This window comes from Staurois parvus, unplaced genomic scaffold (assembly GCF_062004578.1).
Source record: "Staurois parvus isolate SC_StPar_1 unplaced genomic scaffold, SC_StPar_1.0 ptg001134l, whole genome shotgun sequence".
Taxonomy (NCBI): Eukaryota; Metazoa; Chordata; class Amphibia; order Anura; family Ranidae; genus Staurois; species Staurois parvus.
Window position 1 is genome coordinate 2,607,020 of NW_028318930.1, and position 53,266 is coordinate 2,660,285.

The 53,266-nt window shown below is 41.1% G+C and overlaps 1 protein-coding gene and 2 long non-coding RNA genes across 3 annotated transcripts; 1 reads left to right on the forward strand and 2 right to left on the reverse strand.

Moving 5' to 3' along the window:
• Positions 1 to 3,202: 3,202 nt before the first annotated feature.
• MPC2 (mitochondrial pyruvate carrier 2) lies at positions 3,203 to 36,488 on the reverse strand. The gene is made up of 5 exons (XM_089659187.1): positions 36,273 to 36,488; positions 15,516 to 15,556; positions 11,740 to 11,824; positions 10,051 to 10,162; positions 3,203 to 3,463 (listed from the first exon to the last, which is right to left on the reverse strand). Exons 1-5 carry the CDS (start codon positions 36,370 to 36,372, stop codon positions 3,406 to 3,408), a joined length of 396 nt encoding a protein of 131 aa, XP_089515313.1. The 5' UTR covers positions 36,373 to 36,488; the 3' UTR covers positions 3,203 to 3,405.
• Positions 15,740 to 19,266, forward strand: LOC149439314 (uncharacterized). The gene is made up of 2 exons (XR_016307835.1): positions 15,740 to 15,802; positions 17,538 to 19,266. It is a non-coding gene; the product is annotated as an uncharacterized LOC149439314 (long non-coding RNA).
• Positions 28,008 to 31,198, reverse strand: LOC149439315 (uncharacterized). The gene is made up of 2 exons (XR_016307839.1): positions 30,842 to 31,198; positions 28,008 to 28,416 (listed from the first exon to the last, which is right to left on the reverse strand). It is a non-coding gene; the product is annotated as an uncharacterized LOC149439315 (long non-coding RNA).
• Positions 36,489 to 53,266: the final 16,778 nt, after the last annotated feature.

Below are 53,266 nucleotides of genomic sequence, written 5' to 3' on the forward strand. Positions count from 1 at the left end.
GGGCCTCCGCCCACAAGGCCACATGATTCATTCACAGTCATCTGTGAAAGAGACTAAAAGTCCCAGCAGCTATCAGCTTGTAGTCCTCAATGGACAACCACGGTTCTGAAATGCACCATGGTAGTTCATTCATTCTTCCTGTCAGTATATCTGATTGCTCATACATCCTGTACAAGCAAGCAGATATACTGACAGATCTGCAGGAGACCTGCATGGCACCAGTGATCTGATTTTTTTTTTTTCTTTTTTTTTTTACAGGTTTACAGGCTATTGCAGACAAAAATGCAAATTTTTTTACCTGCAAAAAAATGTGCATTTATTATTTTGTTTTTCTAAAAAGGTGAACTTATTTAACATAAGCACACTAGTAACTAACCATTTTCATTCAAGGCATGTCCTAAATCTACCCTTATTAGGAAACCATTAAACAAGCAGGATCATTAAAGTGAAACTAGACCCACAGTTTTAAAGTGTTCAGTCATTTTTGTGCAGAGGATTATTGAACACTGTCCCACATCTTAGCAAATAAGATTGGTGAGAACCATAAGGTGTAACCTTCATTTAGTGGTGCACCGAAATGAAAATTCTGGTGCCAAAACCGATACTGAAAATTCAGAATGCATGTGACCGAACTGAAATGTGTGCGTATGTGAGGGTGGGGAGGCGCCAATTTTTTTTGTATTTTTTTTCTACTTTCATGTATTATTTTTATTTATTTTTTTAACTTATGATTTTATTGCTATCACATAGGGGACCAACAGTCCCCTATGTGATAGCATATGAGTGACAGGTCCTCTTTGTAGGGGGGCAGTGTGTGCAAGGAGGGGGTAGGAGAGGAGCAGTGTATACAGTGAGGGAGCAGTATATACAGAGAGGCTCCCTCACTGGCTGTCATATGTCGGTGTCGGTTCTTAAATTGCCGCCTTTTTTTTTTCCTTCACTATAGCTCACAGAACTAGCTGTCACTTTCCCCAAAGCTAAAGGAAACTTTGTGTCTTTTAGCTGGGGGGAAAGTGACAGCTAATTCTGTGAGCTATAGAGAAGCAAAAAAAAAAGCCAGTAATTACATTTAAAATTTGGGACTGACATTTAGACAGCCAGTCACTGTATACACTGCTCCTCTCCTGCCTCTCTCAGCCCCCCCATCCCCCCTTACATCTGCAGTACACACAGTCCCCCGTATCGGCTAAATCTTTCTGATCGGCAAAATGCCGATAGGGCTATTTTCAGCCGAAATTTCAGTGCATCCCCACCTTTGTTTTTTAAGGTTCTTTTAATTTAATGAAACATTTCAATAGTATTTATGCAGAGCTGCCACCAGAGTAGGAAACAAGGGAAAATACGTGCGGTAGAGAGCATCTTAGCTTTTCACATTTTATGTAACAAAGTAAGAAAAATAATGAATGCATTTTTATTGCTGCATCTCTGAGAGATTGTCCTTCACTTCCTATAAATGGGCTCTAAATATTTTATGTGCACAGCATGCAAGAGAACAAATGTGCTTTGCTTTGAAATTAGCTATGCTATCATACAAAAGAGTATTCTTGATCTTCTTTTGATTAAAGTGGTATTAATATTAAAGCCAAAAATGTCATACTGTGTGTAATTAATATATATAACATTTTTATTTATTTTCTTTTGTTTTTACCTGGTGATCTGGCCAGTAACACACCTTTTGATTCAGAGTGCCTACACTCTTGTTGAATAAGCACAGAGGACACAGCAGACAACAGCATTGTCAGTGTGGGGGGAGGGAAGTGTTAAAATGACTAGCAGATTTAGATGCACTAACAAACTGAAGACAAACCTCAACTCACATTGCAGTTGTGCAACAGCTATTTTTTTCCTTTTGGGATAAAGGCTTTACATGAGTAAAGAAATGCTGATCATTGTAACCACCCCTGTCAGTAGTAAATGGTTTGTCTGAACACTCTGCTGTATTTTCAGGAGAGTTTGTTTTGTTGAAAAGAGACTTACTGGCAGGATCACCAGGTGAAAATAAAGGAAAGAAAGCCTAAAAAAGAAAATTAAAATGCAGGAATCACTTCTAAGTACTGGTAAGCTGTAAAATAATAAAGATTTGCTTTTGGGTTTAATACGGCTTTAACCGCTTTCCCGCCACCCTATAGCAAAAATACTGCTGCAGGTGGCACAAAATAAAGTATATATATACGTGTGATTTTACATCTCCGGGTAGGGGGCACACGTGCCCTACCCAAGCCACCATTGGTGGCCTCAGCTATCGATTACTGGGTCCCAGTTGGCGATTCCCCGCAGCACTCTGTGATCGCGGAGTATCACCGACCGGGAAGAGACCTGTATGTAAACAATACAGATCTCTCCCTTGTTAGCTCCTGCACATTGCTTTGTATTGCTCTGCATAGCAGAGCAATACAAAGGAATGTGCTGACACAGTGAAAGACACACACACACACACATCATATAGTAAAACAGCACAGTTAACCCTTTGATCACCCCAGATGTTAACCCCTTCCTGCCCAGTGTCATTAGTACAGTGTCAGTGCTTTTTATTAGCACTGATCACTGTATTCGTGTCATTGGCATGTCAGTGGCAGTTAGTTCCCTCCCAGTGTCAGAACGCCCGCCGCAGTCCCGCTATAAATCGCTGATGGCTGCCATTACTAGTATTACAAAAAACAAAACAAAAAAGCTTAAAAAAAAAAATTCCATTGTATATACCACCATTTGTAGACATTATAACTTTCACGCACCAATTAATTTACATGTATTGTTTTTTGCAGACATGTAGAAGAATACATTTTGGCCTAAATTTGATTTAACATTTTTTTACTCTATATGTTTAGTAGCAAAAAGTAAAAAGTATTTTTTTTCCTCAAAATTGTTGGTATTTTTTTTGTTTAAGGCGCAAAAAATAAAAAATGCACAGGCGATCAAATACCACCAAAAGCTCCATTTTGAGGAGAAAGAAAAAAAAAAAAAGACAATTTCATTTAGGTGCAGTGTGGCATGACCGCACAATTGTCAGTTAAGGTAACGCAGTGCCATATAGCAAAAAATGTCCTGGTCAGGAAGGGGGGGTAAATACTCTGCAGGGCAAGTGGTTAAACTGTGTGTTTGCAGTTGAAGTCTTGTAAACAATTGTCTGCAGAGGCTTCTGAAATACCCAATTCAGTATCAATTCAAAGAACCTGATCTACAGAGCACAAAAAAGAAAAAAAACTTTTCAATGTTAAAAGTTAAGTTTATTAATTTAAGCAGGAACATTAATGTTTATAAAAATCAGTCCAACAAACCATTTAATGTTATTTTAACAGTACACATTGAACGCTTTGCTGCAAGTCAAACAGCAAAATGTTTGGCCATACCGATAACATCTCTACTTTTGTCTTTTTAGATATTAAAATGACTTTTAGGCAAAATTGTTCAAGGCTCTGCTTTCAGTTGTTCTTCAGTGGCAGCGGCTTTTAGTTCCTGATTGTACCTAAAACAAGAAATAAAAGAAAATGAGTAAATCCATACCCTTACCCTTGGAATACGCTTGCCGTACCCTTCTTGGAATCCTGCAGTATGTCCATGCCACTTCATTTTGTAAAATTATCATGCAGTATATTTTTTCCAAAAAGGACAGTAATTAGCTGGTGTGTAAACTGTGGTTAACAAATTAGGACCACACCTGATATCTTAAAGTGGCTGCAAAGGCTCTAAGTTTTTTACCTTCATGCATATTATCTGTGTGCAGCAGTGCCCTCGGCCCACTCAATACTTACCTGAGCCCCATCACGATCCAGCGATGTGCACAACAGCCTCAACTGTCCCAGGTCTCTACCTCCTAATTGGCTGAGACAACAAGCGGGAGGCTTTAGCTGCCGCTTCTGTCAGTCAGCCAATGAGGAGAAAGGAGGCGGGGCCAAGCCGAAGCTTCATGTGTGAATGAATACACAGAGCATCAGCTCAGGAACATGCCTTCTTGGGTGCACCTGACAGAAAAGTAGTCAGGAGCACCGACAGGGGACACGAGAAGAGAAGGATCTGGGTTGCTCTGCCCAAAACCACTACACAGAGCAGGTAAGTACAGATTTTTTTTTTTTTTTGTAAAAAGAACCTTCAGCATCGCTTTAAAATTTTCCTTCTGTTCTTATTCAGTTATAATACCCATCTTTGTATAGATTATAGAAGCAATGTGGAAAAGCAGTACCCTTCAAGGATGACTACCTGCTAGCAAAGAGAACCCAATCTTAAACTCACCACACAGGTTGCAAACGGATTGTAGAATCTTCTTAAGATCCATCAATAACTAAGTAGTGCAAGAACCTGTCCAGCTACTATAAGATAGAATTTGATTGTGCAATCCACTTTAGAGTTACCAAAATAAGAACCTACCTAATCTATCCAAAGATTGTATGGTCAGATTGTAATGTGTACTGTGACCCTAAAACCTGGTCTCAATAGAATAATAAAAACATGCATAAATATAAAACTTAATGGAATATACCACCAGGTATTTCAAAGAGACATGAGTAGCTGCAGAGTTACTTATGACATATGCGCAGAGTTGGGGCTGGATTTTTCCCTAGGAGGCTTAGGCCATGGCCAAGCCACTGGGGGAAGCACTCCCCCCTCCCCAGCACTCCTGCCTTTGTTACTTCTATGCTCATAAAGCCTATAAATAATTGGAAGACATACTTTAAAAAGGCATAATTAGTGCGGTGCTACTGCCAATAGCTCGGCATACACTGGTACACTTTTTTTTGGTGTGTTGTGTGAGTTTATTTTTTTTTTATTATGGATGTGAACGTGTAGCTATACAGTATATTATAGCTCATAACAAGCCATTAGTAAAAAAACAAAAAACAAAAAAAACACACGATCTTGCCAAAAGTATTGAGACGCCTGCCTTTACACACACATGAACTTTAATGGCATTCCAGTCTTAGTCTGTAGGGTTCAATATTGAGTTGGCCCACCCTTTGCAGCTATAACAGCTTCAAATCTTCTGGGAAGGCTGTCCACGGGAATGTTTGACCATTCTTCCACTTCGTGGCTGAGCTGCTCTTGTTCCCAGTTGCTTCCACTTTGTTATAATACCACAAACAGTCACCGTGGGATATTTAGTAGCAAGGAAATTTCACGGATGGACTTATTGCCCAGGTGGCAACCTATCACGGTACCACGCGAGAATTCACTGAGCCCCTATGAGTGACCCATTCTTTCACAAATGTTTGTAGAAGCAGTCTGCAAGTCTAAGTGCCTGATTTCATACACCTGTGGCCATGAAGGCGATTGGAACACCTGAATCCAATGATTTGGAGGGGTGTCTCAATAATAAAAATAGCTATATCAATTTATTGTAACTAAATATATATAATAAACCTTTGTTCCCACCAGCATGTTGCAGTAATGTGCAGGTCACTTATGGGTCCTGGTGTCATTGTTCCCAGCCCCCTACCATACGTCAGTGGCACCTATACACACACACAAATGTTAATTGCACTTGATGGCATGCTGGAGGGAGAGCAATAATTCTGGATGCAATATTCATCGTTAATTCTAAACTAATGACTTATAGGAGCCCATGAAAAATATAGAATACTGACGTTTGTTGTGGTTTCACAGGTACATAGATACCAAACATTTCAAATTGTAAAATTCTATTTACTCGGCGCAAAATTGTCTTTTATATTTTGCCAAAAAAAATTATTTATTGAGCCAGCATGCTCTAAAATTAATTTTAGTGTATTTTTTTTTTATGAAATTTTGTTTCCTAAACCACTGCACTAATATCATGCAAGATATAGTTTAAAATTACCACAATTTTATTCTCTAGGGTGTCTGCTTTCAGAAAATATATAATATTTTGGGAGTTTTATGTAATCTGCACGCCTAAAATGCATTTTTTATGTCATTATATAATCAAACACAGCTCTGGCAGTGAAAGGGTTAAAGTGCAAACATCTTTTATAAAGTGCTATAAACCACAGCTTATAAAAACAGAAATATCCACACTTTGAAGAACTATGTTTTCTGCACTGTCCTATGAAACACTAATAGCAACCAAAGTGCAGCAGTGCTTTTAAGGGTGGATCTTGAAGCACTGCTACTCTTCAGTTGCTGTTGGAGATATCCACAGGTAACAGTTCTGGTTGTATGTCAGTATGGTACAGATTCGGTCTGTGGACATACTCCTGCCTTTGTCAGTACAGTATTGATTGCATTTCTTCTGGCATGATTTTCTCAGGATGGTACGGACTGGGTTGCAGCTGACTTAGGGTCCTTTCACATAGGTGTTCCATATGCCCATTTTTCATCTGCCTGTTTACAGATGAAAAATGGACACCCATGTATTTCGATGGATTAGCGCAGTGGTCTTCAAACTGCGTCCCGGGGGCCAGATTTGCTTACTTTTATCTGGCCCTCAGGGCACCATTTCATTTACCGCCACCAATAATGGGCCATAGTTCCTCCCAATGACACCAGTGATAGGGCACAGTTCCTCCCATTGACACCAACAATGGGGCCCAATGGCATAAAAGATGGGGCACAAATCCTCCCAATGACACTAATGCTGGGGCACAATTCTTTCCAATGAAGCTAGTGATGGGGCCCAATTCCTCCCAATCACATCAACGATGGGGCCCAATTCCTCCCAATCACATCAACGATGGGGCCCAATTCCTCCCAAACACATCAACGATGGGGCCCAATTCCTCCCAAACACATCAACGATGGGGCCCAATTCCTCCCAAACACATCAACGATGGGGCCCAATTCCTCCAATCACATCAACGATGGGGCCCAATTCCTCCCAATCACATCGATGGGGCACAAATTCCTCCCAATGACACCAACGATGGGGCACAATTCCTCCCAATGACACCAACGATGGGGCACAGTTCCTCCCAATGACACCAACGATGGGGCACAGTTCCTCCCAATGACACCAACGATGGGGCACTGTTCCTCCCAATGACACCAACGATGGGGCACTGTTCCTCCCAATGACACCAACGATGGGGCACTGTTCCTCCCAATGACACCAACGATGGGGCACTGTTCCTCCCAATGACACCAACGATGGGGCACTGTTCCTCCCAATGACACCAACGATGGGGCACTGTTCCTACCAATGACACCAACGATGGGGCACTGTTCCTACCAATGACACCAACGATGGGGCACTGTTCCTACCAATGATACAAACAATGGGGTACAGTTCCTGCCAATGACACCAATGATAGGGCACTATTCCTACCAATGACATCAACAATGGGGCCAAAATTATTCCAACTGATGCTGGGACATTTTCTACTCCCTATGGTCACGGTGCGGCCCTTCTAAAGTCTTGACAGTAAACTGGCCCATTGTTTAAAAAGTTTGGAGACCCCTGGACTAGCGGATGTAAACGGATAATCATCTGTTTGTATCCGTTAAAGTCTGCATTGTTAACATCTGTTATTTTGAACGGAAGAAAACCCTATTTTTCATCAAAAACTGATGTAAATTGATATGATATGAAAAGAGAGGTAAAAAGTGAAGTCTTGATCAGTTTAGCTCCAATTTTGGGGGGAAAAAAAAGGGGGGGGGGGACTGAACTGATGAAGATAGAGAGAAAACGAAATTTTATTATACAAAGATAACCCAACAAATACAGAATGCAGTTTTTAAATGAGGATTTCATTAAAAGGGAAAAGAGTTGTCCAAACCTGCCTAATCCTACATGAAAAAGTAATTGCTCCCTAAACCCCCTGCAGCATAACCCAAATGTGTTTGAACTTGAACCTGTCATGGACATTCTCTTTCAGGACTTTCTGGTAGAGCGCAGAATTTATGGTTCCATCAGGCCAAAGAATATTTGCCCCAAAGTCTTAGGGATAGTCGAGATTTTTTTTGGCAAATGTGAGACAAACCTTTGTGTTCTTTTTATTCAACAGTGGGTTTCACCTTGGAACTCTCCCATGGATGCTATTTTTGCCCAGTCTCTCTTATTGTTGAATCATGAACACAGCCTAAAAGTGATTCTAAAGACTAACTTTTTTTTTTTTGTTTTTTTTTTTTTTAAATAACAAACATGTCTATACTTACTTGCTGTGTGCAGTGGTTTTGCACAGAGCAGCCTGGATCTTCCTCTTCTGGGATCCCCCACCAGTGCTCCTGGCCCCTCCCTCCTGTTGGGTGCCCCCATAGCAAGTAGCTTGCTATAGGGGCACCCACTGCTCCGTGTGTCTATTCTCACATGGAGACGCGGCTCAACCCCGCCCCCTCTCTCCTCACTGGTTGTGATTGACAGCAGGGGGAGCCAATGCTGTCTCAGCCAAAGAGGAGATAGCCAACACTCCAGTGCACATAGCTGGATCGAGATGAGGTTTAGGCGATTATTCGGGGGGCTGCTGCACACAGAGTTTTTTACCTTCATGCATAGAATGGCCTGCAGTTCTTTAGATGTTGCTCTAGGTTTTTGTGACCTCCTAGAGTCGCTGTTGTGCTCTTGGAGTCATTTTGGTAGGCAGGCTACTCCTGGAAAGGTTCACAACTGTTCCAATTTATGCCCATTTGTGGATAATGACTCTCACCGTAGTTCACTGGAGTCCCAAAGTCTTAGAAATGGCTTTGTAACCCTTTCAAGACTGATACATGTCAATTACTTTGTTTCCCATCAGTTGTTGAATTTATTTAGATTGCAGCATGTTGTGTTGCTTTTTTATGTCTTTTAGCATGCTTCACTTTTTCAGACAGCTTCTATTTAAGGGATTTCTTGATTTAACAGGTGTGGCAGTACTCTGGCCTGGGTGTGGCAAGTGAAACATAACTCAGCTTTCCAAAACTGTGGTCAATCACGGATCATTCATGATTTTTCTCATAGGGCTAGGAATGTTTGGACAGCTTTGTCCCTTAATAAATGAAATAATCACTTAAAACTGCATTTTGTATTTACTCTGGTTATCTATGTGTAATATTAAAACGTGTTTGATGATCTGAATCATTAAAGTGTGATAACCATGCAAAAAAATAATAAATCAGCAAAGGCCAATGAGAAGCAAGAGAGCAGAGGCAGCCTTGGCTCACGTGTACTTCACTGGATCGAGATCGGGCTCAGGAATGTATTTAGGGAGGACTGCGGGGGAAGATGCATGCAGAAGGTTTTTTACCTTGCTGTATAGAATGCAGTAAGGCAAGAAACCTTCTGCCCTTACAACCACTTTAAAGGGATTGTAAACCCTTAGTTTTTGTTTTCATAACAAACATATCATACTTGCCTGCTCTGTGCAATAGTTGTGCACAGAGCAGCCCCAATCCTCCTCTTCTCAGGTCCCCTGCCAGTGCTCCTGAATCCCCCTCCCTGCGGAGTGCCTCCAGAGCAAGCTGCTTGCTTTTGGGGTACTCATGCGTGCTCATTGACACACAGAGCACAGCTTGGCCCAACTTTCTCCTCACTGGCTGTGATTGACAGGAGCTGGAGCCAATGGCAGAGAATGCATTCGGGTTAAAAACCTTCAGCCTTTAGAATCATTTTGTCTAACAGAAGCTTACTGACAGCACATCTTATAAGCAATGTATTAGATAATATACATTATGCAAGGATAGCTCTGGTAAATGATTTGCTGGTTTTAGCTATATCTATGAAATTCAGATTAGGACCAGTGCACCAGAAAGGTAAATAATTTTAGGGTAACTGTTAAATTAAAAAATGTTTGTTAATGAGAGTGAATAGGATAACTGGCATTATTCACAACACAACAAATGCATGCTAATGAAGCACAAAGAGTACTATGAACACAGTGCAGTAACTAGCAACCAGATTTTAGATTAAGGAAGTCATGTTAGGCTGACCAAGCCACTTTTCAGCTGGTTCCTGATATATTGGATGAATTTTGCTTCATAGTTGGCCCTGTCAGCCACCTCTAACCTGATGCCTTTCAACTGAAGAAAATCAAAACAGCCAGGCAGAAAATGGTCAGCCGTATGCATTCAGATACAGCCATTGTTTGGGTATTCTGACAGCTGCCACTGGCCTGTCATTACATTATTATACTTTATGTATATAACAGATGAGCAAACACATTGAATACATACCTCCATATTCTAAACAGCTGGGAACCTCCCGCACAGCCAACAAAGAAGTTAACAGCGAACAGAGACCAGTTTTTCGGTATAATCACTAAAGAATATCGTGACCATATCAGTCCTGTCAAAACATTTTAAAAATATACAGAAAAATGTCAGTATGAAGAAACTAAATCTTTACACATCGGCATGAAACACATTCTCATAAGTGCAAATGATTCTTTAAGTTGATATGATTTATAACAGTTTTACAAAAGTAACTTGTTTTAGGAAGCAAGAAAATTAAACAACTTAATTGTCACAACTGCACCCCCCCCCTTCTCTACCACCTTACTTCCTGTTCTAGCCATCTTTTTCTGTCTTATTCTTTCCTATTAGATATATAGTGACCTTTGCTGTGTCATTTTACCATTGATTAAAGCAATTAATCACTTGCCTACCTCTAAACTAATACAAAGTAGGTAGGATAGACCTAGAATTCTGGAAAGCTTTAAAAAGGTGCTCTGTTTACTACTTGTACACATGCCCAATGCTAACTGAACTGTCAATAGACAGTGCAGATCCTAGGCAAAATGTACAGAACCATTAAGAATGGCTCTATGCCTTGTGATCATCGAAAGCCAAATCACAGCAATCACAATATAGAACACTACTATGCTTTACATTTAAAAAGAGTCCTCCTCTACCTCCCACAATGGAGGAAGAGAAGGATGGAGTATTTCCTAACTTAAGTAATCTTAAGGAGATAGGCAGCAACAGATTTAAAGCAGTATTAAACCACGACCTTTAAAAAAAAAAAAAAAAAACCCTGCAAGACAATATCATAATGTGCTAGTATGCATCACATACTAGCACATTATATGAAACTTACCTTATAACTAAGCCCTCCAGCGGCACTCTGTCACCATTGACAGGGCTTCCATTTTCACCCAGTCCTTCTTCCGGGTTCGAGGGCTCCGGCGGCTTAAATGGTCAAGCCGCGATGAGGTCACTCATGCACGGGAATCACTTTTTACGGCACACAGCCGTAAGGAATAGCGTGGGCATGCCGGTCCTTCAAAGCACATGCGCTGGTGCTCCTTTACAAGTAAATATCTCCTAAACGGTGCACGTTTAGGACATCATTTACAGCACCTACACGTAAGCCTCATTACAAATAAAAAAAGCTTGTAGGTACAGGTAAAAAAAAAACTGACTTTAATACCACTTTAAGGTGTTGGTGGTTTCTGTCCTGTCTCTGTATGCCTGTACATTAATCCCATTACATTCTCCTTCCTTTGTGCATGGCCTGTACATTAACGATGTACTGTATCCTATGTACCATTACCACTTAAAAGAGAGGGCTGTCTAAACAAAATAAAAAAAAAAACCCACACACTTCTTACCGGATACACGGTTTTCAAAAAATAAACTCTGCTCTGGTTCTATTGTAGGCTGACAAATTAATAATTACTGTACCTAACAAGCTAAAAATAAACAGCACAGCAGACGCACAATGCAGCCTGAGGGTAGCAGTGTTCATCTGCAGACTGAAGGCTTTTGCTTTTTACAGTAAAGCCTCCAGGCTGCATGTGATCACCATGGAAAGGAATGGGGTTTAAGAAAACCATGCACATGAATGTCTCATTTTAAAGTCACCAGGGAGAGGCATCCATTTGCTGGCAATAATATTATTATTAACAATAAAACGTCATTTACCTGTAGCCGTTAGTACACCAGACTGGGCAGGACTCAATTTTTCTGCAGGTCTTGTCATGTCCGCTAATCCAGCAATCACCAGCCCCTAAAAGTCAGATGGGATAAAAACATGCAATGTGAGTAGAACAATTACATTTAGTGAAAACTTCCAAATAGCACTTTTTAAGGTAAAACAAGAAAAGGGAAAAGCGCCTCCAAGTGTAGTATAATATGGATGTGACAGACCTAACCAGGACAGATGCTCTCTCGAGGGGACTAGGGGCTACCCTTCTACCCACTGATTATGACCCATGTAGAGAACAGATCATTCTGTAATGATGGACAACAACATGATGAGCACGACTTGGATTAATTTGGAGTAAAGACAATACAGCTTCCCTTCTAAAGTGGATGAAGGGTGTAATATTAAATTTATACAAGTTAATGGTCAGAGGAAATATGGGACCTTCCTGCAGACTGGGCTGGAGAACCTCCTCCGCTTGGGAAAGAAATATTTATCAACAATCTCCCTCAAGAAATCTATGAAGATAGATGAATTCCACTTCGGGTCTGTCACAGTGGAATATTCTATTAGAAATCCAAAATGATCACTCACATGTTAAAAAGAATACAGGCTCGTTTCATTGTGGACATCGGCTGTATGGAGCGCCAACCTGTTCTCAATCTTGAGAAATGAGTGCAAATGCCCGAACTTGGCATTGTGCATCCTTCCTTTTGATGACATCATCCTCTTGGCATTGCGATCCACACTGCGCTCCACGGAATCTGTCTCCACCATGACTTTGGAATGAGAGTGGCCGGCTACCTCCTCCTCATCCATGGTTGTTGTGAACAGCTAGGCACTCAATGCAACGGATGTCCATCATGTTATGAGCCTCTTAACATGCAAGTGACCATTTTGGATTTTTAATAAAATATTCCATGTTAAACTACACTTAGAGGGCCTTTTCTCTCTTCTTGTTGACCTTTTTATCTCACACAGAGTTGACTTCTGCTTTTGGATCAGCTTGCCTTAAGTGGACCTTAGTGGATTAGAGTTGAATCTTTTGAACCTACTTTTGGACACTTTAGAATTTTCTTATGGACCTTTTCTGAATTATTAGACATTGCCTGAGATTTGTGCTCACCCACATGCATCTACTGCGATACTCTTTACCAGATTTAGCACTTTTTAAAGCACTGTTTGAGTATCTAGTTACTGTCAAATCAACGACAATGAAACCTTTTAGAGGGGAAAAAAAAACAAAAAAAACTTGCACATACATGTGGCAGGCTACAGTGTCCCACCATTGTCAACACTGCTAGGTGTGGCAAAGGCTCTAGTACTTTAGAGTAGTGCTGAAACTTGCCTGCTCCTTTTCACCTCACACTCATTCCTGTGGGCCACTTAATACAGAATAGGGAAGGGTTAAACCCCTGTTTTTTTTCATGTGTTCCCTTTGGAGAAGTTTCAGCTTGAATTTCAAATAGTCATAATGTTTTCATTCAGTAATTTACACATCTGGCATGATTTGGAGGTGATCAAATTGGAGGTGCCTCCTGATTCCAATCTCAAGGGGATATTTAAATTGGCTAGGTTGTATTTCCTCAAAGGACCAATACACTAAGGGATAGAGAAGACCGAGCAGGCCAGGATAAACATTTCAGTTGACTGGCCAGGTGTTCCACTGAACTCCCTGCACAGAAACAGTTTGAAATGGCATGTGCCTCATTAACCAAATAGATAGACTTGTTTCAGGTCATCCCCCTCTGCTTGTGCAGTGATTACACTACATGAGCAAGCCTGCAAGGTTAACAACCCTCCTCCGTCCTGTGAGCTGAATGGATTGCAGGGATGGGCAGAGAGATCAAAACATGGAGCTCCAGCTCTCTGTTCTCTGTCACAGCCAAACAACAGAGAACTGATAGCTCCTAAAAGGCTTGCACCATTTTGTTAATTAGGAGCAGCATCTGCTCCATTTTTATACTTAGAAGAATGGTGCAAGCATTATGCTTGCACCACTCTTTGCGGTTAATTACACCCACACTTTCTAGAATACTTGAATTTGTTACCCTTTGTCAAAATATCATAACGCTTCAGGTTAATATGTCTTTTCGGTCATTGACCATGATAGATTAAACCATGTGATCAATAAAGGCAAGGCAATGTGGCATTCTAGATGTTTAAATACGATTGTCTTTATTATTTTGACATAAAAGATCAGATCTAAAAAAAAAAAAAAAAACACAACACACCCATAATTATTCTGGTAAAATATTTATATGTGCACATGTCATACTACAGGTATCTGGATGGGATGGTCAACAGCATAATCTACCTGCAAATGTACCTGACCTTCATTATTCAATCCCCAGCCCTGAGACCCTTCTGAGGTTAAAGATCATTCAAAGTAAAAATGATCCCCCTTTCAGCCCTTTTTTTACCTTCTAAAACATGTTTCACTGACTTAAATCCACCGTCTGAGTCTGTTAACGGTGAAGTTTCTGGGTGCGGGGAATAGTAATCCTGTAATATAAATGTGCCAAGCTGGCTGGTCCCCTTTTGCAGATGTTAACACTGAGAAGGGCAGTAGGCCAGGTAACATTTTGGACCTCGCCTCTGGAACGCAACAGAGAGCAGACTTGGTACTGGAGTGTCCCATGACCACATATTTAGGGATGTAAAGGCCATTTGATTCTTTTTCCCAATGCTAGTGATTAGTTAGAGGAGGATGGGGGGGGGAGGGGGGGCTTAGGAGAAGCCTAGAGTTTAGCTATATGCTGATAGAAACTTTGATGGTTTCCATTTGCATAATATGCACACCCCTGCTCTCACATTTGCAAGCCTTCCAATTCATTCAAGCCCTGGGCATTGCTGAGTGGGAGTATACATGTTCACCACCAGCGATAGTGAAATAGGGTGGTGTACTGGGTGGTGCTATAGAGGAAGATGCAAAAGGAAAGGAGTATTTATGACAATTTATGCTGACAGCAGTCTCATCCAGCTGCCTCTTTAGTGCACCACACATGAACAGTCATTAAATTGCATGCAATGGCAATTTTTTTTTTTAAACCTCATGCTCTGGTGACTTCGGCTTACAGTACATATTTTATTGGACAAAACTAACCAGAATTAAACAGACCCTTATCATAAATTCAACTAGCGAGGTATGGTTCTCCAGAATTTTATTTCTTCTTTCTGCTGGTCATCTTGTAAAATGCTGACACACTTGTTGCATGATCTCAGTTAAAGAATCAGCTGCTGATAAGCTGCCTCTGATTGAACGTTACCTTTCCCAAGTCCCTAAAGCCCCGTATACACGATGAGAATATCGGACGAACAATTGCCCGTTTTTTTTCCGCCTACTAGTCTCACATTGAAAGTGAAAAGGTTATTAAAAGATATGAAAATTCTCCTGAAAGAAAAGAATTTTGAAAGCGATGTCATGTATTGTATTTTCGGATGACTACTCTACTGATTAAATGAAAATCGTGCGATCTTGTATCGTACGAGAAAGATTTTTGCGCTTGTTCCTTTGAATATTGTCGCACAAAGTGTCGTGATCGGCTCTTGAAAGCTGTGTACTAACAATCCGATTATCGGACCTCGTATGAAAATTTTCGTACAATATTCTTGTAGTGTGTACGGAGCATTAGTCAGATCATGTAACCAATGTTCCAGCATTTAAATAATCTGTGTATTGACAACCTTCCTTTTGTCTTCATTACAGAAAAATGTTTTCTTGCTAGTTATTAGACAGAATAATAAAGTGGTAATATACAGTTCAGAGACTTACCCATTTCATTATAGGAGCCCAGAAAAACACAGTCTTGGGTCCTAGAAAAAAAAAAAAAGAAAAAAGGGGGGGGGGGGTCAGTATGAGTCTGCCAATCTATAGTAAATCAAATTTCTCATAAAGTGCAATTCCACTTTTGCTGTCAAATTTTAGAAACCCCCACTATGTTTTTGTGTTCCCATTCACACAGCATACCTACAAATTATATTATTTCTTTTCTTTCTAGGCTCTTTCTTAACAGGGCATAGAAGCAGAAAGCTATGTCGAAATTGTGAGCAAATAAAAAGGTATGCAGCATTTTTTTTTAATTAGGCTATGTGAATGGTAATATGTAACCAATTCAGAGTTGGTATTACCCCAATCTGGCTGCATAAGTGAAAATTACACTTTAACCACTTCCTGTCCGGACACTTTTACCCCCTTCCTGACCAGGGCGATTTTCAGCTTTCAGCGCTATCACACTTTGAATGACAATTGCTCGGTCATGCAATACTGTACCCATATGAATTTTTTACCATGTTTTTGAGACAGATAAAGCTTTATTTTGGTGGTATTTATTCACCGCTGGGATTTTTTTTTTTTTTGCTATGTAAACCATGGTGACACTGCACTAGTTGTGGGGGGTGATGATTTTTTTTTTTTTTTTTTTTACAGTGATTGCTTTTACACCCATATAGGATGTAAAAGCAATCATTTCTCTTTCTCTCTGTCTGCATTCTTGCAGCCATTGAGAAATACTGAGTGAGCTGTGATTGATCACAGCTTGTCACATGGTACAAGGCTGTTGTGAATAGCCTTGTACCATGTGACCTCTGTGATCATTCACAGATTTCACACGTAGTAAGCAATGATGTCACAAGTGACATCTTGCTTACTACTTTGCATGTGATCACTGATTGGCCAATCAGTGATCACATGATCGAGACCTCGTACAGAGGTCCCGTCCAACGATCGGTGTTTCACTGTGTCCGCAGGACACAGCGGGCACCGAATCGCGGTGCTGCGCAGTCCCAGGGAGCGCGCACAGCTAGAAAAGGCAGGTGCCGTTTATGAACGGAAACCTGCCCCTGCAGTGCCACCGCCCTGCCATTTATAAACAGCAGGCGGACAGCAAGAGGTTAAAGATGGAACATTTATAGCAAGCTACAACAATAACAGTTATCTAGTTGCAAGCTGCTACAATACAATACAATTTTTTATAGTACAAGTCTCGAATAGCTTTGTCTGTAAGCTTAGTAAGCATGCAACAAAACTTTGCAGTCTGATTAACCTCTTCACATCTGGGGTAATTTTTAATGAGTATAATATACAGTATGTTGATGTTTTGTACAGTTTACATTCAACTGCTAGTAACTTTTGAGCTGCTTTATATATAAAAAAAAACAAACAAAATTAACCCCTTCCCGCTGGCACCTCCCGGCCCTTTAAGAGTTTCAGGCGCCGGGAGGCGGGGCAAAGTTTAGGGATCATGTGACCGCCGTGACGCGTCGTCATGGTGGTCACATGATCGGGAAAGGTCCTGATCAAAAGAGCGGACCAAGACCTTTCCATGAGTACCGCACGTGTGCTGGGAGCGCGCATGGCGTACGCTCTCAGCTAATAAGTTTTTTGTTACATGAACGCAAATGTGCGGTCGCTCTGCATCTAGGCCCAGATGCTGAGAGGCCACACATTTGTGTGCGGCTGGCGTAAAGGGGTTAAATTTTCCTGAGGACAGATATTGCCATCATTTGAGAACATTTTAATAAATATTTTAAATTTATGTTAGAGGAAAATTATTACAATTAACAAAATTAAGCCTTTTTTTTTTTTTTATGTTTTTTTTGTCAATCCTTATATACAGTATATTAACCAGATACTACTATTCAGATGTTATCCTGTTAGTAACCTTCTAGCCACTTAAAGCAGAACTTCATTGTCTCAATTAACATTGATCATTGTAATCCTTATGCTGTTAGCATTAGTACATAGATAGGAAAGTATTTTAGATTTGTTTTAAACTTTCTTTTCACATTTCTTCAGTTACTTTGTGGTTGCCATGCCTCGACAAATGATGTCATACATCCTAGGAGTCTTCAGGAGGGGTTTGCTGAGCTAAGCACACCCTAATGCTTGTATGCAGGAAGTAAATGCTACATGAATCATCTGCCCTTACCCAAGATGGCCACAGCCAGAAATGCTAGGGGGTGTTTTTCAAAAGGATTTCTCAGCAAAATAAAGCATGGAGACATGGATGGATGGCCGAGTTTGCTTTGAATAACAAAAATTAATTAAATAGCATTTTTTGGTTTGTGGTGCCCAGATACAGTGTAGTTCCGTTTTAAGGACAAGGCCTTTTCAGGCATTTTATGTTTACATGTAACAATCTTTTTTGCTATTAAACTACTTAGAACCCCCAAACATTACATATTTTTAAAGCAGAGGCTCTAGTGAATAAATTGGAGGGTTTTGCAAATTTTTAGGTCACACAGTATTTGCGCAGCGGTTTTGCAAATGCAATTTTTTGGGAACAAAAATTTATTTAAAATGAATAACATCACAATACACTGAGTAAATAGTAGCGATGCACTGATATATCATCCACCAAAAGTTAATCGGCATTTTGCAATAAAGGGGAAAAAAAAAGAGCAAATAATAACTGACATCAATGCAAAATCGTATCCCATTGACTTCAATGCAAAAACGCCTCCAAGCTTTTTAATTTTATATACAGCGCCCTAAAAAAGTATTCATACCCCTTGAAATTTTCCACATTTTGTCATGTTACAACCAAAAACGTAAATGTATTTTATTGGGATTTCATGTGATTACCAAGTGGCACATAATTGTGAAGTGGATGGAAAATGGTTTTCAAAATTTTTTACAAATAAATTTCTGAAAAGTGTGGCGTGCATTTGTATTCAGCCCCCGAGTCAATACTTTGTAGAACCACCTTTCGCTGCAATTACAGCTGCAAGTCTTTTTGGGGATGACTCTACCAGCTTTGCACATCTAGAGATTTAAATTTTTGCCCATTCTTCTTTGCAAAATAGCTCAAGCTCTGTCAGATTGGATGGAGAGCATCCGTGAACAGCAATTTTCAACTGCTGCCACAAATTCTCAATTGGATTTAGGTCTGGGCTTTGATTGGGCCATTCTAACACATGGTCACCAAGTACGCAACTGGTCAGCAAGTGGTTAGGGATACCTGTATGCTTTTTATTCCGATTTTGGATTTAAAATAGGAAATCATATTTCAATTTACGCATGGTCTCTGGGGGGGTGGAGGGGATTAGTTACGGTGTTTAAAAAAAAAAAAAAAAAAAAAAGGACACCAAACACACATTTCTGTTCACACTTGTTAAAAGTATCCACAGAAAAACAATGAAACACATAGGGATCTATTTATTAAAAGAAAAAAAAAAAAAAAAAAAAACTTGCTTTGGTAACGTCCATGTAAACAGTCTATAAAACCCAGAGACTTTCTCCAGGTCTATCTGAATTGTGGAAAGTTCCCTAGCTGCCCAGTTGGCAAAAAGTCAGTGGGACAGAAATCATAAAACAAACAGGATATATTGGCAGAGACTTCACAACAGCCAGGCTGAGACTCAGAAGAGAGTGCACTACAGATGTTCACCAGATGCATAAAATTTTGAGTAAACAACATCTGTTAACCACTTCCCTACAGCGCTATAGCCAAATGACGGCTACAGCGCGGTCCTCCAATTCACGCCCCCAACGCTGTCTGTGATCACTGTGTCGTTTGGACACAGCTGATCACATGACATGCTAAAAGGACAATCACAGCAGCCTTTTACCATGTGATCAGCTGTGTCCAATCACTGCTGGCCACCATGTAAATACACTTGCCGGTTATCAGCAGTACTTTCCTCACGCTGTCACAGCATAAGGAAAGTACTGCCTATAACTGACAACTGTCAAAGCAGACATCTGTACTGATAATCAGGGCACCAATTATCAGTGCAGCCCTATAAGTGCCCAACAGTGCTGCTCATTAGTGCCCAGTAATGCTGCCCATCAGTGCCGCCTGTCTGTGTCCTTCAGTGCTACCTATTCTTTCCACATCATTAGTGCCTCTTTATCAATGCCCATCAGTGCCGCCTCGTCAACACACATCAGTGAAGGACAAAAATTACCTGTTTGCAAAATTGTATAATAGAAGAAAATGCTCTTTTTTTTTGCTTATAGTGCAAAATAATAATAATAATAATAATAAAAAAAAAACAATGGTAATTAAATACCAGCAAAAGAAAACTATTTGTGTAAAAACAGGATAAAAATTTCATATGAGTACAATGTTGCATGACCGCACAATTGTCAAAGTGCAACAGCGCTGAAAGCTGAAAATTGGCCTGCGCAGGAAGGGGGTAAAAGTGCTCTGTAGGCAAGTGGTTGACCAACTCTGAATGGCAATCATTTTAGAAACTCAAATTAATACAGCTCTGTATTTATCAATAAAGGGTGTTTTATTATTAAAGTATTTTAAGTACTGCCATCTGACTAGGCATAAGCCTCTAGCAAGCCACTGTACAGCAGAGCTCAGACTGGGAGAGGGGCACAAGGTGCCAATCGGAGCTGCAGTGGTGGACATTCTGATAGAAGCAGTGTGAGGAGCTCAGTCTGCTGCCTTGTATTTTATTGTCCACTCACAGGCTGGGGGAGGAAGAAGATCTAAATAAGTGCGGCAGAGAAAAATCAATCATCGCTGTGTCACATATTTCACAGAGCCTGCCTTCTAAAACCAGTGTTTCTCAATCTTTTTTCAGTCAAGGAACCCTTTACACCGGTCTTGGGGCACACCAGTCTAAGGCCTTGCTAGAGGCTTACTCCTAGTCTGATGGCAGTACTTAAAATGCTTTAATAATAAAACACCCTTTACTGATAATTATGGAGCTGTATTCAACACAGCCCTTGCATGGGTATATGCTTATAAACCAGTGTTTCTCAATCTTTTTTTCAATCAAGGAACCCTTTCAAGTCATGCCCGGTCTCGGGGCACACCAGTCTAAGGCCTTGTTCATATAGACATACACCCATGTGAGGGCTATGTTTGCCTGCACAGGAATACATGGGTGTCCCATAAATCTGGGAGGGTAGCCCTGCACACGGACAGGGTTTGGATCAAGCTACTTCATCCACCTGTCTTTGTTTCTACGGTTTTAACATTTGAGAGACAAAAAAAAAACTCCCCGGGACTTTAATGCAGCACCAAAAGAAAAGAACTACAAAGAGTACCTATATAAAAAAAAAAAAGTTTTATTATTTAGTATAAAAATAGTCCGCAATTAAAGCAGTCATAATGGTGCGATTCTGACTTGGTGGGAGTCGCAGCGATTTTGAAAAGTGTTGCATGCACTACTTCAGGTGCAACTTGCATAGACATCTGTGTCTTGCAAGTCGCACCTGAAGTTGAAATGACATCGGACTTTTGAAATCGTGCGACGTCACTGGAAGTCGCACAATTTCAAAGTTGTATCAGTGTGACTATGGACTAAAGTACCAATAAAAAAACAAGTTTTATTATTATTTAGTATAAAAATTGTTTTGAGTTAAAAGCAAGAGACCCTAGTCTTTGTGCAGAAGATTTTTTGGACATTGTATACAGTATGTACTTTATACATGTATACTGTATGTACTGATGTCTATGCAAGTCACACCTGAAGTAGTGCATACACTACTTTCAAAATCAGTGCGACTGACCAAGTCGGAATTGCACTGATATCACCGCTTTAATTTCAGACAACAGGGTATGACTTGTAATGCTTTTTTAAACTAGCATCGCATGGCAAATCGCATCCGGTATGACCGGCACTTAGAGCTGATTCACATGTGTGCGGTGCAGGTTGAAGCTCAGGTTTCACAGCGAATTGATACAATAGTTGTTCACTGGTTCATGTCAGGTTTACAGCGGGTTCAGGACAGGATTATTTGTCCTCCGGTTCATGTCATGTTTAGGTCAGGTTCAGGACAGGATTATCTCAGGGTCTTATCCTGTTCACACATATGCGGTTTAGAAACGGTTCCCATAGAAGTCAATAGTCTCTAATCCGCACCTGACCTGAACCACACTGCTCAGAAATCGTACAGGACTCTTTTTCAAACCACACTGAATCTACACTGCTAGTACACCGGACATATGTGAAAGGGCACCATAGGAAGTCATAGGATGTCGAACCACATCCAATCCGCATATATGTGAACAGGCATTTATACTTCTTTTCTTTGTTTTTGCTGCAATAAAGTCCCAGGGGAGATTTTTTGCCTTTCTCTAGTACTTTTTAGGGATGAAGCAGCTGCACATTCACAATCACATCACCCCTTCTCTTTAAAGAGTTTAGCATTTTGCCATGGCACCCCAACTGCTCTAAACTACAGAGGTGCTGAGAGGAGGAGTTTCAGGAGGCAGAGTCAGGAATCTCTGCTTGCAGGCAGCAAGGTACCATGGGATATGTAGTCCTTAGAAATGGAAAGTAAACAGAGGAGAAGCTGCAAAGCATGCAGGGAAATCGTGGAAGTTGTGGAAAGCGGACCAGCAGACAGGCACAACTCACAACATTAAAAGGAGATTTTAAGTAAGATTATGACTTGATATAATCTTACTGACTTGTGAAATATAACCATTGTTTGTATGGTTATTGCAATGCCGATGTTATAAAATTAAGGTGTATGATGTAATCACAGATCTTCTTTAAATGTTTGCTTGGAGCTCCAAATTATTTCTGGTAATGCAACAATGTTTGACAGCAAATATCAAATTACAAAAATAAACATAACAAATTATAATGCTTGAATATTTATATCCACACACAAACACAGATCAGCATGACAACTAATGCAACTGCAGGCTGACAAATTACACAGTACATTAAAAGGATAAGTTCATGTTTTAGACAAAAATAATAAATGCAAATTTTAATACAGGTAAAAAAGTGCTTTTATTATTTTTGTCTACAGGAGCCTGGAAAGTATAGCACCAGCAATCAGTAGATCGCTGATGCCATGCAGGCCTCCTGCAGACCTGTCAGTATATCTGCTGTACGGGATGCACGGTCAAGCAGATATTCTGACAGGAAGCTTCAATGAACTACAATGGCGCTCCACAGCACCGTGGTAATTCATTGAAAACTACAAGCCCACAGCTGCTAAGGCTGTTGGGACTTGCAGTTCATTCATTCACGGAAGTCCATGAATGAATGATGCGGCCATGTGGGCGGAGCCCCGCACAACCGCGTTGTTTTCAAACCTGACAGACAGTACGGGGAGACGTTTCCCCATACTATCTGTCAGAGGGAGGGAGGAGGCGGCTGCGGCTATAGGAACATGTTACATGTTCCACCCTAAAAACATTGTAACTTGTTCCCAAAGGTGAACTTATCCCTTAGCCCTGGTTCACACTGATGTGGTTTGAAATTCGCAGCATTTTCTGTGCGAATTCCGAACCACATCAGATCGCACCCCATTCATGCGAACCGCATATGTGAACCCAGGGTTAAAGTAGTAGCAACCTGCATTCCATATACGTTTCCTGCACCACATTCAAAACGCACTGTGCTTGCAATCTGCAGCAGGTATTATTGTTAACAACACACCAAACATAGGTCGCAAACGCCATGTGTTTGTCTGCACCAGATCACATGGTAGAGGAATGTACAGCATGTTCCTGTGTGAACTGGCCCTAAATCCCCCAGGAGAGAAAGTACATGTAGCACTTGGTCTTGTTCTGATCAGACCATTGATATGGTTAACTGTGTGGTTTGTACCCAAGCTTTCAATGCAGCCAAGCCTCCAATCATTAACCCTGAACCCTCTACCAACCGATTTAGAAAACGTCTGTTTGCCATATACAAGGTTTCTGTTTGATGTGTTCGCTTTCCCCCTCCTCCATCACTTTCCCCACAAACACGCATCCCTTAACATTTTTTTTTTTATCATGAAAACCTTCTCCAGTGTCCTCAGATCTGGCAGAAAGTATGCATTCGGAGCACTGGCTAATGATCTGCTGATGAATGTCCCACTCTAACGGACAGAGGTCATTTTAGACAAAATCACTTTTAAATGTTTACCAGGGCATTAAATTAAATCTGTCATGGCCACACTAGCACCATTAATAACTCACATACTTGTATAATTCCTGAAATGTTTACAGTGATAACTTCCATGCAAAATACTGTACAATGCATGCTGACATAAAAAATCATTGTGAAATGTAAACTTTCTAGAGAGCCATTCTAAAAATACTAAAAAACATAGGGTGGACAAAACATCCACAGACGTCCATAGATAGAATTTCAATAATATTCAAAAAGTAGGCAGCCTCAGAACCAAATAATTCAGTAGTCATCTGGAAACTGATAGACACCCTGCAGAAAAGTAGCAGAGCACAGCTACACAAGCCCCAGGAGCCAATTGGAGAGGTGCCAAAAATTATTACAAATTTGAGCATCTTCCATTTTCATTTGAAGTATATGTCTACTGGTTTTTAAAGTTGACTTCTCACCACTAACTACATAGTGTCCCATATCCTTCCTCCCCTACATTTCATATTAAAAAGCTTACAGGTTTTGCAGCACAATGGCCAACTGTATAGCACTTCTGCCTGGAAGCACTAGGGTCATTGGTTTGAATCCCAACCACGGAATTACCTGCATGGAGTTGCATGTTCTCCCTGTGCCTACGTGGGTTTCCTCTGGGTACTCAGCTTTCCTCCCACACTCTAAAGACATGCTGGTAGGTGAATTGGCTCCTCTCTAAATGGGCCCTAGTATGTGTATGTATGAATGTGAGTTAGGGACCTTAGATTGTACGCTCCTTGAGGGTTAGGGACTGATGTGAATGTACAATATATATAAAGCGCTGTGTAAATTGCCAGGGCTATACACTCACCGGCCACTTTTTTTTTTTTTTTTCCCAAAAGGTACAACTTGCTAGTACTGGGATAGACCCCTTTTTCCTTCAGAACTGCCTTCATTCTTCATGGCATAGATTCAACAAGACGTTGGAAGCATTCCTCAGAGATTTTGGTTCATATTGATGATAGCATCATGCAGTTGCTGCAGATTTGTCGGTTGCACATCCATGATGCGAATCTCCCGTTCCACCACATTCCAAAACTGTAGCTTCTGACTTTTAAAAAAACAGCCCTTCACCTGTCTAGAGATCCAACGCTGTGCTCACCCAGGTCACTTTCTTTACTGTTCTTTGATCTCCGGTTCCGGCATCTTAACTGTGGGCAGCCGACTGTGACTGCTTGCGACTTTACAACCAGCAGCCCAAGAATGCAGATTTGGACAGGGGGAACTTCCCCTTTTGGGTGAAGTTCTGCTTTAATTTCACTAGTTAATAAACCAGTGCAGTGAACTACTGACAGGCTATTTAGACACCAGCCAACAGCATCTAATAAGTACAGGGATGTTTAATTCATATCACCCGACATATGTAGTTCCGGGGAGCAGGTAGGTTTTTTTTTTTTTTAATCTTTAGCCCTGCTGCAGGCAAGCAGCAGGGCTCATCTGTCCGGTGGAAGCAATCGAGGAGCAGCGCTGCCACCCGATTGCTTCCACAGAGCACACTATGGTGCCAGACTCCACCCCCCCGCCCACCATATGTCCTGGGCTCTGATTGGCCATCTTTGGACCCAGGACCAGTTCATCGGGGGCTGGCAGGTATAGAGTAAGGAGGAGAGTGGACACATCCACTCCCCTCCCCTTCTTGTCCTCACCTGGAAGTGATGTGACGTTACTTCCGGGTCCTTGTTGACAGATTCCCAGCCATCGAGGCCGGGAAAGAATGTAATGCAGTGTGATGTGCACTGCATTACATTCAGTGGAGCACATGGGAGACATCCAAGGTCTTTTAGACCTTGGATGTCTCAATGAGAACCTGTCACTATAAAGTCATCACATAGGGGGTTTTTTGTCCCCTATATGATGAAAAAAATAAAAAAGGTTTACGTAAGCTTATTTTTTAAAAATTAAAGTTACACCCAAGCATATAACCCTCCCAAAAAAATTTGAGGCCCCTACATATACGCACGTACAAATGTAAAAGCACACGCTGGGGAGTCTACGATTTCGATACACATATCACATATGACCACACGCGCTAGAATGAGAGCAATAATTCTAGCTCCAGATCTCCTCCAGAACACTATACTGATGACCTATAAAGGGGCTTTAAAAGCATCACCTATAGAAAATATAGGATACTAAAGTTTGTTGCCATTTCACGAGCGCACGCAAATTTAAGGTTTCACATGATGGATATCCATTTACTCGATGCAACCTCGTCTTTTATATTTTACAAAAAAAAAATTGAATAATTTATTGAGTTTTGTGCTCTAAAATTAACTTAGTGTATTTTTTACTGAAATTTTGCATCTTCTAGACCTTTATGATAATATCATGTGACATAAAAAATTGTAACTAACACTTTTTTATTCTCTAGGGTCTTGGATTTCAGAAAATATATCATGTTTGGGGGTTTTGTGTAATCTTCAGGCCTTAACTGATTTTTAAAATGTGTGCAAAAACAGCTCTGGCAGCGAAAGGGATAAAGGATAAGCTTGACGCTCCCCTTTACTGATGAGTACCCAATCGGTGCTCATTACACTGCAAGGTCTCTCTCCTCCCTGCCAGTCCCCGGGTGCTGTACTGGAGACAGGCAGGGAGAAGGAGATAAACAGTGCAATGTTAAAAATATTAAAACGTTTAAGTCGCCATGAAGCCCCTTTTGATTTTAAAAGGGGCCCCAGACATTCCTTAACCACTTGCCTACCGGGCACCCCCTTCCAGCCCAGGCCAATTTGCAGCTTTCAGCACTGTCGCACTTTGAATGACAATTGCGCGGTCATGCAAAATTGCACCCATATGAAATTTTTATAATTTTTTTCACACAAATAGAGCTTTCTTTTGGTGGTATTTAATCGCCCCTGGGTGTTTTATTTGCACTATAAACGAAAAAAACAATAGCAAAAAAATTTGGAAAAAAAAAAAAAAAAGTTTTTCCTTGTTTCGATTATAAAATTTTGCAAACAGGTAATTTTTCTCCTTCACTGATGTGCGTTGATGAGGCTGCACTTATAGGCAGTACTGATGGGCACTGACAGGCAGCACTGATGAGGTGGCACAGAGGGGCAGCACTGATAGGCGCGTTCTGGGAGGACGTCGAATGACAGCTACAGCGTGGTTGCCAAGTGGTTAAAGCATCTCACATTTAAATACGGTGTTGGTTAAAAAAATATTTTTTTTCCTCTTATCGGGACAAGTAGATTGTCATGAGGGACAAGTAGATTGATGCACCAATTTAGTCCATGGACAAGTAGTTTTTTCAAAAATTTCCACACCCCTGAAGTACCCAACATAAAAAGAAAAATATGTAGGTTGACATTGCAGATCTCCTTCAGAAAATTCTGGCTGCTCGACTGCCATTGTAAAAAAAAAAATCTGACCTCTACACTGAGTCACATGAATTTTTCCAGCCCTGGCTGGCAGCCAGAGCTGACTCATGAACCGCTAGCTGAAACTGTGGATTTAAATATTTAAAAGGGATAGTTTACCTTTACCAAAAAACTCCCTATTCAGATAAGGGGTGTCTGTAGATATAAACAAGCTGTGCAGCTTTGAATAAAGTTGAATAATGCCCTTGCTATAGGTGTAGGCCATTTCTGTACCTCATGAGGCCTAACAAACTCACAGAGATGACGTCATCCTGCCCCTCCTTTCAGGGGGGTACCTGCTGTGTCCTCTGGGGCAGCTTTCGTGGGGCTGTGTGGGGAGGGAGGGAATTCTTTGCCTGGGAGAGGTGTGCACCGGGGGTCTCCCAGGATACTGGGCTGGGAAGGAGAGAGGGAGAGCCGAGGACGCGGGGTGGGGGAGTGCTGGGCAGTATGAGCTGGCGTTGGCCCAGGCGATTTGTCGAGCCCTGTGCTAAAGGTGCGTGAATTAGCATTGCTTCATAATCAACTCACGTGTAAATGAGCCCTAAGACAGGAAGGGCATTACTGGCACAATGACCAGAGGAAAAAAAAAAAAAAAAAAGCTTTAAGGGCCAGTTCACACTACAAAAACGAACTCTGGATACATTCCGGATACGTTTTTGCTTACAGTTCACACCACACGCAGTTCCAGTGCAGTTTTGATGCAGTTTGCTATGTTCCAGTATGGTTCTGTGCAGAACAAAGTGCAGCATGTTCTACTATTGACAGCACTGGTGTGAACTGGGGCCATTGGAAAACACTGTGCATGCATTTTTGATGCAAAAAAAAAAAAAAAAAAGCGCACTGAACTGCATCTAGTGTGAACTAGCCTTTAAGGATTGTTGTTTTTGGATTCAATACTGCTATAAAAAGGTGGCCATACACAAATCTATTTGTCATTATTCTAGGTTTGAGCAAACACGAATGATCATTTACACCAATCTGTATCATGATCAGTTGTCCAACACACCTGCAGATATATCTATCAGAAATGACCAATAGAATATTGCCAAGGCTGATTGACTTGTCAGTGTTAACATTTATTTAAAGTTCAGTAAATCAATTCTATGGAGGGGCCATGGTTTATGATTCTTAGTCAGCTCAGTCATTTTAGTTGCATTGAATGATCGATTAATAGAACGATTTCATTGATTAATTTGTGGCCACCTTCACCAAGAGCATCTTCTCTGTATTCCAATAAACGTACTAGCAGGGATGTGAAAGGTAGCAAAGTATAGGAAGCAGAGGTAGTGACAGTTATGTGTTTTCCTGTGCCCTTCATGGACAAAGAACAGGTTCACCTTGGTCCTGTATGCATTCCAATGTAGGGTAGGTAGAAGAAATTCTCGGTCGCATGATAGGGTGGTCCAGGTTTATCTTGCCCCCAGCTAAATTACATGATTTGAAAGTTAATTGTAGGAACAACAACTGTGAAAAATGTAGACAGACAAGAGCTACATGTTAGTCTCATTCCAGAAGCTGACATATCCACTTAAAAGAACCTAGGGGAAAAATCATTAACAGGACAAACAAGCAAATGAAAGTCACACCACCTAGAAGGCACTTTATATAAAAGGGCAAAAACAAGACGTGCTATAATAGAATACATGTGCAAGTGTATGAGATTAACACTTCCTCTAGAGTGCTGAATTCATGCTGCAGGCAACAAAGGATTTCCTTCAGACATTTAAAGTGATAGTAATGCTTCAGGGTCAGTTCACACCACATGCAGTCCAGAGTGTTTTTTTCTGCATTAAAAAAAAAAAAAAAAAAAATGCACCGGAATGCATCAAAAACGCGCTAAAAAAATGCATCCAGACTGCGTTTCTATGGTGTGAACCAGTCCTCAAATTTTTTTTTTCTCCTCTTCTCAGGTCCTCCGCCTGCAATCATGGTTCCTCCTCATCAGCGAGTGCCCCATAGAAAGCAGTTTTCCATGGAGGCACTTGTGCAGGCTCGCTCCTGAGCCACTGTCTGCATCTATAGACACAGTGTGGTTCGGCCCTGCCCCCCCAGCTCCCCCATCACAAAATTTGATTGACAGCAGCAGAAGCCAATGGCTCCCACTGCTATAAATCTGCCCAGTGAAGAGGAAGGGAGAGAGCTGCTGCTTTAGTGCACATTACTGGATCGAGATCAGGCTCAGGTACTTACCTGAGCCGATCTCACTAGGGTGGATGAGGGGATCTTGTGCTACTCATCCACCCTAGTGAGATCGGCTCAGGTAAGTACCTGAGCCTGATCTCGATCCAGTAATGTGCACTAAAGCAGCAGCTCTCTTTTTTTTATCTTAATGAATAGAATGCATTAAGGTTATAAAAAAAAAAAAAAATTTAAAAGTGGTAGTAAAGTTACATAGAAGAGAAAATAAATACATAAAAAAAAAAGGAGAGAAGAGGTTCCCCTTGCAGGTTTAAGCCATAATGTGATAGTATGCACTGCAGAGCGGAACTAAACCCAAAGATTTAACAGTTTCCCAAAACTGTTACATTCAAGGCATGCCGTAAATGACAACGGTCACAGTTGCTTATGCTCTCAACTGAACTGCAAAGCCATCAAATGGCTGGTGTCATAACTGATCACATGTGCAGCATCATGGCAATTGCAGATCAAACAGGTCAAGCTGGCAGCTTCCTTAGCTGAAAAAGTATAGGAAGGTTTAGTTCCACTGTCAGGTCACCTGAAAGTTTTTATGCCTGAGGGCTCATGTACACTGCAGCTGATAAACTCACATTTAGGAGCTTTTCTGCGGTTTCAGTAGCCCCTGAACTCTCCTTAATGCTTTCCTATGTGTCCATGTACACTACGTCGTTTACAGGCAGTTGAGTTTACAGTCGTTTTTTTGAACGCAATAAACTTGCGTTCAGGAGTAGGTTTTATCAGAATTTTAAACGCCAAACGCTTGTAAACGCGGCTAATCGCATTTATAAGCATTTGCATTTAGAATCGTTTAACTGTTCTATTTTCCAGATGCTTTTTTCATCATGAAAAATGCATGCAAATCCTTTAAGGTACTCAAATGGACAAAACACTGAACACAGGATGTTCCTACCAAGCTTGTCACACATTGTAATGACCAATTCACACCTCAGACTTCTCCCACCCTTGGAAACAAAAGATATTTTAATGACCATTCACACTTCAAATTCTTCATGAAGACCCCCCCCCCTTCCGCCAGGTGGCCTTAATGACTCACTCCAGCAGCCACCTTCCCACCCTTGGAAACAAAAGAAATGTTAATAAGCAAATCACACCTAAACTAATCTCAACACACACTGCTCTCTGCTTCTACTCTCTGTATTTCTCTGAAACAGTCTGAAATAGTTAATAATTTGCCACTTTCCAGTGCATTCTGGGCATTTGGGAGGTTCTCCTGTGCTTCTCTTTAAAAAACGCTTCTAAACGCAAACGCGGCTAAACACGGTATGCAAATGCGTCAAAACTGACATTTTTTTTAACCTGCGTTTACCTGATGTCAGTTTCCAGGGTTCAAACATGAGTGCAGCTGCAATGTACATGAGCCTTTAAGTGTAATGAGGGTGAAGCCAAGTTAGATATTTCTGATGCCATTTATCTTGCAGGAAACAATAGCCATAATATAAGGGTTTCTAGCCTATTCATTGCGATCTTCCCCCAGAGACTGCACCTATCACAGGTGACAAGCATAACAAACACAACTGAACTATATCATCCAGAGCAACTATAATTGGTTTTATTCTCCCAGTGCAAAAAAATGAAAACCGGTTGCTAAGGACAATCAGGCATTTTTAAAATACGTTTTATAGATGAGGTCCACTGTGACATCTTTTAATTGACATTGTCAAGGGATCAACAAAGTTATAAAGGCACTCACCTGAAAAGAAAGCAGCATTTTACACACCTTCTGGTCTGCCCGTTTCCTAAGGCCCCATTCACACCAGAGCGATTTTCTGCTTGAAGCTTATAGCTCTAAAATGCGCAACAAGCCAAATCCCATTCATTTCAATGGGCCCTGTTCACATAGGCGTGTTCTGTCACCTGAAGCAAAACACCTGTCGCTCAAAAAAAGTACATGAACTTCCTTTTGGCAGATTACAAGCATTTTTGGTCCCATGGACTTCAACAGAAACACCTGAAAACGTGTGATTTGAGCGTTTTGTTGCATGTTTTCTGCTCAAATAGCAGATCTCCACCCTAATTTCCTCCCCCTCTTATCCCTCTAGTGCAAGGGTTTCAAACTGGCGGCCCTCCAGCTGTTGCGAAACTACAAGTCCCATCATGCCTCTGCCTTTGGGAGTCATGCTTGTAACTGTCAATCTTGTAGTTTGGGAACAGCTGGAGGGCCGCCAGTTTGACACCCATGCTCTAGTGCTTTCTTTTGTCTAAACAAAAATGCCTGAAGCTGTAAACCACTTGTAAAGCGCTTCTAAAAACCCTCAAAACGCAAATAAAAACCGCCAGTAAATCGCTACGCTCCAATGTGAATGCAGCCTAAAACTCTGGTCTGTTTTAGACCTCGTGGCCATTGTGGCTCTTCTTGCCAACCCCTATGTCACTGTGGTGTTCTGCAGATGCTAGGAGGCAGCAGAAGAGGGACCGGCTATTCAAACAACCCAAGGAGTCAGATCAGTGCCAGAAGCTCTCCTACATTTTAGCAAATGGGTCAACTGACAAGTATTTTAAAAGATTCCTTCTCAGGTTAGTGTCTTTGTAACTTCAATGACCCCTGACAAGGTCACTTTAACAGAACTAAGACGCATTCACACTTGAGTGTTTTGAAGTTTGAAGCTGGAAGCTCCAAAAACTCTCATACTGAAGCTTAAAAAAAATCAATTGTTCTCTATGATGCCTGTTCACGCATTCAGGTGTGAACAGGCACCATAGAGAGCAATTGATTTTTTTAAGCTTCAGCTTTGGAGCTTCAAGCTACAAAACACACAAGTGTGAATGCAGCCCAAGCAGATACATATTTAAAACAATGAACTATTGAAGTCATCTGCCCAAACTCAATCTCAAAATCAGATTTGGGGATTCTATTGATGCTGTGTGACCTTTCCTTTGAATTAGGTTTTAAAAATGTGAAGATGAGATTGAAATCCAAGATAAAAAAGTGGATACAAATTTGAAGTATGGTTTTTCTTATTATATAGTTTAGGTAAATATAAAGAAGATTTTACAGAGAAGGTAAAATCAGATCGTATAGTTTATGGCCAGTTTTAGACCAAGCTTAAAGTAGTACTAAAATCTAAATACTTCTTTGCATTAAGATGCAAAAAAAAAATGCCCGACTACCTGTCATACCCCCATCCCTAAACACTTATCTGGCTGCATGTCACTGCTCCAGAGCTGTCTCTGGCCCTAGCACCACTCCTCTCACTCCCTGCTTTCATAGGCTCCTTTTGCTGTCAGTCAATTTCCTGTGCAGAGGGAGTGGGGCATGGCCTAACAGGGCTATGTGTGTCTATGGACGAACACAGCCCAACTCAGGAGCATGCACACCTGAGTTGCTGCAGGAGGTATGTGGAGGAGGGAGAAGCTGACAGCCCAGCAGGGGATTGCCAAAGGAAAGCAACTGCTCTGTGCAATATCTTTGCACAGAGCAGGTAAGTACAATCACTTTTTTTTTCTTAATGAGAAATTGTAGTCTTTAGTATGTTTTTAAACTTCACTCATATACAAGGAGATTTTCTTTTTTTTTTTTTTTTTTTTTTTAACGGTTTCTAGACGAGAGACCTGCGATCTCAAAGACCCAAGATCTCTTTATAAAGAGGACCTGTCGCAGCCCATGCTATTACAAGTGATGTTGTTCATCCCTTGAGATAGCAATAAAGTTGATAGAAAAAAGGAAAAGAAAAAAAAAAGACGGTACAGTGTTAAAAAAAAAGAAAATAAAAAAAAAGCGCCCGGTCCCCCTAGGTCAGTGGTCGGCAAGCCGCGGCTCGCGAGCCACATGCGGCTCTTTACAAACTGAAATGCGGCTCTCCTGTGTGCCGGGCGCCCGCGGCTCTCCTGTGTGCCGGGCGCCCGCTCCCCTCCCTCCTCTCGGGCGGGCGGGCGGCCGCCTCTCCTCCTCTCCCCTCCTCTCGGATGGCCGCCCCCCTCCCTCCTCTCGGGCGTCAGGACTCTGCAGCTGTCAGGATGTAGGCGGGGCAGCCAGGATGTAGGCGGGGCAGCGTGACAAACTCTTCTCCTCTCACAGTCCGCCCTGAAGACCAGAACGGCGCGGGAATACGAGAGGAACGCGCGGAGCAAAGGTAAGTGAATTGACACAGGGGGGGGACTTACTATATGGGGAATGAATTACTATATGGAGGACTTACTATATGGGGGATGAATTACTATATGGAGGACTTACTATATGGGGGATGAATTACTATATGGGGGACTTACTATATGGGGGATGAATTACTATATGGGGAATGACTTACTATATGGGGGACTTACTGTATGGGGGACGAATTACTATATGGGGGACGAATTACTATATGGGGGACGAATTACTATATGGGGGACGAATTACTATATGGGGGACGAATTACTATATGGGGGACGAATTACTATATGGGGGACGAATTACTATATGGGGGACTTACTATATGGGGAATGAATTACTATATGGGGGACTTACTATATGGGGAATGAATTACTATATGGGGGAATTACTATATGGGGAATGAATTACTATGGGGGACTTACTATATGGGGGATTAATTACTATATGGGGGATGAATTACTATATGGGGGATGAATTACTATATGGGGGATGAATTACTATATGGGGGATGAATTACTATGGGGGATGAATTACTATGGGGGATTAATTACTATATGGGGGATTAATTACTATATGGGGGATTAATTACTATATGGGGGATGAATTACTATGGGGGATGAATTACTATATGGGGGATTAATTACTATGGGGGATGAATTACTATATGGGAGATGTATTTTCAGTTTTAAAAATGTGGCTCTCAAAATAAATTTCAATCATGGTTTTGGCGAGATTTGGCTCAGTTGAAAAAAAAGGTTGCCCACCACTGCCCTAGGTGAATGCAGGCATCAGTCCCACACACATATGTAAACAGCGATCAGAACCACGCATGTAAAGGATCACTGCAAATGTCAGACCGAGAGCAATTCTAGTGGCAGACCTCCTGTGTAAGTCTAAACTGGTAACCTGTAAAGGCATTTCAAAACATTTTCTATGAAGATTTTTAGGTCCTGTAGTTTGGTGCCATTCCACAGGCATTCACAATTTTAAAGCGTGACATGTTTGGTATCTATTTACTCGATGTAACATTACCTTTTATATTTTACCAAACAGTCGGTTGTTATATGTGTTTTTTTCATTAAAATTCATCAAAGTGTATTTTTTCCAAAAAAAAAAAACCTGTGTATTTGAAAAACCGCTGTGTAAATATCCTATGACATAAAAAAACTGCAACACCCTCTATTTTATGCTCTACTCAGCGTAACATCACCTTTTATATTTTTACCAGGCGATTGGTTATTATATTGTGTTTTTGCGCATTAAAATTCATTAAAGCAGAGTTCCTGTGAAACTGTAAAAAAAAAAAATAAAAGTCAGCAGCTACGAAAACTGTAGCTGCTGACTTTTAAAGAACAGCCACTTACCTGTCCCTCGATCCTGCAATGTCCTCCCTGTAGCCCGTTTCACTGGCCATCCTGTATTCTACGCACTGGCATCTTCAGTTTGGGCACCCAGCTGGGACAGCTTGCAGCTTCACAGCCGGGTGTCGACTGCGGATGCGCTTTCTGAATGGTCCCGTAATCTTCTGGGACCTGTCACGTGTCCCAGTAGACTACGGGGAGGACAACTTCCACTTCTGATCACCTAGTGCAGTGGTCCCCAGACTGTGGTCCTGGGCTGGATGTGGCCCTTTGCTTGCCTTTAACCGGCCCTCTGGGCACACTCTCCCCCACTGATACAAGACACTATTCCTTTCCTCCCACCAACAATCGGGAATAATTACTTCTACTGACGTCAATAATTAAGCACTATTACCTCCCACCGACGCCAACGATGGGGCACCGTTTCCCTCCCACCGACGCCAACGATGGGGCACCGTTTCCCTCCCGACGCCAACGATGGGGCACCGTTTCCCTCCCACCGACGCCAACGATGGGGCACCGTTTCCCTCCCACCGACGCCAACGATGGGGCACCGTTTCCCTCCCACCGACGCCAACGATGGGGCGCCGTTTCCCTCCCACCGACGCCAACGATGGGGCACCGTTTCCCTCCCACCGACGCCAACGATGGGGCACCGTTTCCCTCCCACTGACACCAACGATGGGGCACCGTTTCCCTCCCACTTGACACCAACAATTGGGCACGATTCCTCCCACTTACACCAATGAAGGGGCGCTATTCCTCCCCCTAACATCAAAGATCCTAACATCCCACTGATGCCAGCACAATTTCTACTCCGAATGGCCACAGTCTTGCCCCCCAAAAGTCTGACGGACGGTAAACTGGTCCTATGTTTACAAAGTTTGGAGACCCCTGGCCTAGGCGATCACAGCGGAAGTGAGAGCAGGTACCTGTCAATTTCAGGTACCTGCTCCTCAAAGGTGCCAATCCTTTATGGGAAGCAGTCATTAAAGCAGAACTTCCCCTTTTGGGTGGAGCTCTGCTTTAAAGTGTAGTTTGTTTGTTTTTTTAAATGTGTATTTGAAAAACCACTGTGCAAATATCCTATACCATAAAAAAAATGCAATAGCCTCAATTTTATTCTCTACTCGGCGTAATATTACCTTTTACATGTTTTACCAAATGATTGATTATATTGTGTTTTCGCGCATTAAAATTAAATTGCATTTTTTTCCCAAAAATTTGTATCTGCAAAACCCGCTGTGCAAATATCCTATGACATAAAAACAAAATTGCAATGCCCTCCATTTTATTCTCTAGGGCATCTGCTTAAAAAAAACCGTTTGGGGGGTTCTACGTTGTTTTTCAGCAGCAAAAAATTCTGATTTTTACGTATAGGAGGGTAATGTCAAAATTGGTCTGGTCTAGAAGTGGTTAAATCAGTTTTGTTTGAATCAGTAACTCAGTATGTGGATAATGGATATTTCTTGGATCGAATCCGTAATAGGATTCAATTGTCTGAAGAATGATCGGATCAGATTATATGTATGGCCATATAAAGGTGACCTTTAGTGTACCCTACCATTTAATACACAGAAACTCCTTTTATGTGTCATTGCTCTTTGCCGTGATCTGTAGGGCTCAGGAAGGCATGCAGAACAGTCATGTCCTTGTGAAATCCATCTCACCTGCCGGGTGATTGTAAAAGGGTCTCATCCTGGGAGGCAGCATGAGCTCGATTTTATCCAGAGTCCGGTGATAAGACGCCCTAAGCCCGACCGCCGCCATCTCTGCCGCTCGATCGGTGACAAGTGCAGGGACTTAGAGGGCAATGGATACAATTACTAAACCGAGCGGAAGCGGCAACTGTCAGCGCAAGGTCTCCGACATGGGCGTCTATCTCGATCGCTGCCCTTATTGGTTCAACGCAAATACAAGCCCCGCCACAAGCCCCGCCTCTTCCTGACAGCTGTTTTGTTCGTGCGTTCCATGGTTGCGTTCCACTCCGTCGGAGCTGACCAGAGCGGCGTGCTGAGCGGGAGGGCTGCCTGACATTTCCTAACACAGGAACCATTTTAAAGAAACATTGCTCACTATTGTGCTGGGTTCTGGCCACGTGATTGATGTTTTAAAGGAAACCTGTACTAAAAAAAATCAAAGCTAGGGGTTTGGGGTTTCTCTGATCCTCCTGATGCTGTTCTGAATTCCCCCCAACTGTCCTTGATTTCAAGGGACTGTCCTTGATTTCAAGGGACTGTCCCTGATTTGGAACAAAGCCCCTCTGTCCTTCTCATTTGTCCCTCATTTTGGTCTGATCTATATAGTATATAAAATGCACTATTTATCTTTCAAAAAGTGTTTCACAGTGCTAACCTTTTATCCAATTTCTGAATTGTTGTATTTGTAAATTTCAAATACCAGCAAAAACGAATAGTAGTAAAATAAAAGCACTTGTGGGTTTAACTAATCTTTATTTTGTCGAATTCTTCTTTAAAGAGGTGTGGTAGGGGTGTGTGTCCTATGCATACATGCATTTACTAATACGTGTCCCTTGTTCCTATCACAAAATGTTGGGAGGAATGTATTCTGGGTTGAATGATGTCCAGGGTCTATGAACCCACTTTCTGTGATGTCCTGCTGATGCTTTCATGGGTTGAATGAGTTCCAGTATCATTGAACTCACTTTCTGTGATCCTCCCTCTGACGATCTTCTGGGTTGAATGATGTCAAGCGTCGTTGAATCAACTTTCTGTGAATCTCCTGATGTTCATCCAGGCTGAATGATGTCCAGCATCCCTGAACCCATTTTCTGTGATCCTCCTTCTGATGTTCCTCCAGGCTGAATGATGTCCAGCATCCCTGAACCCATTTTCTGCGATCCTCCTTCTGATGTTCCTCCGGGCTGAATGATGTCCAGCATCCCTGAACCCATTTTCTGTGATTCTCCTTCTGATGCTCTTCTGGGTTGAATGATGTTCAGCAATCCCAAACTCTTTTTCCCTAAACCCCACAATTGATGCTCTTCTAGGTTAAATGATGTCCCACATCACTGAACTCACTTTCTGTGATCCTCCCTCTGATGCTCTTCTTGGTTGAATGATGTCCAGCATCCATGAAACTATTTTCTGTGACTGTCCTGCTGATGCTCTCCTGGGTTGAATGATGTCCAGTATCATCGAACCCATTTTCTGTGATCCTCCCTCTGATGCTCTTCTGGGTTGAGTGATGTCCAGCGTCATTGAACCCACTTTCTCTGATCCTCCTTCTGATGCTCTTCTAGGTTGAATGATGTCCAGAGCCCAGTAACCTACTTTCTGTGACCATCCTGTTGATGCTCTCCTGATTTAAATGATGTCCAGTATCATTGAACCCACTTCCTGTGATCCTCCCTCTGATGTCTTCTGGGTTGAGTGATATCCAGCATCATTGAACACATTTTTTAAAAATCCCTCCTGATGATCTTCCAGGCTGAATGATGTTCAGCGTCATTGAACCCAATTTCTTTGATTCTCTTTCTGATGCTATTCCAAGTTGAATGATGTGCAGAGTCATTAAACCCACTTTGACCATAATGCTGATGCTGTCCTGGGGTGAATGATGTTCAGCATCACTGAACCCAATTTTTGTGATCCTCCTTTTATGCACTTCCAGGCGGAATGATGTCAAAGCATCATTGAACCCACTTTCTGTGATTATCCTGCTGATGCTGTCCTGGGCTGAATGATGTCCAGCATCCTTTCTGTGTTCCTGCTCTTGGTGCTCTCCTGGGTTAAATGATGTCCCACATCATTGAACCCACTTTCTGTGACTGTCCTGATGATGTTCTCTTGGGTAGAATGATGTCTAGCATGATTAAACTCGCATTCTGTGATCCTCCTGCTGATGCTGTTTTGGGTTGAATGATGCCCAGCATCACTGAACCCACTTTCTGTGCTCCTCCTTCTGATGCTCATCTGAGTTGAATGATGTCCAACGCCACTTTCTGTGATCTTTCTGCTAATGTTCTCCTAGGGTGAATGATGTCTTGCATTGGTGAACCAATTTTCTGTGATCCTCCTGATGGTGTTCTCCTCTGATTATTGATGTCTTGCATCATTGAATCCACTTTCTGTGATCCTCCTGCTGCTGCTCTCCTGGGGTGGATGATGTCCAGCATCATTGAATCCACTTTCTGTGATCCTCCGGATGATGCTTCCCTGGGGTGGATGATGTCCAGGGTCATTAAGCTTCTTTTTGTGATCCTCCTGATGCTCCTCCAGGTTGAATGATGTCCGTTGTCATTGAATCCACTTTCTGAGATCGTTCTTCTGGGTTGAATAGTCGAGGGCCATTAAACCTACTTTTTTGAGCTCTCTGCATCATAGACACACCCCCTCGCAATACATGCAGAGGGAGTTGAAAGAAGTACCCTGAACATTTTACATTTTTATCTTGAATAGCTCCAGAAAAATAGCAGTACACGTCCTGGTATGTGCACCGCAGTCTCATAGTTGTATATCTGTAGCGTGAAATCTAAGACACTTCTTTCTGAACTCAGTAGATTTTCCAGTGAGTTTTGGTGATGTCACTAATGTGCTGTTCACTTTTCCTTGCTGGAGGCAAGGAAGCTTTGTGTTTGGGAAATATGGTCTATGCCCATGTGTGGGTAAATGGTACACATGAACATTGAGATCTACACAAGTACAGGGGCATACAGCTGTTTACTTCTGTGGCCACTGTACACCCCACCTGTAACAACTTGGGTATGGGAACATGGCAGGAATTTTGTGCTAGATTTATTTTATACAGTACCTACAAACATCTATGTTTATTGAAGAAAGGAGAAAGAGGAGCTATTCCATGAGGAGATAAAATAACAATCCAATGAGAAATAAAAGCTTTTGGTAGTGAAATAACTATTTCTAACTAACAAGTTATAATGGATGAAAGCAAAAATTAGATATGTTGATAAGTTCTTTGAATATTTTTTTTTTAAGAAAATTGCTGTGAGATAAAATAAGGAATGTATTTAACATAACTCCTGTTGTCTACTGGTTGCTGTGGGGGATCGTTTCAGGATGGAGAGCAGAGAAAAGGGCTGGTAAATGAACAAAGTGAGTGATCTGTACTGATAACTCAGTGTTCATTCATAACTGAAACATAATAAACTGTGTTTACTGTGTTTCAGTTTGTGAATGAACAGGACAGGGTGACTGTGCAGAGCTCTTCTTGTTCATTCATTATGTGCGGCTGAGGCTGCGGAGTTGGAGACTACTCAATCACTCTCTCTGTTTCAAAAGTGAGATAACGGAGGTCTGTTTAGCCCCCTAACAGGACTGTAAAAAAATAATAATGAAATTGAAATAAAAATAAAAACTACTGACACTGGCCACTGCCATACTGACACCAACTTCTGCCCTACTGACACCGCCTATGGCCTACTGCTATCGTCTGCTGCCCTACTGACACTGTGCACTGCCCTATTGATACTGTCCACTGCTCTACTGACTGACACTATCCACTTTTAAGGTAGGCTAAGTTTATAGTTTTAGTGACATATGTTTTATTATATTTTTATAAGTTTTCCTTGTTATTTACTGTAGTATGCCTTGCTAATTTTTGTACAATAAAAAGGTGCCAAACCTTCAATCTTTGATCTCTTTCATGTTGTTAAGGTAGATCTCCACCTCTCAAAGCTTGCCTACTCCTGTTCTAGAGAAACAGAAGTGTTGACCATGAGACATATTGATAAGCTTAGTGCTGGAAGTATTCGGTTCTAATAGCCAGAGTTTGTTCAATGAGAGTTTATAAACTGCGTGCACATGGGTATCATAATTTAAAAATGAAAAACAGATTTTAGGTCATAAAAGTTTTCACAAAATTTGCCATGGTGCATTTCACATCACTTTAATGGTAAAAGTTGACCTTGACTTGGGGTATTCATCTGAATTGTGTAATTTCCTGATTTGCTCTGGGAAAGCACGCCAGAACTGCCACAAGCTGTATTATTCCTAGCTACCTGCAGTGTAATGGCTGAGCAGCCAATCACTTCACACCCACGTGCTACAGTGTGTCCAGGAAGCATGAGATCATTAATACCTAAAAGCAGGGGCATTTTCTGAACGCAGTGGACCTGTGTGCAAGATTATTAATTGGGCCCCCTGGTTTGTGAACAAGAAAATGTGGGTGCATTTCTAATATTGGGTGAGGCCTAAAGAGGTATGGTTATATACAGCTGAATCAACATATATTATAGAATGAGAAAGTGTTGAATAGGCAATGTACAGCACAGTATCTGTGCAGGTACACTGGAAAGACAAGGGCCCAAAATTAGACATTAGAGCACCTGTTCAGGGGTCAGTAGTAAGTCACTTACTACTGACCTCTGCACCACTTACTAATGACCCCTGATCTCTGCACCACTTACTACTGATCTCTGAGTCACTTACTACTAGCCTCCAAACCCTGCGTTACTTACTGACCTCTGAGCTCTGCATCACTTACGACTGAACTCTGATGCTTGTACTCCTGAACCTCTGTGTTACTACTGATCTCTGAACTCTGCTTCATTTCTTATGGACCTCTACTACTGAACTCTGTGTCACTTAATACTGACCTCTGAACTCGGGTGCACGTACTCCTGAATTACTATGTAAATACTGATCTCTGAACTCTGTATCATTTACTATGGACCTCTCTGTCACTACTAAACTCTGCGTCACTTACTCCTGACCTCTGAACTCTGCATCAAGTACTCCTGAACCTCTGTGTCACTACTGATCTATGAACTATGAATCATTAACTATGGACCTCTGTTTCACTACTGACCTCTGAACTTTGCGTCATTTACTACTGACCTCTGCATCATTAATACCGACATCTGAACTCTGAGTCACTGGCTACTGCCCTCTGAACTCTGCATCACTTACTTTTGAATTCTGCGTCACTTACTACTGACCTGTGCATCACTTGCTGCTGCCCTCTGCATCACTTATGCAGGCCATACATTATGCAGTTTTCTATCCTTCAACCACAGGTTGATTGAAAGATAATAGCTTAATTCCCCCATCAACACAGTCATTGTTGATGGGGGAATCTCTCCTGCAGTATGTTTGTTCTGCTGCTGGGGAACACAGGAAGATTTCCCAATGGCAGTGTACAATGATCACTGCTGGCGGCTATAGTCATTGGCAGTGATCAGGCAAAAAACCCAACAGGCTGATTGTGATGAAGTCTATCTACCTGCTGAACCAGTCGAATTTCAATCTGTCTGTAGCGCGCTTTACTATTAACCTCTGATGTCTGCATCAATTACTACTGACTTCTGAACTCTGTGCCACTTGCTGCTGACCTCTAAACCCTGCATCACTTTCTACTGACCTCCATGTCACTAATGACTTCTGAACTCTGTGTCACTTACCACAGAGTTCAGGGGTCAGGAGTAAATGAGGCAGAGGTCAGTAAGTGACTATCTGTCACACAATACAATCAAACAACCTCCTTCTCCTCCTCCATGGTCTAGCAAAATCACAAGCTATCACTTCCCTGCTACTGGGACTCCCCACGCCCCTTGGCGCCGGCCTTTAGCACCCATCTCTGGCATAAACTTAACACTGCTGCCTGTAACAAGCACTATTAGTGGCCTTTCCACCCCCCTTGGGGCCCGTGTGCCTGGCATATTGTGCCCATGGAGGATACGCCATTGCCCACTAGAAAGACAAGATGGTTAGGTCGAGAAGCAGCAGGTTTGTGTCAGCGGATAGCCAAATGTTAGGCTTGAGCCTTAGTCTGCAGCGAATGATGTTAGAAATCCATATATTATACTGCCATGAACCTAGTTGCTGCTATCTTGGATACAGGAGTTCCCCGCGACACATGCACATGCAAGGCACTCTATGAATGGTCATGCAGCATCCTGGGACATGTGACATATCCCAGGAGGCTGCAGGAGGAGTTGGGGCAAGGGACACTATCCTCACCTAGTCAAGGGTTGCAGAAGTGGGAGCAGGTACCAATATAAATTGGTCCCCATAAAAAAAAACATTAACTATTTGAGCCAACTTATGCTTTAATATCAGCTTCTCGCAGCATTCTCTTTCACGTAACAAGCTGTCTTAAACTTCCAACCCTACACATTTGTTGAGAGAATAATGAAAATGGAAAGGCTTGTTCAAAATGAAGTAAACCTGGATGGGGACCATGTCGAATATGTGTCTGACATCTGTGCAGCACAAGCTTTTAATTCTTGGCTTAGTATTTGCCTACTTGTGGTTTTACACATGAGTTGCTCAATAGTTTTAAAATCAGAAGATATGATTTATAAGTTCTAGTTCACATTTGAAAAAAAAAAAAAAAGCAGGCAAGATATCTTGGGGGTTAAAAGGAAATTATATTATTCAGCGCAATGGGTAAAGATTTCTTGAAAGTCAAGCCCCAACTCAATTATGGTCACTTTCACGCCACTGCTTCTTCTTCTGTTGCAGTCTCTATAAAACAAAAAAAAATCAATGTTTCTGGGTATCTGCAATCTCCTACTATGACGCATTGTTGCCCACTAGGCTCAAACACTGATGGAGAGGATGGCATCATCACTCCCTGTAAGCTCAGTGTACACTTGGTATTATACAGCAGCTTAGACAGAGGTAGGAGCATCAGGTGAGCACTGTTAAGGCTAGTATAACAAGCTCAGGAGGTTGGCTTTTTAACAGACCCTGCCACTTTGCCCTGAATAGGGAAGGTGACAGGGTCTCTTTAAAAGAAACCTTTCAGGAAAGAAATATAATGGGTTTCATTGGTGACCTCCTATAATTTGGCTTCAGCTTTTTTTTCAATCACTGACCTAGAGCAAGTTTGCAGTAAATGAAGTCATAACTTCAGATTTCCATATTTGTATTGGGTCAGTAAATTGACTAGTGCTATATGCAGAGTGTTCTATGTGCTACCACTTCAAAATAGTACAATTGAATGTAATATGAGGATTGAGCAGCTGCTCACATTTAGTCTATCTGTCCCCACATATAAAAACATACAATTATAATAAGAATGTGGTGCTTACTCATATAAATGTACCCCCAAAAAATAAACCAGCTAAGTAAAATACTCCAATAAAACATTTTCTACCTAAATAATGATTCTTATCAAATTAATTCATACAGATAAAGTGCAAGTGCAAACTGTGTGCTCCATAAGACCATAGATTATGCAATAGCAAGGGTATGCACCTAACAATGTGAGTGGACATTGTGGAAGTGGTTCTTAATAAATAAAAGGTTTTAAAGATTTCACAGTATGGTAGTCTCCCTCCATCTCTTCCTACATGTTGTGGGAGACATTTAAAAGGAAGGAGTACAGCTGGCCCAAGAAGGAGAAGGCTGATGGTGGTTATCCATGATACTAAGCATTGTGTGACTCACCTGTGGTAGGTAGTCATATAAATCTGGTGAGTGTTCTGTTATTATGGTGGAGAACCCTATGGCACTGATTGCTGTAAATGGAGAACTTTTTTGAGCACAGACACTTTAATATGTTTGAAGCCATTGTGCATTATACTGTGAATAATTGGAAGCACGTGGATACTTTATATGCACAGAGAGACTTTATTGAAGCATGTTTAATTTTTTTTTTTGTGTATATATGAGCATTGCAGAGAATATGCTTGTTTATTGCACGTTTAAACAAAAACCAATGGTGCTGTATAAAAGATAGAGGATATATAAGGGCTGATACAATTAGTATAGCACTTGGTAGAGCAGCTGTGGTGAATTAAGGGGTCACATCCAAAGTGCTGGTTCTTATTATTTAAATGTAAAATTAACCCGTACTTTGCTCATGGTAGCCAGTAACAGGTTCGATTTAGAGCAAGTTGTACTTGCCTATCTGCACTGCTGTGTCACAAGATTTGCCACTGGAGCCCCTATAAACTAATGCAGGCCATAGATGGGTCGAAAATAAAATCGGCCGATTTTCGGATCGTTAGTGGGCTAATTGTTCGGCCATTTTTCGGTATTTTGGCAGATTTTTTTTATCGGTAAAGTTGGGAAAAAATCGGCCGATTTTGCCGATCGGCCGATTTTCGCGGCAATAATGGGCAAATCGGCCGATCTTTTACCAATAAAAAAATCTGCGCATGAGCAGTGACCTGCAAGAGGAAGACAAAAAGAAGAAGAAAAAAGAAGAGGATGAAGAAGAAGAAGAAGAGGAAGAAGAAGGGGAAGAGAAGAAGAGGATGAAGCAGAAGAAGAGGATAGAGAAGAAGAGGAAGAAGAAGAAGAGGATGAAGAAGAAGAGGAAGAAGAGGATGAAGAAAAAGAGGAAGAGGAAGAAGAAGAAGAGGATGATGAAGAGGAAGAAGAAGAGGATGAAGAAGAGGAAGAAGAGGATGAAGAAGAAGAGGATGAAGAAGAGGAAGAAGAGGATGAAGAAGAGGATGAAGAAGAGGAAGAATAAGAGGAAGAAGAAGAGGATGAAGAAGAAGAAGATGAAGAAGAGGATGAAGAAGAAGAGGATGAAGAGGAAGATGAAGAAGAGGAAGCAGAAGAAGAAGAAGCAGAAGAAGAGGATGAAGAAGAAGAGGATGAAGAAGAAGAGGATGAAGAAGAGGATGAAGAAGAAGAGGAAGAGGATGAAGAAGATGAAGAAGAGGATGAAGAAGAAGAGGAAGAAGAAGAAGAGGATGAAGAGGAAGAAGAAGAAGAGGATGAAGAGGAAGAAGAAGAAGAGGATGAAAAAGAAGAAGAAGAGGATGAAGAAGAAGAAGAGGAAGATGAAGAAGAGGATGAAGAAGAAGAAGAGGATGAAGAAGAAGAAGAGGAAGAAGAAGAAGAGGATGATGAAGAAGAAGAGGATGAAGAAGAAGAGGAATTCCAGTCCGGCAAAAAGTGTCCCTGCAGAGAGCTCCGCTATTTCTTTGACAGTTCCTTGACATTTATAGCGGTTGCAACAATGTATCTATTTGTTTCCGAATAAAAACATCTGTATCCTAAATGGATACAAATAGATACATTGTTGCAACTGCTATAAATGTCAAGGAACTGTCAAAGAAATAGCGGAGCTCTCTGCAGGGACACCTTTTGCCGGCTGTAGATGGGATGAAAATCGGCCGATTTTTTTTTTTACCGTTGCTGGTAACGTCGGCCGCTTGAACGACTGATTTTTTGTTTTTTTAAAGAAAAATCGGCCGATTTTTGACCCGTCTATGGCCTGCATTACACAGGGCTATGCACACTCCTGTTTGCCATAATGTGACAGTACTTGGGCCTAGTGATTTGCCACCCAACCCCTATACTTGGCAATGCCTAGGGTTCTGGGGGGATCAGCTTAGTAGGGGAGCATGAAGATAAAGTACTGTAAAGCATGCACATATTTGCTTTCCTGACTTTCCACTAATAAATACAATTAGGTAGTCTGCAATGGCTAGTGTTTTCCTACTAGAACACAATGATCAGGCATAAGTCCATAGATAATAGCCAGCAACTCATTGACTTCTTATGAATGCTTTATTGTTTTCATAAGTGCAGGTACAATATTCAAATTGCTAATGCGTTTCGGCCAACAGGACCTTCTTCATGGCATACAAAACTTAAAATAAAATCCAACATATACTGTATAATAGGGCAGCCCACCAAACACAGGTGTTACATTGTATTAAAAACAATTACAATAATTGATACCACTTGGAGAAAAAGAACAAACACACATACTGAGCCCTGGTTCACACTGATGCAGTGCCGAATCCTTCATGTGAACCGCTGTATGTATGTTAACACCCCAAAAGCGGTCCGATGTACAGAATCAGATCACATAGGTGTGAATACCCATGCGATCCGATTCTAGTGTGGTGAAAAAAAAAGGGTCCTGCACTATTTTGGTGCGGTTGCTATGCGATTAGAGCCATACAAAATGTATGGCTCCAATCGCACCGCACACAAATCGCATGCGATTTGCACAGGAATACGGTGCAGGTCCTCTGCAAATCACATTCGATATACCGCACATATGTGAATCCAGGCTGAGGGAGGCAGTGATATGACACAAAACCTGGTGTATATGATGTATTTTTCTTTACAATAACCAGGCATGTTATGGTGATGTGAAAAAAGGAACCAAAAACCCTGCACTTAATCAATGCAAAAAACAGTAGAGCCTTCTTAAAACAGAAGGTATTTGATGGAAGTGTATTGTGTACAGAAACTATGTTCCTCAAGATGACTTGTTGCTGGCAGAATTAATAGAGTGGGGAATTTGTAACAAAGAGACAGATCAGTTGTGAAATAGTGTTAGTCCAATGCCTAGAATTACTACTCAGTAATCTGGAAACAATTAAGATAATCTGTTTCAAAACTATCAGTTTAATCTTTCAAAAATGAAAATTAGAGCTGAACTCAAGACAGATAAACAAAACACAAATTGATGTAGCTTTGTATTCATTAACCTCCCTGACGGTATTCCCAAGTGTAGCTCGGGGTTAGTGCCAAAAGTGGTAACCCCCAGTTACACTCGGGAATACCATGCAGCATTGCTCTGGGATCCCTGGATCACTTACCTTGTCCTGCGCTCCCGCGATGTGTCCCCTGCTGTGTCACTGGCTATCTCCTCCGACTCAGGCCGGCATCCGTCTTCCGGGTTCCGGTCCCTGTGAGCGTCGGGACGTACGGGGGCCAGAACCGGTGGGAAATGTGAAAATTTAAAAAACTGACATTCACTAATGCACTAAAATCAAATAGTAAAACATTACTGTTTCAAAGCATTTCACATACATATTGTCCCTATTGCTTTGTCCTGTCCCCTGTCTGCATTTTTACTGTTCTTTCTGCCTGGAAACTTAGAAACGTCCATGGCATCCAAAAAGCGTCCCTTTAGGTCAAAAGTGGTTTTAGACCAGCTAGAATACAGCAATAGTAAATCAGAACCACTTGCAGAACTGAGTGATAATGATTCGTGGGGGAATTCGTCAGACACTGAAAACAATTCTGCGACTAAGCTCAGCAATGTGCGAACTTGGCGCTTTATTTCAAATTTCAGTGTTTTTGGTTTGATTATATTATTGAATTAAATTTATTATTATTATATTATTATTTATGATTATTTATTATATTATAATTTATGATTTTGTGTTTCAAGTTTTATTATACCCGGGATGTTTACTAGACTCTTGTTCGGACAGATTTCAGTGAGTTATTCCTAAAAATTACAGGCCTACAATAAAAAACAACAACATATTTCCATGCAAAAAAATGTACCGCTTTCAGCACAGAAATATGGACATAATCAGACCGCTAGGGAGGTTAATACATAACAAAATGTTTTTTTTTTTATTGCAAGCAGTGTAAGGCTCCATGTACACTGCAGCTGATAAACTCACGTTTAGGAACTTTTCTGCATTTTTTTCAGCAGCCCCTGAACTCTCCTAATGTTTTCCTATGTGTCTATGTACACTATGTCGTTTCCAGTCATTTACAGGCAGTTGAGTTTCCAGTCATTTTTTTGAACGCAGCAGACTTGAGTTCAGGAGTAGATTTTATCAGTGTTTCAAACGCTTGTAAGCGCGGCTAACCGCGTTTATAAGTGTTTGCGTTTGGAAAAATTTTTTAACTCTTCCATTTCCAGATGCTCTCCACAGCCTTTTTTCATCATGAAAAATGCATGCAAAGCGTTTTCCCGGTACTCAAATGGACCTGGTACACCATACTTTGAGGTTTTGCATGAAAGAAAATATGTTAGACACTGCTGCAATAATTTCTGCACAGAAATGAGCTGGAACACATCCAAACACCACAAAAAAAACAAAAAAACACAGCTAATCTCAACAAATACTGCTCTCTCTGCTTCTACTCTCTCTATTTCTCTCAAACAGTCTGAAATAGTTAATAATTTACCATCTTCCAGTGCATTCTGGGCATTTGGGATCTTCTCCTGTGCTTATCTTTAAAAAACGCTTCTGAACGTAAACGCTCATAAACGCCCTAAAGGCATCTAAGCATGGTATGCAAACGCGGCAAAACTGAAGTTTTTTAACCTGTGTTTTCCTGCTGTCAATTTCCAGAATTCAGAACAGTTCTCCAAATGCACAGTGCACATGGAGCCTAAGTATCTGAACTTGACTAGGTATTGGCTCTTGTAATTCCCTGTACAGCAAAGCTCAGTCCAGTAGAGGGAGAAGCAACACAAACAGCGGCATAGATGGGGGGTTTGCAGCATGGACTCAACATGCAGAGTTTGACCACCTAGCTCACAGAGGATGACAAGTTTCTGTAATATAAAATTGCCATTCAGCAATAAAAAAGCCTCCCCAACAACTGCAAACCTTGGCTTCTAAAGGTTTTCTCAGCAGGATAGGCAGTGAGGGTAAGGCAGGCATAGACAGGCCGTTTATCAGCCGAATTTTCAGCCGATAAATGAAAAGTCCGTCAGCCCCGTTGCCGATGCTGTCACCCATGTCCATGAAAAACGGCCATTTTTGCGGATTTTCTAGCATGACCGATAAAAATAAATGAGGAGATCTGCGATAAACGACCCGTCTGTGGCCTGCATTAATCTTTCTAACAGAGCCTGAGATAGCAGTAAAACCCCAACAGGAATTTGAAACCTTCTCCACTCTTTCTAAAATTAGAAAAAAACTTTTTGGCTTGACATACACTTTAACAGGTTTCTCAAAATTCCTCATTTGCATCATGAAGGAGTTTATTCTCATAGAATGACATTTTTTGCCCACAGCCTCAAACCTTTGAAAAGCTCATTATATTTTTCCGTGAATTTCAGACATCGTTGGCTTTTAGTTGTTTAACCTTTATTCTCTTTCTTGCTTGTCTGGCCTGTTGCCCTGACCTTTGGTTTACTAACTAGACTGCAAATTTCATAAACGTTTTACCTTGATTAGTGCTGAATGTTCAAATCAAATAAACTGTTCTCAAGTCTGAGGCCTCTTATATACAGTATACTAGTTATTTGCCTGAATTGAAATTCAGAGCTTAGAAAGAAACATGAACAAGCAATTCTATAAATATACATAGTATTAACAATGTATAATTCTGTCGCCAAATTGTCTTTGTCCATCAACCATTTTCAGTGGCTTTATAGGTCATCAATTACTTAAATTAGTAACAGGAAAAAAACACATATATACTGTATTCCCATCAAAATACTTGATTTGTCAAAAATGCAGCGCTGACCTGTGTTCTTTGTATACTTCATATATTTCAAAGAGTTCTCCAAATTCCCATCATGAATTACAAAACAATTCTCCCCTATGTTGTGGAGATGAGAAGAGGGGGAGGGCTTCTTTGGTTTGACATTGGACAATTGGGCAGGGCTGACACCATTTATTGAGATTTCAGTCCAGAAAAAGGCATGTGTTGTCAGTTCACAACTGGAATTAAGAGCTAAGGGCATTTTTGGCTGATCAGCAAGTATTTTTCTGTACTTACAGGGTCTTTAAAGGGATAAACATGTGCATGTACTGCTGAGATATACTGCATATGTTTTTAAAATGTTTTTCCAGTGCTGTTGAGGTACAGCAGTTATTGGAGATTATTTGCCTTAAAGTAGTGGTAAACCTTAGACATGAAATATAAATAAAGCGTATCCCTCTATAGTGTGTACATGTCTCAATAAGGAACACTCATTTCTGTCTGCTGCTTTGGTCCTCTGCTGTCAGCATGAGTCACTTACAACAAGAGAAAAATGACGACAGGGGAGGGACCTCCAGCAGATTGACAGCCTCAGCTCCGTTCTTGTGTGCTGTGTGGAGGGGGTGTGTTTCTTCCCTCCAATCAGCTCTCAGAACTCTCCTCACTGCTCTCTGCAGAGTGTAACTTCAGCTCTCCGCCTCCTTTTTTCTGAACTCTCAGACAAGCTTTATAACTTTATCACTATGAACAGATGTAGAGAAGAGAACACGACAGATAGATACTGTAGGTACAACTTATGTAGGAGGATTTGTATCATCTCTGTGTAGCACCTGAGGTCACTTCACTGGGTATATGTAAATGTTTACATCCACTTTAATGTTTTTGGGGTGCCACTGAATATAAATGGTGCTCTGGTGTGAATGGGACCTGAAAGTTTTAATCACAATCCCAGTTTTTTTATTATTATTGTGGTGTGTGACAAGAAAAAAAGAGTTAATGGGGAGGAAGTGCTATCTGCCTCTTCATCCTGTATCGGCTACAATGTACGATTTTGCCTTAAACACAAAATGGAGCACTGAGAAGGGGGCCACAGCCTTAAACATTTGAAAAGTTAAGTAATTTTTTCATTACTTTTAGATATTGTTTTTTAGTTATCCAACCTTTATTCTCTTCTCTTTCTTGTCTAGCCTGTTTCCTTCACCTTTGCTTGACTAACTAGCTTGAAAATTTCATAAACCTGTTTACCTTGATTAGTACTGAACGCTGACATAAAATTAAACTGTACTCAAGTCTGAGTTCTCTAACACAGTTTACTAGGTATTTACCTGCACTGAAATTCAGAGTTTAGAAAGAAACATGGCCAAACAAGTAGCAAATCTACATAGTTATACTGTAATGTATAATTATGGCGCTTGACAAAGATATTTTTGTCCATCAGCAATATTTTACTTTATAGGCCATCAATTACTTAAAGCGGTATTAATACCCAAAACAAAAATGTAATATATTACTTAGTTTACAAATTTGTAGATGTGTTGGCTGCATTCATTTTCTTTTCTTTAACCACTTGCCCTCCTGAGGATTTACCCCCTTTTCTGACCAGGCCATTTGTTGCGTTACGGCATTAGCTGACAATTTCGTGGTCATGCAATGCTGCACCCAAATGAAATTTATGGCCTTTTTTTTCCCACAAATAGAACTTTCTTTCTGTGGTATTTGATCGCCTGTGCGTTTTTATTTTTTGTGCTATAAAAAGAAAGACTGTAAATTTTGAGAAAAAAAACAATATTTTTGATTTTTTGCTATTAAACATGTACAGTAAAAAAATTTAAAAAATCTAATTTCATCAAAAATTTCTGCTACATCTTTGCTAAAAAAAATCCCAATACGTGTAAATTAATTGTGATTGTGATTATGGTTTTACACTATGTGGAGCGCTCTTTCTTTGCATGTTTTCTACTATGAGTCCAAGCCTCATCCTAAGTGGTTTAGCTACCCCAATTAAGGTCCATTGTTGGAAGATCTTTATCTGCTCTTTTGGAGATCTGGAGGAGGATTTGAGTGTCCGGCTTTCTGAATTGTTTAAACAAAGCAGATTGACCACTCTTAACAGGGGGTCATGCCTTTCTGGTAAGCCTTCTGTAGTAGTGATTGGTGACATGACAACTGTCCTTGGATTTCTTTTGTTTCACCACAACCTCTGAGACTTTTCTTTCATTTTTGGATGGACTAATTATTTTGATACACTTTTCACTGTTTCTTTATGATTATTTGTCACTTTTTTAAGCGCTGCACTTGTATGTATTATTGCTGATTGCCTAGTATCAATGTTTTTGTGTTGAGTTGCTATATGTTTCACAACTCATTTTTTGATTATTGATTATCTATTGCGGTTTTTATTAGCGCAGGTTTATATATATATTTATCTTTGTTCTTATATTTGATACACAATTCCTGCAGCTGAGTTTTTTTATTTCACATATATATTTTTCACCATGGATGTTTTTGATTATCGGATTCAGAGTAAATTAGATGTGGGAGGGGTTTTTGATGGCACAAATGAGTCTAAGGACAATTTGGTCTTTTTTTTTAGGCTTAAAAACCTCATGATAACCGAAATACACACAAAATGGGATATAGCTTATCTAGAAAAATATGTCCAGGACAAAATGGTCCCTAGGAGGTTGAGATGGAAGGTTAACCCTCAGAAGGAGGATAATGAATTAGAGGAATGGTTTACATTTTTGAATGAAGCAGGTGTGGGTTTTCTTGTTTTTTTGATTACCAAGAAACAATGCAAACTTTTAAAATTGAATGAGGAGATCAACATTATTAAAACTAAATTGATTCCCTTCAAAGCAGAATATATGAAACAATCTTAATTTTTGAAAACCACTTTGATAAAGAAGGAATCTAACCAAAGTCCAAAAAAGATATAGAAATATAATAGGGATTTTACTGACTATAAGGATAATGTTGTTTTTAAGTGGCAGTTGAATAGACTTGATAACCCATGTGATGACAATGTGGTTAGAGCCCCAATAACCAATGAGGGCCACAGTATCACCCTAATGGCTCCCACCCCCCAAATTGGAGGTCAGGGGAACAGAGGGGGATTCTATCAATCCCTTCCTGGGAATTACCTTGATAGGGGTTATCAACATTCACCCCATAGGGAATATCGATCTGGAGGTGGGGGCAGTTATAATAAACACCAACCTCGAATTAATCATAGGAAAACCTGTTTGCAACAAAATTATACCCCAAGGGATGAGGGAAATTGGCGACAACCCCCTAAAAATAGAGGTGGTGAAACACCACAAAAATAACATACCCACACAGGAATATAATATAGGGACATTCAGTCGATTTACTCTTTTGAAGGATGATAGGAGGTATATGGAGCAAAGGGTTATAAGAAATCATCCATTACCCTCACCGGGTAACTTTAGAGAACAGAAGAATTTAGTTTGGGTTGCTGGCAATCACAAGCAGGGTTTTCATTGGGCCACACCATCAGGACAAAATAGAAGCATAGATGCAAGAGAGGGACCAGAGGGGGGAGACGTTTACACCCC

Coding starts and splice junctions, on each gene's coding strand:
- MPC2 (XM_089659187.1), bottom strand. CDS start 36,372: ATGGCGGCGGTCGGGCTTAGGGCGTCTTATCACCGGACTCTGGATAAA. Junction 11,825..15,515: donor GGGCTCCTATAATGAAATGG/GTAAGTCTCTGA, acceptor TCTGACTTTTAG/GGGCTGGTGATTGCTGGATT. Junction 10,163..11,739: donor TGGTGTACTAACGGCTACAG/GTAAATGACGTT, acceptor ATGTTTTGACAG/GACTGATATGGTCACGATAT.